At 43.1% G+C, this 60,453-nt stretch overlaps 3 protein-coding genes and 1 long non-coding RNA gene across 5 annotated transcripts; all 4 read left to right on the forward strand.

Annotated features, from left to right (window-relative positions):
- Positions 1-264: 264 nt before the first annotated feature.
- On the forward strand, positions 265-10,735 carry LOC110511639. The gene is made up of 19 exons (XM_036975548.1): positions 265-429; positions 526-584; positions 661-741; positions 841-965; positions 2,211-2,369; positions 2,512-2,611; positions 2,804-3,024; positions 3,656-3,812; positions 4,004-4,227; positions 4,524-4,644; positions 4,945-5,141; positions 5,241-5,355; positions 5,568-5,737; positions 5,816-5,913; positions 6,066-6,196; positions 6,486-6,675; positions 10,219-10,360; positions 10,446-10,542; positions 10,616-10,735. The coding sequence occupies exons 1-19, from the start codon at positions 407-409 to the stop codon at positions 10,687-10,689; spliced, it is 2,484 nt and encodes an 827-aa protein (XP_036831443.1). The 5' UTR covers positions 265-406; the 3' UTR covers positions 10,690-10,735.
- Positions 10,736-15,162: 4,427 nt separating this feature from the next.
- LOC110522015 lies at positions 15,163-17,947 on the forward strand. Its single transcript, XM_036975546.1, has 9 exons — positions 15,163-15,327; positions 15,424-15,482; positions 15,557-15,637; positions 15,731-15,855; positions 16,447-16,590; positions 16,890-16,988; positions 17,101-17,262; positions 17,405-17,504; positions 17,697-17,947. The coding sequence occupies exons 1-9, from the start codon at positions 15,305-15,307 to the stop codon at positions 17,930-17,932; spliced, it is 1,029 nt and encodes a 342-aa protein (XP_036831441.1). The 5' UTR covers positions 15,163-15,304; the 3' UTR covers positions 17,933-17,947.
- Positions 17,948-20,557: 2,610 nt separating this feature from the next.
- Positions 20,558-21,088, forward strand: LOC118964429. The gene is made up of 3 exons (XR_005051458.1): positions 20,558-20,717; positions 20,803-20,899; positions 20,969-21,088. It is a non-coding gene; the product is annotated as an uncharacterized LOC118964429 (long non-coding RNA).
- A 16,733-nt stretch (positions 21,089-37,821) lies between these two features.
- On the forward strand, positions 37,822-50,038 carry LOC110522007. Of its 2 annotated transcripts, none has more exons than XM_036975544.1 (21): positions 37,822-37,937; positions 38,021-38,097; positions 42,040-42,135; positions 42,211-42,335; positions 42,555-42,698; positions 42,847-42,933; positions 43,016-43,177; positions 43,298-43,394; positions 43,617-43,834; positions 43,997-44,153; positions 44,402-44,610; positions 45,498-45,615; positions 45,750-45,952; positions 46,265-46,379; positions 46,540-46,709; positions 46,914-47,011; positions 47,088-47,218; positions 47,694-47,883; positions 49,445-49,583; positions 49,688-49,805; positions 49,885-50,038. In XM_036975544.1, exons 1-21 carry the CDS (start codon positions 37,915-37,917, stop codon positions 49,962-49,964), a joined length of 2,757 nt encoding a protein of 918 aa, XP_036831439.1. In that variant the 5' UTR covers positions 37,822-37,914; the 3' UTR covers positions 49,965-50,038. The 2 variants fall into 2 exon arrangements, with proteins under 2 accessions (XP_036831439.1, XP_036831440.1); XM_036975545.1 differs by having other exon boundaries at positions 49,710-49,805.
- The last annotated feature ends 10,415 nt before the right edge of the window (positions 50,039-60,453 follow it).

Here is a 60,453-nt window from a genome sequence, read left to right on the forward strand (position 1 = left end):
GTTGAGTAATTATGCTTTTCAACTGTGAAAGGCTGTTGTGCTGCTAATGAGGGAGTTATATTAACCTGAGCAGAGGTGCACCGGTCCATTGCCCCAGACATGAATGGATAAAAGCAGTGAGGGAGGAGCACCCTTCTAAAATTGAACAGTAGCCTTACATTTAGATTTTTGTCCTAACACTACACAGCTGATTCAGATTAACAAAGCTGATTGATTATTTGAATCAGCTTTGTAGGGCTAGGGGAATAAAAAGAAAATGTGCAGCCCTTTGGGGTTCAGGTGACTGAGTGTGGGAAGCCTTTGTCAGAGGGTAAAAGTTGCATACCCCTGGGCTGTAGGCTGCACACCTTGGGTCAAATATTAGGTTCTGTAGCTGTGCATTTTATCGAAACAATTCTGTTCTACAATGGTTCTTTTCCTTAGCTCAGGGTAAGTAGTAGCAGGCCTAGAACAGTCTTATGCGACGCAAACATTTGAGTTGTGTTCTTCTTAATCAATCATAATATTTTGTCAAATCCCTTACAGGTTGTTTTGCCTATTGATGGCAGCTGTGGGCATACAAGCACAACAGACACCTTCTATAAGTATGCATTTTGCACCCTGCAAATTCAAGCACTAAGCGTTTGACAATATATTTTTAACTAACCTTTCCCATTCCAGATGACCTCCATGCTGAATGCCTTGGTAACGTTATTCGTTTGAGTGTCGCTCCTCTTTTTGAAGAGGTTGCTACTGTCTTCAGTGAGTTTGCCTCTTATGATTCTCTTTCTCTCCTTTCATAATTCATGGCTTGATATTGCTCGTCAACTATTGTGTTCACACCATCTCCATCCCTTCCAGATGACACACACATCATAAACCTGACGCCTGGCCTTGCTACTCAGTGTGGATTCAGCTTTAAATTTGACCCCATGGGGAATGCCATGTTTTTTGCTTCTCTTCAAAACTGCTTTTCCCAAAACATGGTAACCCTAAGAACAGTAGTGTTTGCTTGAACTTCAAATGGACAGTTTGCCTTTCAGTGTCACTGCATTTGCAACCCATAATGTAGCAACGTCATTTTATTTAGCCTTTGACCTGGAGTCATGCTGAGACCAGGCTCTTTTACAGAGGAGCCCTGTATACACAAAGATACAAGTCAATATTTGCATCACTAGATGGAAAAATGAAATCATTGAAAACCAACACATTCTTCAGTAAAAAGGTCCTCAATAAGCCCGAGTTGCCGTAGAGGTGGTAATTCATACAATTTTAGAGCATGGAGGTTATTAGAAGTACGGTGCCAGAAACATTGAAGCAGTTTTACTGAACTCTGTGGCCACCCCTGGGTCTGGTGTATCTTACCTCTAAGTTAACGATGACGGAAGGTACAGCAGAAGTTTATGGAGGGCTTTCAGAGGGCCAGCCAACTTTCTGTAGTGTGGCTTCAATACAGTGGCAGCTGCATTCATATAGCCAATTTTGCCACAGTCTATAACTTGCATGAATGTCACCTGAATTATTAATTTTTTTGTTATATAATGAAAGGCTTTTTTTCCCTTCCCCCTTCATTTTAGGATGATAAGATGTTCAGCTTGGTCATGCAGTTCAGGCTGCCAGGAAACCACATGACCGAAGACCCTGTGTATAGAGTGGGCAAAACCTGTAGCTACACCCCCTGGACCTCCCGAGAGATTCTGTGCGACCGCAACTACATGGAGGCAAGTGAGCAGAGCATGCCCTAATGGACATGTTTACAGTCGCGCTTGTCATACTGCCTGTATAAATGATCTGTCTAGAGCTACAACTGTCCAGTGTTTCATTTCTTCTGCGACACAACGTAGAGGTCTTGACTCTCTCTCTCAATTCCACTCGCCTCTTCAAAATGCACATAGGATAACTTTAGAGGTGAGGAATCTTGGCCTATTCTCAATGCATTTAAGGAGGCGAGTGGACAGATTGATTTCCTATTGTCTGGGAGGGAGAAAATGCATAGGGAATAATGGCTTTTCTTCTCTAGGTGTCTGTCAGAAGGACTCTTCCAGACATCCAAACCGTCCCCGAACAGCCCACTGGGGGCCCGAAAGCAAGGAGCGCCAACTTCCGGAGAGGAGCTGAGGTAGCCATATTTCAGTTTCTGTAATTTCACTACAACATGACAGGATGGCGCTAAACAAAATGTGCGTTTGTTGACAATTTTGTTTAATTCATGTTTCCATTTCCTGAGACAGGCTGCTTCAGGATACAAAATGACAGCAGTCGTCTTTAGTCCTAGCAAGAAGGTCATGAATGTGGATGAGGTCCAAAGAAAGGGCTATGCGATAGCCAACACTCCCACACGGCTGGTGTTAAGAAGCCCCCATAATGCAGAGGAAACATACCTCCAGAATGTAAGCTGACTTCCTCCATGAACTGGGTCATGTTCAGTAGAGCAAACATTTGGAAAGCGTGGCCCTACCTGAACTCTGCAACATATTGTTAATACGGTTTGCCCTACTGAACACGGCCCTGGTGTGGTTGCCCCCTGAACAGGTAGCTGGGGTTCCGATGCGGGTGCTCTCAACCTCAACCTTCTTTGAGCAGAAGTGGCTGGTTACTCGAGTAGATGCCACGGCTGTTTGTCCAACACCAGGTTGAGTGTGAAATCATTTAAGATCCTTTAAACCCAGTTCTTAATTGGCTCCAGACAAGACTTTCATTTGTGTTATGTAGTGTTCAGTTGGGAAAATGTTTTGGGGTGAACTGTTTCCAAATAATGGCACATTTGTTTTCAGTTGCAAAATGTTCTGTTATGATGTGCACTTGGCTTCTTGTGTCACTGCAGAGGCAGTGGTCTTTACTCCAGAAGTGATCACCTGGTACATGCCCAAGCACATAGACCCACTTTTCTCCTCTGATGCCTTCACTATGTTGGAGGTGTACATGGGAATTGACGCTAAGAGGCTGGACACTGAGGAAATGGCTGCCAGAAACTACTCGGTTTTAGTCACGGAGGCTCATATTATTGTTGAAATTCCGGTGGGGGCTGTTGGCGGCTATTTCAAGGTCAGCATTGGATGAGTAAAATGTTCCTGTTTAATTTCTAAATCTTATTTGTAGAGCCTTCAGTGCTTTGCAGTAACCCTTTGCCATCTCTCATGGGTAAACTCCTAGAACCGTTTTGTGTAAAATGTTTCTTATTGAGCAATTGTCTGCTTAATCAGGCTAATATACAATGGATTGCAAATTGTGTGAATGCTGCATAAAATGACACTTAAACATACTCTACCGCTTGTCTTTGCAGTTTGTCCTTTAGCCGCTTGACATTTGAGACCAAATATCCACACTAAAGTATTGTTTGCCGGACTTTTTAGGGAGCCGGTAGCTTTGCCACTGTCAACTGAATGCAAGCAACACTCGGCTGCTGTTTACATATTGTGCAAGTGTTTACTTTGCGTGTCAGTTGCTTTGAAAATGCACACCGCCGGAAATGCAAGTTGACAAGCGTATACCTACCAGCTCTCTAAAGTCTGGTAAACAATACTTTCCTTTGGATATTTTGTCTTAAATTACGAGCGGCTAAAAGACAAGCGCTAGAATGATTGTATTTAACTTTCTGGCTTATAAGGAACATTGACCTGTTTTTGCACTCCAATTGTGTATTACAGCCTGACTGCATCACTCGTCTCCCTTACAGAGCCATATTCAGGATGACCAGTACTTTGTCACTTACACCATTGAGCCCATGCTTGAGTTGCTGTGGATCGAGGAGGTCGCACACGAGGACACCAGCTACAAAGTCCTCTTCCCTATCACAACACCTCCGATGGCCAGGCCTCCACAAGTTCGCAACTGTGAGTCTGGTTTAGTTAAACAGTGCCTATGGTAATTTGGGATGCCTGGGTTGTTCATTAGGCACGACGAAACAGAAGAAAATGTACTGAAACGGGGAGGCAATACCCGGACTTATCCAATAACAAATGTCCATTTTCAACTTCCATTGTACCGCATTTCAAAATGTTTTCCTTTGTTTGCCAATGAACAGACACGCCCTTAGACACAGTTCCTGAGCAGGCAGTGTTTGTGCTTGAGTTGGGGACCTTCAACCTTGATGTGGAGCTGCTGAACATCACCTTTCCCACCATGGTGCTAACTGTTGCAGAGTGCAACGCCAGAGGCTTCAATGTTCAGGAGCAGAGATCCCCGGACAACACCTTGAAGACCTTCAGGATGGAGGTGCCCTTCTCAGACCCGGTGGTCGTCAAGGAGGTGTGTTTCTGTTAAATGCAAAGCCACACGCAGTGATTTGTACATGCCCTAATAAGTGGGCCACCAACAAAATAGAAATAATGGCACAAATGTACTTTGTATCCCTCATTTACTCAAGTGTTTCCATTATTTTGGCAGTTGCCAATAGTGCTTGATTTAGAGGAATGAGGGCAACATTACTTTAAGTATATAGTTTGTTTTAATAGTCCCCATATGTACTTGTCACTTGATGTTGAGTAAGGTTCTGTTAGCATTATTGTTGTATCAATTGACCAATGCTTTTAACTTCACTACAGAGAAGGGCGGAACAAGGTGTCACAACCTTCACTCTTCAGCTGATCTACGGCCTGGTCGTCTTTCCAGAGTACGCTCCTTTCTCTCACTCTGCCGTTGTGGACGCTGTACTGCTGGACATTGGTATGTCTCTGGACTACGCCAAACTACTGTTGAATGGTTTCCTCTCGTTAATGATTGCCCTGAAAGGAAATTGTCAGTGGAAGCCCAACTAGCCATACTGTAGGTTTTTCCTATGCGGTCTCTCTACAAAGAAAATGTTAAGCTTTAGAGTATTTGGACCCCGTTGTCCTGTTCCTGATTTGCCAGGATCGTGTTTATTCAGGCCCACCGTCGCAAAACAAGGGCTTCTTCTTGGACAAGTTCAAGTAGTACCTTCCTGTTTTTTGTGCTTAATGAACACAACCCTGTTTGTCCTTGTAGTGCCACCCTCAGTCACTGGCAACTGTGATCAGGAGAACTTCCACATCACTGTGGACTACAGGAACCAAGATCCCTTTTTCGTGGTCTTGGTTGGCAAGCGGCTGCTTAACCATGAGCTTGCTCAACAGTATTTAACAGAGGGCGACGCAGACTTCACCATCACGTTGCCCTTCTCTTCGCCGGACGCAGTGTTTGAGGTACGACGCTCTCCCAAAACATGTTAACCTAAATTGCTGCAGCTACCCTGTATACTTGCGTACGATATTGGACTAATGAACTCTCCCATTGGTTCCCAGTCGGTTCACTCGTCCTCTGTCAGGAGCAGACTGGATGTGGCTCTGTTGAATCCTTACAACAACATGACCATCAAATACTTTTCCCTGGCTTGCAGCTTCCTCAAAACGCTGACTGGTTGGTTCTCAAACAATTGCTTCCGATAAATAGTCGTTTGACATGGTTACCAAACCTGGGTTCCTTGCAAATACTGTGAGTCTAATAGTAGTGCCACAGATGGGCATGGTTTGCACTTTTGGTGCTATTCCATTGGTTCAAGCTCAATTAAGTGTCACAAATACAGAACCCAGGTCTGATGGCTACCTGTCTTTTGCTCCCCCACCTCCAAGAGTGTTTCTCTAACGGAACGATGACTGCGCTGGCGGTGAAGGTGGAGTCTGCTCCCGGTCTGAACCCCGGTCAGCTGACCCTGAGCGACCCCGCCTGTGGTCCCACCTACAGCGACGATCGCTTCGCCTACTTCCACTTCACTGTGAACTCCTGTGGCACCACCAGGAAGGTAAAATGACGATTACCCTGAGGTGATACGGACTGTTTGCTTCTGCAGGCTGTAATAAGCAATTCCCCTCTACTACAGTTTATCAACAATGTCATGCTGTATGAGAACGAAATCTCCTTGCCAGATGAACTTGAGGTGAAGTTGAATGCCACGGTGTCTTCAGAGGAGGAATATCAGTAAGTGTATTACGCATCCCAATTGTGGATTTTATTGTTTTTTTTTTTTTTTCCTTCGCCAATTGCTCAATGCTTTGTATACAGGGAAAATGTGCCTCTACTACCAGTGTGTCCACTCCACTGCTTGAAGTTGCCTACATCCCTCTTTTTAGGTTAAAGGTTTCCTGCTACTACGTGGCCAACACCACTCGCACATTGGCCTTCCTGACCAGGCCGCGTGACCACGAGCCTTTTGTCGAGACTGGGACGGGTCGACTAATGGTCAGAATGAGACTCGCTCAGGGTAAGCGTGCACAAATTCAGAATTTCAACTTGACCCCTAGCCTCTAAAAGAATCTTGGAAGGTCTCCTTTTAAAAAACGCTTCCCAAAAAATGTAAGCCTTGCGTTCTGAGATCTACAGGTGTGGCTATGGAGTAACGGTGAGGAGCTGATTTGGGGTGGTAGTGTTGGCTATAAATGACTTGTGTTCATCGGGGCACAACAGGATATGATAAACGAGCGTTTCTTAATGGACAAGTTCAGATGGTGCCCACTGAACACGATCCCGGGTTGTCTTGTTCTGTGTTCCAGACGCCTCGTATAACACGTTCCACCAGGAGGAGGACTATCCAGTGGTGAGGTACCTGAGACAGCCTCTGCACTTTGAGGTGGAGCTGACCACGTCCTCTGACCCCAAGGTAGCGCTGGTGCTTGACCACTGCTGGGCCACCCTCAACGAGGACCGCGACTCCCGACCCCGGTGGAATCTCATCATTAATGGGTAACATGTTGTTTTTGGGCCTAAACAAGTGTTATTCCACAGGTGTGGTTCCTGAGTAATTAGCAACCTATCATGCTTGGCAGGCCATTTACTTTGGCTACCGTGGCTATGCCCCCACCCATAGGTCCTGAGTGGTCACAATGCTTAAAAAGCCGTGTGCGGTCTGTCACCAGATCGCCACCCAATTCTGGTGCGTACGATCACATTTTTGTGGTCCCTGCAGCGTACCAACGGAACGCATGCTGCAACAAACGACTCTAAACCGCGTTGTCTGAAAAGCATCTAAACAATGTTTTGTACTGATGAGAAATAAAGGTCTTCACAACTTTATTCCACCTTAAATGTTAACGTTATCATCTAGTCTAAATAACAGGTTGACTTGTTTTTCAATGTGATGCGGTACAAGGGAACCATGTAAATCTAGTTTAGAAAATATGGCATGCCGTTCACTGCGCCCGTTGCCTGAGATCTTAACTTAGTTTGGCCACTTCAGCATGTGACAAATCTTTGTACTTGTTACGGCGTACACATGACAAGTAGTTTACAGTTAACCAATCAAAAAGCCAATTGTCACCTCCCCAAATACAACCGTAGCTCGAAAGCTACACAGAGTTGCAAGATATAACCCCCCCCCCCCTAAAAAATGGCTTGAGCTAAGGTATTGTGGAGAGGATGATGCAGGAAATATTACTAAGATGGGGGATTTATCAACAGTTTTTTAAGCTAAATACCCCTGGAAAGGGGGGTCTGATCTGGCAACCCTGAGGTACCATAGTTTACACTCTGATGCCGTGTTCAAATCAACTAACGACTTCAGTGCATTCAAGACAATGGGGGTACTCCAGTTGAGATCACCATAAGTCAGTCGAGTCTGACAGACGCTTACGTGATAACCGACTGCATTGTATGGCGCTAGCATTAGCTCATATGCAGTACCACCTTCAAAAGTGTTTTACACATGTGTCATTACAATCTAGGCAAGAATCAGAAAGCATGAATAGAAAGTACATAATACTTACGGTACGCTACAGTAGAAACGACAACACGTTACGCAGAAAATAAGGCACTTTGAAAGGAATGCACGCATGTCCACAGTTATTTGTAAGGAAGGCAATAAATGTGCAAGGCCTGTATACCTGATCTGGGGAAGTGCTTGGAGTTTCTTTTGAAGGAAAGTTTGTCCGGCTCATTAAATTCTCAAATAGAAATGGTCTGCAACAGTGAAATGGGCTACTTTTGTGAAAATGAGAAGTTGAAACGGCCTATAGAAAATTAGCAGGTAGTGTGCCTTGGTTTGAGGTCAGCGCGGGTTAACTGTGCACATTTTGGAGCAGGGAGTGCATTGTGACGTCACGCGCATAAAATCAACTCCCACTGCTGGGGCGACTGTTGAAGATATTTGGAACTCGCGTGTGAAAAGGTTGTTGGCGTTACCTACACCTTTTTACTCAATGTTATCCTTTTGGTTTGCTACAGTTCAGTGTTCAGCCGAACTGATGGTCAGTCGAATGGAAGTCAAGAGCGGCTGGCAAGCTTAGCTTGCCTTTCCGATTGGTTTCATACAACTGCTCTTAACACTGACTGAATACTTGTTGGTTTTGGGTTGAATTCAGGCACAAGTGACCTCTTGTGTTAAACAGTTATTGCACTAAACATAAAGGATGGTTCACACGCCTGTGCAGCATGGATGTTTGAAACGGAATAGGATCAGTTGACAGGACGCCGCTTTCAATGGAATTTCCTGTCCTAGAGGAATGCGCTAATTGGGAGTTGCTAAACATGAACAAATACCACGGTCAAGTGTAGCAGCTTGCTAGCTAATGTTCATATTTAAAAAAATGTTACTACATTTTTGATTTGGGTGAGCACTTTGCCACAGATGGACACCGCTGGCCTAATTTTTATCTCAAGAATTTAGATTGGGTAACTATTGAAAGATGACTTATTTTTCCTACATTGTAATGGACTTATGATTATGCATGCTGCAAATGACACTTTATTTTGCGGGTGCCTTTTCAGTATCTGGAGACATGTTACACCAAGCAGTGTAGTGAAGCAACTTTATTGGTCAAAACCATTCATTTGGGGGATCGGGTTTGCAAAATGCTATCAAACCACGCAATTTTACCTTTTTAATGAAGTGGTCACAAAAACCTAAATTTGGCCATGTGGACACGGGAGTAACTTTGCAGCTGTTTATTAAATCAGAAATGTCACAGCAGTTTAACAAAACAGGCTGAATGTTTTGTGTATCATAGGAGAAGACACCACATTCACATGGCTGTGCACGAAATGGGCAGTTCAGATTTGTCGCTGCAACTATATCGTTGTGCAAAATCCTGACCATCCTGATTTCACAAATCCCTTTTTGCTAATATCTGGCAGTTAAACAGTAAATGATTAACCTCCCAAAGATGCACATTTAAAAAGTAGGCCTAAACTGTCAATGCGTAGGTTACTTTGTATAGTAGAGCTGCGCCCTTCACAGAAGTCCTCCACGTGTGAATCCGATGCCATGGGTGTAGAATTTATTGTGACCAATTTTTCCGACAGCGGAAGAATTGCTCTGGCGCATTGCATGAAATTCTTAATTAAAATGAAGTGCTTATTTTTGCTTTGTTGATGATGATGATGATGATGATACCGACTGTCTATTCGGCAACTTTGGTTAAACTACGGTCAGTTGATCAATATTCAGGTAGTCTGAGCATTCTGGATCATTTAGAATTTTAAGAACCATTTTAGAGGGACATCTCATGTCAATGTAATTGAATATACATGTTTGACATCCGTCATTTAACAAGCCATTGCAGTAGACCAAAAGTAATATTGTTGACACTTTTTTTTCTTCAAATAGGCAGCCCAATTTCTGTTCTTTAAAATGTACTAAATCAGATTCATCCAGGTCTGATGGGCCAAAAGATCAGAAATTAAAACCAACAAACCACTGTCGTGACGTGGCCTTGAATTATCTGAGGACTGTTTAATTGTTAGCTGACTCTAAATGAATCATGTTAGGATTTGGGGTGCCGAGGAAGCGGTTTTAAAGAGTTACCGTCTCCTGACTTAAACTCTAGACGGTAGAAATCTATTACATTGATAAAGTCAACTTATTAACCATGACATCGTATCCTCCTTGCAGCTGCAAAAACCCCAGCCTTATGATTCACTATGCACATTTTCTAGGGGAGTTTCTCTAACACGTTCAAAAGTGAATACTGAAACAATATTTCTATCACAGAGATTAGCTATAGAAAATGAATGTCATATTGGTTTTTACTAGAAAGGTGCTCACTCTACAGGTAGGAAGTCTCTAGCCTTTACATTGTATATGAAATATGTTTTTTAAAGATATGGCGATTTTTGGTGGGAAAAGCCTGTTAACAAAGACATTCCTTTAGTTCATACTGGAGGGGGAGAAAGAACCCACTTCTGCTGTAAATTGATCTGATCCTCACAGGACATTCATGACACCGCTACAAGGCAGTTGGGGTTTGCAGCGTTTTCTTGTCACTAACTTAGTCCCTCTCTCTACACTGGCAGCTGTGAGAACCCCGGTGATCCATACCGTGTGGTCTTCCATCCGGTGGTAGCTGACGCCAGGGTCCACTTCCCCCCTCACGTCAAACGCTTTGAGGTCTATATGTTTTCCTTCGCCGAGGATGCGGGTGAGCCGAGTGGCCAGGTAACAATCTTTATTGGTTAATTTTGTGTGAGTGGCAATCCTCCCTTTTAAAAAAATCTGACACATTCAAATCTTTGATTCCTAGGTCTTTGTCCATTGTGATGTGGTCATCTGTGATGCCAGTAGTCCCTCTGGCGGCCCCTGTAGTGGACAATGTGTGAATCAGGACAACCCGAAAAGAGGTTGGTCTTGTTTTATGCTTTTCAGACCCTGGCAGACCATAACTGAACTAATAGCTTCTCTCTCTCTCAACAGGACAACGACATGTCAAAGACCTCTTTGAGGAGCGTCATTTATATGTTTCTTCTGGATACATTCTTTGGGTGTAATGTCTCTAACATGTCAAATAAAGTGTTCTATATAAAACAATCCTAACCGTTGGACTACCTTAATTGTATCTGATTTGCGTTTAACACCAAGGCGCATGTAGTAGGCTTGTCGTCTGACGTGTATCAATCAACCCTTTTGTAAGCATGGAACTCTGAACCATCCACCGGAGGGAGATAAGTGTTGCACACCAATTTCCCGTCTAGGACAAACAATGGGTGTCAAAACAAAAGCTTTCCAATGTCCAGTAGGATGAACTGACTCAATGTTATAGCAGATGGTGTTTTGCCAAAGTGAGGCCAGCAGGGCTGTGGTTGGCTGCAGTGTTGGTAATGTTCAACTGAAATTACAACTTTCCTTGATACCTCTCACTAGCTTGGTTTCCATCCAAATATGGACATTTCTTCTTTAATGATATGCATGTCAATCGCTCATGGCTCAAATGGGAAGAGCTTGACTTCATCACTACTTGTTTGTAAGACGTGTTGACAAGCTGACTGTACCGAGCTGTCTTTTTTAAACTACTAGCACACAGCTCGGACACCCATGCCTTGCATTCCCCACAAGACATCTCTTCACAATCTCCAAGTCCGAACTACGGAAGGTACAGAGCCATGAATACGTTGCAATCTATTCTGCATCAGGATAAGCTTTAAACACACACCGTAAGGAACAGCGCGGACTGAAGAAACACACTCCTTTAAAAGTTGCGAGCCTGCACCGCGGGATGGCTTCATTGCTCCAGACCACAAGGGGGAGTTTGCGCACTCATTATGCATTTGGGTCCCAAGGCTTTGACCAAAGACGAATTTTGACACGAGCCACCCTTGCCTTGTGGCGCTCAACGAAGATTGCTGACAAAATAGATGGAAGTTGTCTTAACGAGTCAAGCAAATGTACAATTTGAGGAATGCGTTAATGTAGAGACGTTTGTGCGGCTTTTTTTGTCAGTTAAATTACGAAAATGAATTTGTCTTTCAGGGACTCCTGAGAACCAACAAACCAGGCTGTTGTCTTGTGAAACAGTGGATGGAAAGAATCTAGCTGGCTAAAGCATTGACTGCACAATTGTGTAAGCTTGCCTTGCAGCTGAAGTAACATGGCTAGCTATTTACTTAGTGTCGGATTAAAAATAACTGTTCCCTATCTGGGTATGGACCTTAAACGTAAAGTTCTGAAGTAATATTCATACCAATCCATGAACCTCAAGTCTGAATGGCATTAATGAAGCCCAGAGTAGAATACCTTTATTGTGCGACAGATGCAAGACCTATACACACACGTATTTTAGTTATTACCACGCGTGAGATTCCCATATTGTAGCTTGTACATTGAATATATTCACCGATCATGTGCGGTTCAGGTATGACTGACACATTCTTTTTCAGTCATATCAAATGATGCGGTGTCTGCATGTATGTATTACACTACAACAGCGTTTACTGCTCCTGTGATATCAATGATTACACTAACTATACATGATTGATTTAATTCATATATACAGGAAAAAAACCTATGCAGATCTAACTCATCTGAGGACACGAGTGTTTCAACCAGTGGAGAATGTGAAACGCTTTATTGAAAGTGCATTTTAATTGTAAGAGTTCAATCTTGGGCGGGCAGGTGGGTAGAGCGTTGGACTAGTAACCAGAAGGTTGCAAGATCGAATCCCTGAGCAGAAACGGTAAACATCTGTCCTTCTGCCCCTGAACAAGGCAGTTCCTAGGCCGTCATTCTTATCTGACATGCCTAGTTAAAAGGAAGGCAAATCTCTACTTCAATGCACATATGGTGTGCATTAGATGAGGTGGGGGGAGAGAGAGCATATGATTCATGAATGACAGTGCTTCCCTAATATTCTCTCAGTTCATCCCAATTGCGCTGTCGGGACTGGATTCCTCTCACATCAAAACATACATGCAGACAAGAGCATGATTAAACCTTTTTATTCTAACACGGTCAGTCATCTTAAATCAGGAGGTGAAATGCAAAACTGACTTTGGATCATTAACTCTGGGATTTCAATGTAAAGCATCTAATAATACTTCCAGTTGACTCAACCAAGTGACATCATCTCTATGATCAGAACATGCCCTCTGTCAGCCATTTCAGATGCGGGAGGGGTTCAACAAAACAGCTGATATAACCTAGAGGATTTAGGGAGAGAGGGATGGCGGACACCACACACACACAAGTACTTTAAGCTGAAAAACAGACCCGTGAGGACAAACGATAGATAATGCCAATAGGTGTCTGCGTCACATACAGTATCTTCTTTCAAAGTGTACCTGAAACATTTTAAAGAGGGCTGTGTTTCTCACCACTTGGTTATTGCAAGGCTAACCCATGACTTGGCAGCAACAGATAGTCCAGTGGAAATGTTTGTGGTGTAAATCTGAAAATTAGCAGCTGACATCTTAAGGGTTTTTTAATTCATGCAAGCGAGACAGATTCCACGGAGGAAAAAGAACACAGAACAGTTTAATTACCTCTGGTTATGGACACTTTTTGCCAGCAATAAAGCTTCCACGGCCTGGTCCTCACACAGTGAACATCTGGCAATATCTACATTTTCGACCCCCTTGGTCAGCTCGCTCTCTGAATGTGAAGAAAGCAATAACTGAGATATGACCGTTCAATCTAAAGCAGCACGTGCCATTTTTTTAGGATAAGTCAATACAGCCCAGTGCTGCTTACCTGAGATGCCATCTTCGTAGGTGTCCGCTATGACTTCCTTTTGTGTCGGGGGGAAAAAAGTGGCTTTCAGAACAGTTCTTTTTGATTTTGACAAAAAGACAATTGGCCTGTGAAAAACCACACCTTCATACAAACGTGCTACTGTATGCAGAATTCTTGACTCGCAACTGAAGACGCTGCCCTATCCTGCCAGCACGCCCACAAGCGAGCCACTCGGGAGCAGAATGATGACGCGTGGAAGAGGGAAAGGAATGAGAGGGGAACAGCAATTTGTTGCAAGTTGGGCTAATAGCTGAACAATAGACTATTCTTTAGTAAAGGTTGAATAGTCTAATAGCCGAGCTAGTGTGAGGATTTATGTCTATGCTCTATAACCTACTACTATATCACGTAAGATTGAATTGTTTGAACAGCAGTTGTCTGTGTGTGTGTGTCAAGAACTGAGCAACATGCTTAGCATGTTGCAAAACTGTAGATGACAGCCCGGCAGATGCTTTGTCCTTGTGTTTGTCTGTGACAATATTGAGCACATGGTGTTACTTGATGTATCTTACAAAGTTGTGGTTAATCAGGTATAGGGAGGGGTGGTCATCACGAGGTTTAACTGAGATGGAAAAATACGGAACAACACAATAGCAGGAACTGAGCAACTGTTATAACTAGGGGGTGATACCAGAACAGTAAGAATCTATACATCGACGGAGGGAGAACTCCAAGAGGCGGGGACCAGCCTGAGCGCCTGCGATAGGCTGAGCAAGTCTAAACCACGCTCAGCCTCTACTGTGATAGACATAGTTCCAACCCGTCTGTTGGCCTATCACAGTATAAGAACAGCTGTTTACGTACATCCTGACAGTTCCCTGTTCTGCCCTGCGTGGTATTACAGTGAGCCCGTATATACGAAAGTTGCATTTGCCATTTATTGCTTAGCTAATAAAAGTACATAGAGTACAATCAGTGACTCAGTGTTATAACTTGTTCTGATACCAGATTCGAATTGACGCAACCCTAACACTAGGTGTGATCCCCCTCCCCCCTATCACAGACCAGATTTGCCCTAAAGACCAATGCAATGACTGTTTAAATATGTTACCTTACACGTTACGTTGGCTGACAATTTGTTAGCTACGATGTCCTTACGAACCACATAGCATATCATTACACAGCACTATGTACCGGTATGTTAGTAGTTGTACATCAGACTTGCCAGTAGATTAACTATAGACTTGATTATTCTCGTCGTTCTTATTCACCCAAGGCTGAAAAATTCACCCAAGGCTGAAAAACGGCTAAATAAGAACGTTGACTAAGCTGGAACACTAGCGCGAGCCCATAGCAAATGAATGGAATCGAACGTTCGCAGAGATCGTTTTGACTGGAGTGATGCTTAGGATTCCATTAAAAATCTATCCAGTTTTATTTTACCACTACAATCTGCTCGTCGGACGAAACTGGAGGAAATAAACTCGATGGTGTCAACTGTGCTTATGTCTGCGTAATGAAAAATAAAAAGCCTGGCCTAGCGATCGATGACAAATGAAATGGTGCCCGTGTAACAGTTTTACTTCTGTCCCGAACCAGGGACCCGTTGAACACAGACAACAGTTAACCATCGCTCCACAAAAGCCGCGGCCCTTGCAGGGCAGGGCAGCGTTTCCCAAACTTGGTGTACATTTAGGTTTTTGTCCTAACACTACACAGCTGACTCAGATTAACAAAGCTGATTGATTATTTGAATCAGCTTTGTAGGGCTAGGGGAATAAAAAGAAAATGTGCAGCCCTTTGGGGTTCAGGTGACTGAGTGTGGGAAGCCTTTGTCAGAGGGTAAAAGTTGCATACCCCTGGGCTGTAGGCTGCACACCTTGGGTCAAATATTAGGTTCTGTAGCTGTGCATTTTATCGAAACAATTCTGTTCTACAATGGTTCTTTTCCTTAGCTCAGGGTAAGTAGTAGCAGGCCTAGAACAGTCTTATGCGACGCAAACATTTGAGTTGTGTTCTTCTTAATCAATCATAATATTTTGTCAAATCCCTTACAGGTTGTTTTGCCTATTGATGGCAGCTGTGGGCATACAAGCACAACAGACACCTTCTATAAGTATGCATTTTGCACCCTGCAAATTCAAGCACTAAGCGTTTGACAATATTTTTAACTAACCTTTCCCATTCCAGATGACCTCCATGCTGAATGCCTTGGTAACGTTATTCGTTTGAGTGTCGCTCCTCTTTTTGAAGAGGTTGCTACTGTCTTCAGTGAGTTTGCCTCTTATGATTCTCTCCTTTCATAATTCATGGCTTGATATTGCTCGTCAACTATTGTGTTCACACCATCTCCATCCCTTCCAGATGACACACACATCATAAACCTGACGCCTGGCCTTGCTACTCAGTGTGGATTCAGCTTTAAATTTGACCCCATGGGGAATGCCATGTTTTTTGCTTCTCTTCAAAACTGCTTTTCCCAAAACATGGTAACCCTAAGAACAGTAGTGTTTGCTTGAACTTCAAATGGACAGTTTGCCTTTCAGTGTCACTGCATTTGCAACCCATAATGTAGCAACGTCATTTTATTTAGCCTTTGACCTGGAGTCATGCTGAGACCAGGCTCTTTTACAGAGGAGCCCTGTATACACAAAGATACAAGTCAATATTTGCATCACTAGATGGAAAAATGAAATCATTGAAAACCAACACATTCTTCAGTAAAAAGGTCCTCAATAAGCCCGAGTTGCCGTAGAGGTGGTAATTCATACAATTTTAGAGCATGGAGGTTATTAGAAGTACGGTGCCAGAAACATTGAAGCAGTTTTACTGAACTCTGTGGCCACCCCTGGGTCTGGTGTATCTTACCTCTAAGTTAACGATGACGGAAGGTACAGCAGAAGTTTATGGAGGGCTTTCAGAGGGCCAGCCAACTTTCTGTAGTGTGGCTTCAATACAGTGGCAGCTGCATTCATATAGCCAATTTTGCCACAGTCTATAACTTGCATGAATGTCACCTGAATTATTAGTTTTTTTGTTATATAATGAAAGGCTTTTTTTCCCTTCCCCCTTCATTTTAGGATGATAAGATGTTCAGCTTGGTCATGCAGTTCAGGCTGCCAGGAAACCACATGACCGAAGACCCTGTGTATAGAGTGGGCAAAACCTGTAGCTACACCCCCTGGACCTCCCGAGAGATTCTGTGCGACCGCAACTACATGGAGGCAAGTGAGCAGAGCATGCCCTAATGGACATGTTTACAGTCGCGCTTGTCATACTGCCTGTATAAATGATCTGTCTAGAGCTACAACTGTCCAGTGTTTCATTTCTTCTGCGACACAACGTAGAGGTCTTGACTCTCTCTCTCAATTCCACTCGCCTCTTCAAAATGCACATAGGATAACTTTAGAGGTGAGGAATCTTGGCCTATTCTCAATGCATTTAAGGAGGCGAGTGGACAGATTGATTTCCTATTGTCTGGGAGGGAGAAAATGCATAGGGAATAATGGCTTTTCTTCTCTAGGTGTCTGTCAGAAGGACTCTTCCAGACATCCAAACCGTCCCCGAACAGCCCACTGGGGGCCCGAAAGCAAGGAGCGCCAACTTCCGGAGAGGAGCTGAGGTAGCCATATTTCAGTTTCTGTAATTTCACTACAACATGACAGGATGGCGCTAAACAAAATGTGCGTTTGTTGACAATTTTGTTTAATTCATGTTTCCATTTCCTGAGACAGGCTGTTGCTTCAGGATACAAAATGACAGCAGTCGTCTTTAGTCCTAGCAAGAAGGTCATGAATGTGGATGAGGTCCAAAGAAAGGGCTATGCGATAGCCAACACTCCCACACGGCTGGTGTTAAGAAGCCCCCATAATGCAGAGGAAACATACCTCCAGAATGTAAGCTGACTTCCTCCATGAACTGGGTCATGTTCAGTAGAGCAAACATTTGGAAAGCGTGGCCCTACCTGAACTCTGCAACATATTGTTAATACGGTTTGCCCTACTGAACACGGCCCTGGTGTGGTTGCCCCCTGAACAGGTAGCTGGGGTTCCGATGCGGGTGCTCTCAACCTCAACCTTCTTTGAGCAGAAGTGGCTGGTTACTCGAGTAGATGCCACGGCTGTTTGTCCAACACCAGGTTGAGTGTGAAATCATTTAAGATCCTTTAAACCCAGTTCTTAATTGGCTCCAGACAAGACTTTCATTTGTGTTATGTAGTGTTCAGTTGGGAAAATGTTTTGGGGTGAACTGTTTCCAAATAATGGCACATTTGTTTTCAGTTGCAAAATGTTCTGTTATGATGTGCACTTGGCTTCTTGTGTCACTGCAGAGGCAGTGGTCTTTACTCCAGAAGTGATCACCTGGTACATGCCCAAGCACATAGACCCACTTTTCTCCTCTGATGCCTTCACTATGTTGGAGGTGTACATGGGAATTGACGCTAAGAGGCTGGACACTGAGGAAATGGCTGCCAGAAACTACTCGGTTTTAGTCACGGAGGCTCATATTATTGTTGAAATTCCGGTGGGGGCTGTTGGCGGCTATTTCAAGGTCAGCGTTGGATGAGTAAAATGTTCCTGTTTAATTTCTAAATCTTATTTGTAGAGCCTTCAGTGCTTTGCAGTAACCCTTTGCCATCTCTCATGGGTAAACTCCTAGAACCGTTGTGTAAAATGTTTCTTATTGAGCAATTGTCTGCTTAATCAGGCTAATATACAATGGATTGCAAATTGTGTGAATGCTGCATAAAATGACACTTAAACATACTCTACCGCTTGTCTTTGCAGTTTGTCCTTTAGCCGCTTGACATTTGAGACCAAATATCCACACTAAAGTATTGTTTGCCGGACTTTTTAGGGAGCCGGTAGCTTTGCCACTGTCAACTGAATGCAAGCAACACTCGGCTGCTGTTTACATATTGTGCAAGTGTTTACTTTGCGTGTCAGTTGCTTTGAAAATGCACACCGCCGGAAATGCAAGTTGACAAGCGTATACCTACCAGCTCTCTAAAGTCTGGTAAACAATACTTTCCTTTGGATATTTTGTCTTAAATTACGAGCGGCTAAAAGACAAGCGCTAGAATGATTGTATTTAACTTTCTGGCTTATAAGGAACATTGACCTGTTTTTGCACTCCAATTGTGTATTACAGCCTGACTGCATCACTCGTCTCCCTTACAGAGCCAAGAGCGGCTGGCAAGCTTAGCTTGCCTTTCCGATTGGTTTCATACAACTGCTCTTAACACTGACTGAATACTTGTTGGTTTTGGGTTGAATTCAGGCACAAGTGACCTCTTGTGTTGAAAACAGTTATTGCACTAAACATAAAGGATGGTTCACACGCCTGTGCAGCATGGATGTTTGAAACGGAATAGGATCAGTTGACAGGACGCCGCTTTCAATGGAATTTCCTGTCCTAGAGGAATGCGCTAATTGGGAGTTGCTAAACATGAACAAATACCACGGTCAAGTGTAGCAGCTTGCTAGCTAATGTTCATATTTAAAAAAATGTTACTACATTTTTGATTTGGGTGAGCACTTTGCCACAGATGGACACCGCTGGCCTAATTTTTATCTCAAGAATTTAGATTGGGTAACTATTGAAAGATGACTTATTTTTCCTACATTGTAATGGACTTATGATTATGCATGCTGCAAATGACACTTTATTTTGCGGGTGCCTTTTCAGTATCTGGAGACATGTTACACCAAGCAGTGTAGTGAAGCAACTTTATTGGTCAAAACCATTCATTTGGGGGATCGGGTTTGCAAAATGCTATCAAACCACGCAATTTTACCTTTTTAATGAAGTGGTCACAAAAACCTAAATTTGGCCATGTGGACACGGGAGTAACTTTGCAGCTGTTTATTAAATCAGAAATGTCACAGCAGTTTAACAAAACAGGCTGAATGTTTTGTGTATCATAGGAGAAGACACCACATTCACATGGCTGTGCACGAAATGGGCAGTTCAGATTTGTCGCTGCAACTATATCGTTGTGCAAAATCCTGACCATCCTGATTTCACAAATCCCTTTTTGCTAATATCTGGCAGTTAAACAGTAAATGATTAACCTCCCAAAGATGCACATTTAAAAAGTAGGCCTAAACTGTCAATGCGTAGGTTACTTTGTATAGTAGAGCTGCGCCCTTCACAGAAGTCCTCCACGTGTGAATCCGATGCCATGGGTGTAGAATTTATTGTGACCAATTTTTCCGACAGCGGAAGAATTGCTCTGGCGCATTGCATGAAATTCTTAATTAAAATGAAGTGCTTATTTTTGCTTTGTTGATGATGATGATGATGATACCGACTGTCTATTCGGCAACTTTGGTTAAACTACGGTCAGTTGATCAATATTCAGGTAGTCTGAGCATTCTGGATAATTTAGAATTTTAAGAACCATTTTAGAGGGACATCTCATGTCAATGTAATTGAATATACATGTTTGACATCCGTCATTTAACAAGCCATTGCAGTAGACCAAAAGTAATATTGTTGACACTTTTTTTTCTTCAAATAGGCAGCCCAATTTCTGTTCTTTAAAATGTACTAAATCAGATTCATCCAGGTCTGATGGGCCAAAAGATCAGAAATTAAAACCAACAAACCACTGTCGTGACGTGGCCTTGAATTATCTGAGGACTGTTTAATTGTTAGCTGACTCTAAATGAATCATGTTAGGATTTGGGGTGCCGAGGAAGCGGTTTTAAAGAGTTACCGTCTCCTGACTTAAACTCTAGACGGTAGAAATCTATTACATTGATAAAGTCAACTTATTAACCATGACATCGTATCCTCCTTGCAGCTGCAAAAACCCCAGCCTTATGATTCACTATGCACATTTTCTAGGGGAGTTTCTCTAACACGTTCAAAAGTGAATACTGAAACAATATTTCTATCACAGAGATTAGCTATAGAAAATGAATGTCATATTGGTTTTTACTAGAAAGGTGCTCACTCTACAGGTAGGAAGTCTCTAGCCTTTACATTGTATATGAAATATGTTTTTTAAAGATATGGCGATTTTTGGTGGGAAAAGCCTGTTAACAAAGACATTCCTTTAGTTCATACTGGAGGGGGAGAAAGAACCCACTTCTGCTGTAAATTGATCTGATCCTCACAGGACATTCATGACACCGCTACAAGGCAGTTGGGGTTTGCAGCGTTTTCTTGTCACTAACTTAGTCCCTCTCTCTACACTGGCAGCTGTGAGAACCCCGGTGATCCATACCGTGTGGTCTTCCATCCGGTGGTAGCTGACGCCAGGGTCCACTTCCCCCCTCACGTCAAACGCTTTGAGGTCTATATGTTTTCCTTCGCCGAGGATGCGGGTGAGCCGAGTGGCCAGGTAACAATCTTTATTGGTTAATTTTGTGTGAGTGGCAATCCTCCCTTTTAAAAAAATCTGACACATTCAAATCTTTGATTCCTAGGTCTTTGTCCATTGTGATGTGGTCATCTGTGATGCCAGTAGTCCCTCTGGCGGCCCCTGTAGTGGACAATGTGTGAATCAGGACAACCCGAAAAGAGGTTGGTCTTGTTTTATGCTTTTCAGACCCTGGCAGACCATAACTGAACTAATAGCTTCTCTCTCAACAGGACAACGACATGTCAAAGACCTCTTTGAGGAGCGTCATTTATATGTTTCTTCTGGATACATTCTTTGGGTGTAATGTCTCTAACATGTCAAATAAAGTGTTCTATATAAAACAATCCTAACCGTTGGACTACCTTAATTGTATCTGATTTGCGTTTAACACCAAGGCGCATGTAGTAGGCTTGTCGTCTGACGTGTATCAATCAACCCTTTTGTAAGCATGGAACTCTGAACCATCCACCGGAGGGAGATAAGTGTTGCACACCAATTTCCCGTCTAGGACAAACAATGGGTGTCAAAACAAAAGCTTTCCAATGTCCAGTAGGATGAACTGACTCAATGTTATAGCAGATGGTGTTTTGCCAAAGTGAGGCCAGCAGGGCTGTGGTTGGCTGCAGTGTTGGTAATGTTCAACTGAAATTACAACTTTCCTTGATACCTCTCACTAGCTTGGTTTCCATCCAAATATGGACATTTCTTCTTTAATGATATGCATGTCAATCGCTCATGGCTCAAATGGGAAGAGCTTGACTTCATCACTACTTGTTTGTAAGACGTGTTGACAAGCTGACTGTACCGAGCTGTCTTTTTTAAACTACTAGCACACAGCTCGGACACCCATGCCTTGCATTCCCCACAAGACATCTCTTCACAATCTCCAAGTCCGAACTACGGAAGGTACAGAGCCATGAATACGTTGCAATCTATTCTGCATCAGGATAAGCTTTAAACACACACCGTAAGGAACAGCGCGGACTGAAGAAACACACTCCTTTAAAAGTTGCGAGCCTGCACCGCGGGATGGCTTCATTGCTCCAGACCACAAGGGGGAGTTTGCGCACTCATTATGCATTTGGGTCCCAAGGCTTTGACCAAAGACGAATTTTGACACGAGCCACCCTTGCCTTGTGGCGCTCAACGAAGATTGCTGACAAAATAGATGGAAGTTGTCTTAACGAGTCAAGCAAATGTACAATTTGAGGAATGTGTTAATGTAGAGACGTTTGTGCGGCTTTTTTTGTCAGTTAAATTACGAAAATGAATTTGTCTTTCAGGGACTCCTGAGAACCAACAAACCAGGCTGTTGTCTTGTGAAACAGTGGATGGAAAGAATCTAGCTGGCTAAAGCATTGACTGCACAATTGTGTAAGCTTGCCTTGCAGCTGAAGTAACATGGCTAGCTATTTACTTAGTGTCGGATTAAAAATAACTGTTGCCTATCTGGGTATGGACCTTAAACGTAAAGTTCTGAAGTAATATTCATACCAATCCATGAACCTCAAGTCTGAATGGCATTAATGAAGCCCAGAGTAGAATACCTTTATTGTGCGACGGATGCAAGACCTATACACACACGTATTTTAGTTATTACCACGCGTGAGATTCCCATATTGTAGCTTGTACATTGAATATATTCACCGATCATGTGCGGTTCAGGTATGACTGACACATTCTTTTTCAGTCATATCAAATGATGCGGTGTCTGCATGTATGTATTACACTACAACAGCGTTTACTGCTCCTGTGATATCAATGATTACACTAACTATACATGATTGATTTAATTCATATATACAGGAAAAAAACCTATGCAGATCTAACTCATCTGAGGACACGAGTGTTTCAACCAGTGGAGAATGTGAAACGCTTTATTGAAAGTGCATTTTAATTGTAAGAGTTCAATCTTGGGCGGGCAGGTGGGTAGAGCGTTGGACTAGTAACCAGAAGGTTGCAAGATCGAATCCCTGAGCAGAAACGGTAAACATCTGTCCTTCTGCCCCTGAACAAGGCAGTTCCTAGGCCGTCATTCTTATCTGACATGCCTAGTTAAAAGGAAGGCAAATCTCTACTTCAATGCACATATGGTGTGCATTAGATGAGGTGGGGGGAGAGAGAGCATATGATTCATGAATGACAGTGCTTCCCTAATATTCTCTCAGTTCATCCCAATTGCGCTGTCGGGACTGGATTCCTCTCACATCAAAACATACATGCAGACAAGAGCATGATTAAACCTTTTTATTCTAACACGGTCAGTCATCTTAAATCAGGAGGTGAAATGCAAAACTGACTTTGGATCATTAACTCTGGGATTTCAATGTAAAGCATCTAATAATACTTCCAGTTGACTCAACCAAGTGACATCATCTCTATGATCAGAACATGCCCTCTGTCAGCCATTTCAGATGCGGGAGGGGTTCAACAAAACAGCTGATATAACCTAGAGGATTTAGGGAGAGAGGGATGGCGGACACCACACACACACAAGTACTTTAAGCTGAAAAACAGACCCGTGAGGACAAACGATAGATAATGCCAATAGGTGTCTGCGTCACATACAGTATCTTCTTTCAAAGTGTACCTGAAACATTTTAAAGAGGGCTGTGTTTCTCACCACTTGGTTATTGCAAGGCTAACCCATGACTTGGCAGCAACAGATAGTCCAGTGGAAATGTTTGTGGTGTAAATCTGAAAATTAGCAGCTGACATCTTAAGGGTTTTTTAATTCATGCAAGCGAGACAGATTCCACGGAGGAAAAAGAACACAGAACAGTTTAATTACCTCTGGTTATGGACACTTTTTGCCAGCAATAAAGCTTCCACGGCCTGGTCCTCACACAGTGAACATCTGGCAATATCTACATTTTCGACCCCCTTGGTCAGCTCGCTCTCTGAATGTGAAGAAAGCAATAACTGAGATATGACCGTTCAATCTAAAGCAGCACGTGCCATTTTTTTAGGATAAGTCAATACAGCCCAGTGCTGCTTACCTGAGGTGCCATCTTCGTAGGTGTCCGCTATGACTTCCTTTTGTGTCGGGGGAAAAAAGTGGCTTTCAGAACAGTTCTTTTTGATTTTGACAAAAAGACAATTGGCCTGTGAAAAACCACACCTTCATACAAACGTGCTACTGTATGCAGAATTCTTGACTCGCAACTGAAGACGCTGCCCTATCCTGCCAGCACGCCCACAAGCGAGCCACTCGGGAGCAGAATGATGACGCGTGGAAGAGGTAAAGGAATGAGAGGGGAACAGCAATTTGCTGCAAGTTGGGCTAATAGCTGAACAATAGACTATTCAACCTACACTAAAGAATAGTCTGATAGCCGAGCTAGATGTGAACCCCCCCCCCCCCCCATCAGAGACCGGATTTGCTCTAACGACCAATGTAATGACTGTTGAAAGAAGTTACCTTACACGTTATGTTGGCTGACAATTTGTTAGCTACGCTGTCCTTATGAATCACATAGCATATCATTACACAGCTAGATGTACCGGTATGTTAGTAGTTGTACATCAAACTTGCCAGTAGATTAGCTATAGACCTGATTATTCTCATCATTCTTAGTTTAGCTACATGGTATAGTCATTGTGCTTTCGTAAATTCGTTCTGGCTAGCTACAGGCTGGAAAATAGGAGTCAGAATTCACCCAAGGCTGAAAAATGGCTTAATAAAAAGTAATGAAAAAGTACATGGAAAAATAACTTTTTCTGGCCTAGCGATCGATGATAAACGAGCTCGTTGCCCAGATATACATAATTACAAAGAAGAGATTCTCCAGATTTTTAAATGGTGCCTGTGTAACAGTTTTACTTCCGTCCCGAACCAGGGACCCTCTTTACACATAGACAACAGCCACCTTCGAATCATCATTACCCATCGCTCCACAAAAGCCGTGGCCCTAGCAGAGCAAGGGGAACAACTACTTCAAAGTCTCCTGTAGAGCTCAATTTTTATGGAATTGTGAACGACGCAGACTCGGTCTCAACCCTTAGGTCTTTATTGAACACTCTTCTCATCAGTAGGTCCTATGATTGATTGTAGTCTGGCCCAGGAGTGTGAAGGTGAACGGAACGGCACTGCCTCTAACCCTATTACAGGCGCTTAGTCACTGGCTTACTGGTGCTCTTCCATGCCATCCCTGGAAGTGGTGCGTCACTTGAGTGGGTTGAGTCACTGACGTGAACTTCCTGTCTGGGTTGGCACCCCCCCTTGGGTTGTGCAGTGGCGGAGATCCTTGTGGGCTATACTCGGCCTTATCTCAGGATGGTAAGTTTTTGGTTGAAGATATCCCTCTAGTGGTGTGGGGGTTTGTCGTGGCGGAATCAGAATTTTTTTAGGTAAATAACATGTTTTATTATTATTATTATTGCATGCTTATGTGAGATATGTCATTAGAATCTCTATTTTTGGATAATACTGTTGGCCGTTTGCAGTTATCTGTTCTCTGTCAGGGTTCAGTTACTTGCGCCGCAGAGAGGGGAAAGGTCAAGCTTGTCTTCATATGTAAACATATCTTTTAAACCATTTTAAGGGATGATTTAGGGGGAACCAATTATCTCTTGGCTCCACAATGTCTGTGTGCCAGTCTCTGTGATCTTGTCCAGGAGGGGTGTATTTGATATATGCCTGTTGATGAGGTTTTATTGTATGGTCCTGAGAGCGAGATAAGAACATAGTTTAGGAGACAAAGCTGAACGATAATTTATAGCCAATGCTGTCTGGCTATGTGTGTCTTTGCTATAAAGGATCTCAGTTGCAATGTGTAAGGACTCTCAGAGAATTCATTTATAGACACTGAATTGATCTGAGAGTCACAGGGTTGTGATGGAGCTCATATAATTAAAGATGGTGGACTTTATGATAACTCTGACTTGTGTGTGGTTTGCTCTCATGATTTGGTAAATACAGGAAATTTCCACTACAGGTTGTGCTTTGGCAAAGTGGATGGGGTTATATCCTGCCTGTTTGGCCCTGTCCGGTGGTATTGTGGTGTCTTCCGACCCTTCCTGTCTCAGCCTCCAGTATTTATGCTGCAATATTTTGTGTCGGGGGCTAGGGTCAGTCTGTTAACCTCTCTGGGATCGTTCGGGACGCTTGAGTCCCACCTCGCCAACAGCCAGTGAAATTGCAGGGTGCCATATTCAAAACCACATGAAATCTCATGATTAAAATTCCTCAACCATGCAAGTATTTTACACCATTTTAAAGATACACTTCTCGTTATCAGTGTCCGATTTCAAAAAGGCTTTTCGGCAAAAGCAGAATAGGCCATTATGTTAAGTCAGCAACTAGTCACAGAAAGCATTCAGCCATTTTCCAACCAAAGAGAGGTGTCACAAAAGGCAGAAATATAGATAAAATTAATCACTAACCGTTGACGATCTTCATCAGATGACACTCCCAGGACTCAATATTACACAATACATGTATGTTTTGTTTGATCAAGTTCATATTGATATCCAAAAACCTCAGTATACGTTGGCGCCATGTTCAGAAATGCCTCCAAAACATCCAGAGAAAATGCAGAGAGCCACATCAAATAACAGAAATACTCATCATAAACTTTGATGAAAGATACAGGTTTTACAAATACAGTGCCTTGCGAAAGTATTCGGCACCCTTGAACTTTGCGACCTTTTGCCACATTTCAGGCTTCAAACATAAAGATATAAAACTGTATTTTTTTGTGAAGAATCAACAACAAGTGGGACACAATCATGAAGTGGAACGACATTTATTGGATATTTCAAACTTTTTTAACAAATCAAAAACTGAAAAATTGGGCGTGCAAAATTATTCAGCCCCTTTACTTTCAGTGCAGCAAACTCTCTCCAGAAGTTCAGTGAGGATCTCTGAATGATCCAATGTTCACCTAAATGACTAATGATGATAAATACAATACACCTGTGTGTAATCAAGTCTCCGTATAAATGCACCTGCACTGTGATAGTCTCAGAGGTCCGTTAAAAGCGCATAGAGCATCATGAAGAACAAGGAACACACCAGGCAAGTCCGAGATACTGTTGTGAAGAAGTTTAAAGCCGGATATGGATACAAAAAGATTTCCCAAGCTTTAAACATCCCAAGGAGCACTGTGCAAGCGATAATATTGAAATGGAAGGAGTATCAGACCACTGCAAATCTACCAAGACCTGGCCGTCCCTCTAAACTTTCAGCTCATACAAGGAGAAGACTGATCAGAGATGCAGCCAAGAGGCCCATGATCACTCTGGATGAACTGCAGAGATCTACAGCTGAGGTGGGAGACTCTGTCCATAGACAACAATCAGTCGTATACTGCACAAATCTGGCCTTTATGGAAGAGTGGCAAGAAGAAAGCCATTTCTTAAAGATATCCATAAAAAGTGTTGTTTAAAGTTTGCCACAAGCCACCTGGGAGACACACCAAACATGTGGAAGAAGGTGCTCTGGTCAGATGAAACCAAAATTGAACTTTTTGGCAACAATGCAAAACGTTATGTTTGGCGTAAAAGCAACACAGCTGAACACACCATCCCCACTGTCAAACATGGTGGTGGCAGCATCATGGTTTGGGCCTGCTTTTCTTCAGCAGGGACAGGGAAGATGGTTCAAATTGATGGGAAGATGGATGAAGCCAAATACAGGACCATTCTGGAAGAAAACCTGATGGAGTCTGCAAAAGACCTGAGACTGGGATGGAGATTTGTCTTCCAACAAGACAATGATCCAAAACATAAAGCAAAATCTACAATGGAATGGTTCAAAAATAAACATATCCAGGTGTTAGAATGGCCAAGTCAAAGTCCAGACCTGAATCCAATCTAGAATCTGTGGAAATAACTGAAAACTGCTGTTCACAAATGCTCTCCATCCAACCTCACTGAGCTCGAGCTGTTTTGCAAGGAGGAATGGGAAAAAATGTCAGTCTCTCGATGTGCAAAACTGATAGAGACATACCCCAAGCGACTTACAGCTGTAATCGCAGCAAAAGGTGGCGCTACAAAGTATTAACTTAAGGGGGCTGAATAATTTTGCACGCCCAATTTTTCAGTTTTTGATTTGTTAAAAAAGTTTGAAAATATCAAATAAATGTCGTTCCAATTCATGATTGTGTCCCACTTGTTGTTGATTCTTCACAAAAAAATACAGTTTTATATCTTTATGTTTGAAGCCTGAAATGTGGCAAAAGGTCGCAAAATTCAAGGGGGCCGAATACTTTAAGGCACTGTAATTAAAGATGAACTTGTTCTTAATGCATCCGCTGTGTCAGATTTCAAAAAAGCTTCACGGCAAAAGCACAATATTCAATCATCTGAGAACAGCGTTCAGCCACAAAAGCAAGCCATACAGTTACCCGCCAAGTTGTGGAGTCAAAAAAAGTCATAAATAGCATTATAAATCTTCACTTACCTTTGATCTTCGTCGGAATGCACTCCCAGGACTCCCACTTCCACAAGAAATGTTTGTTTTGTTTGATTACATCCATATTTATGTCCAAATACCTCTTTCGCAAGGCACCTGTTTTGTTTGCGCATTTAGTTCACTATTCCAAAGACACAATACGTGAGCGCAAAATCCAGACAAAGTCAGAGTTCTATTACAGTTTGTAGAAACATGTCAAACGATGTTTACAATAAATCCTTAGTTTTTTTAATAATACAGCTTCAATAACATTCCAACCGGACAATAGCGTATTCATTACAGAGGAAAAAGAAGGCACGGCGCGCCCGCGTGACCGCGAAGTAAAAAACTGATTGGCCACAGCCTGGTCCACTTGTTGAAACAGCTCTTATTCGACCCTCTTCCACAATAGAAGCCTCAAACAACTTTATAAAGACTGTTGACATCTACTGGAAGCCTTGGGAAGTGCAATCTGGCACCATAGACACAGCATATTGAATAGGCAATCACTTACATGAAACTACAAACCTTTTCGCCTACCAAATGAGTTCTGTTATACTCACAGACATCATTCAAACAGTTTTAGAAACTTCAGAGTGTTTTCTATCCAATACTACTAATAATATGCATATATTTGCATATGGGACAGAGTAGCAGGCAGTTTACTCTGGGCACCTTATTCATCCAAGCGACTCAATACTTCCCCCCTGTCACCAAGAAGTTAAATCTGGGGTATTTCTCCTGTGTTATCCGGTGTCCTGTGTGGAGTATGCTCTCTCTCTCCTCTCTTTCTCTCTTTCTTTCTCTCTCTCTGAGAACCTGAGCCCTAGGACCATGCCTCAGGACTACCTGGCCTGATGACTCCTTGCTGTCCCCAGCCCACCTGGCCGTACTACTGCTCCAGTTTCAACTGTTCTGCGTGCGGCTATGGAATCCTGACCTGTTCACCGGAAGTGCTATCTGTCCCAGACCTGCTGTTTTCAACTCTCTAGAGACAGCAGGTGCGGTAGAGATACTCTGAATGATCGGCTATGAAAAGCCAACTGACATTTACTCCTGAGGTGCTGACGTGTTGCACCCTCGACAACCACTGTGATTATTATTATTTGACCCTGCTGGTCATCTATGAACATTTGAACATCTTGGCCATGTTCTGTTATAATCTCCACCCCTCATAGCCTGGTTTCTTCCTAGGTTCTGGCATTTCCAGTGAGTTTTTCCTAGCCACCGTGCTTCTGCACCTGCATTGCTTGCTGTTTGGGGTTTCAGGCTGGGTTTCTGTACAGAACTTTGTGACATCAGCTGATGTAAGAATGGCTTAATAAATACATTTTGATTGATTGGTCTCAGAGCGAGTGACGTTACCGATTGAAACGCTATCAGCGCGCACCCCGCTAACTAGCTAGCCATTTCACACCGGTTACACCCATCTATTCACATTGCGAGATATTTGGAGAAATAGACAGACATGCCTATATTTTCCCCCATAGGAAACAATGGGAAGGCCACCGAGTTCCAGTGTTATTTTTGTTGTTTACATTTGTTGTTTACATTTTAACTATAAAACAATGTGAGGTGTCACTGCCAACAAAGCAGGCATTGAGACGTTGAACAATAAACTGGGACTAGAACGTTCGGAAGGCGAGTTGGTGCTCAATAGAACTGATAGGAGCTGGCATGGTGAAAAATGCACTAAAATAAGGTCTGTTTTCTTTTGCGATTACTTCAAACCGACGGCAAGCAGCTGGGAAATATGGCCAAATTATGAAACTGAGCTCCGGGGCGGATGCAATGAACTAGTTTTTATCAGAAAAGAACATTGTTAAAAATGTCATGTGTCCAGCCTTCCATCTATACGGATTTCAAAGCACTCTCGTCTGAGTGTACCAGTGCTCAGAATAATTACTTTACCAGCGCTCAACACCCGTTGAATATGGCCGGTGTCAGTAAACGTCGGGGGGAAAAAATCGTTCCAGAAAGCACTTTTTTGAGGGGGTGATAAGTTTTTGAATTTTTTTTTCAGTTTTTTCAAAACGTTTACTTTTGGATGTTGACTTGTGTTACATTTGCAATATGAAAAATCACGGTGGAGCGCACTCGCCATCTGTTGGATTTTTAAAGTGCAATCAACTTTGAATGAAACAACGCCGAAATGAGTGGTATTGGACACCGTGTTCAATACCACCAGTCAATTTCTGACTGGTTTGTCCAGTGCCAATGACTTCCCATTCATTTTTGTACGTTTCAAGGGGGTGTTCCCTTACAGTTGCCTGGGGCAGCTCTAGTTCTTCAGTGAGGACATTCTTCTGCCAATGTTTGTCTATTTGTTATTTTTAACTAGGCAAGTCAGTTAAGAACAAATTCTTATTTACTAACCACTGCCTTCTAACTGTGCTAATTTGAGAGGTTTGATGGGGTTATAGAAATGAACTATTAGAATGTTACCTCTATTCCTACATATTTCTATCACCACATTCTATCACCACACGGGGGGCTAGGGTCAGTCTGTTATATCTGGAGTATTTTTCCTGTCTTATCCGGTGTCCTGTGTGAATTGAAGTATGCTCTCTCAAATTCTCTCTCTCTTTTATCTCTCTTTTGGTCTTTCTTTCTCTCTCTCTGGGGACCTGAGCCCTAGGACCACGCCTCAGGACAACCTGGCCTGATGACTCCTTGCTGTCCGCAGTCCACCTGGTCGTGCTGCTGCTCTAGTTTCTTTTTTAATTCTTTTTTTTCAATTTTCACCTAAAATGACATACCCAAATCTAACTGTCTGAAGCTCAGGACCTTGAAGAAAGGATATACATTTTCTTGACACCATTTGAAAGAAAACACTTGGAAGTTTATGGAAATGAGAAATGAATAAAGGAGAATAGGGTAACATCTTTGAAATGCAAGAGAAAGGCCATAATGTATTTATACAGCCCAGGCGCCATTTAGATTTTGGTCACTAGATGGCAGCTGTGCACGTGCAAAGTTTTAGACCGATCCAATGGACCATTGCATACAGTGCCTTGCGAAAGTATTCGGCCCCCTTGAACTTTGCGACCTTTTGCCACATTTCAGGCTTCAAACATAAAGATATAAAACTGTATTTTTTTGTGAAGAATCAACAACAAGTGGGACACAATCATGAAGTGGAACGACATTTATTGGATATTTCAAACTTTTTTAACAAATCAAAAACTGAAAAATTGGGCGTGCAAAATTATTCAGCCCCCTTAAGTTAATACTTTGTAGCGCCACCTTTTGCTGCGGGGTATGTCTCTATCAGTTTTGCACATCGAGAGACTCGAGCTCAGTGAGGTTGGATGGAGAGCATTTGTCAACAGCAGTTTTCAGTTCTTTCCACAGATTCTCGATTGGATTTAGGTCTGGACTTTGACTTGGCCATTCTAACACCTGGATATGTTTATTTTTGAACCATTCCATTGTAGATTTTGCTTTATGTTTTGGATAATTGTCTTGTTGGAAGACAAATCTCCATCCCAGTCTCAGGTCTTTTGCAGACTCCATCAGGTTTTCTTCCAGAATGGTCCTGTATTTGGCTCCATCCATCTTCCCATCAATTTTAACCATCTTCCCTGTCCCTATTGAAGAAAAGCAGGCCCAAACCATGATGCTGCCACCACCATGTTTGACAGTGGGGATGGTGTGTTCAGCTGTTTTGCTTTTACGCCAAACATAACGTTTTGCATTGTTGCCAAAAAGTTCAATTTTGGTTTCATCTGACCAGAGCACCTTCTTCCACATGTTTGGTGTGTCTCCCAGGTGGCTTGTGGCAAACTTTAAACGACACTTTTTATGGATATCTTTAAGAAATGGCTTTCTTCTTGCCACTCTTCCATAAAGGCCAGATTTGTGCAATATACGACGGATTGTTGTCCTATGGACAGAGTCTCCCACCTCAGCTGTAGATCTCTGCAGTTCATCCAGAGTGATCATGGGCCTCTTGGCTGCATCTCTGATCAGTCTTCTCCTTGTATGAGCTGAAAGTTTAGAGGGAAGGCCAGGTCATGGTAGATTTGCAGTGGTCTGATACTCCTTCCATTTCAATATTATCGCTTGCACAGTGCTCCTTGGGATGTTTAAAGCTTGGGAAATCTTTTTGTATCCAAATCCGGCTTTAAACTTCTTCACAACAGTATCTCGGACTTGCCTGGTGTGTTCCTTGTTCTTCATGATGCTCTCTGCGCTTTTAACGGACCTCTGAGACTATCACAGTACAGGTGCATTTATACGGAGACTTGATTACACACAGGTGTATTGTATTTATCATCATTAGTCATTTAGGTCAACTTTCGATCATTCGATCGATCCTCACTGAACTTCTGGAGAGAGTTTGCTGCACTGAAAGTAAAGGGGCAGAATAATTTTGCACGCCCAGTTTTTTCAGTTTTTGATTTGTTAAAAAAGTTTGAAATATCCAATAAATGTCGTTCCACTTCATGATTGTGTCCCACTTGTTGTTGATTCTTCACAAAAAAATACAGTTTTATATCTTTATGTTTGAAGCCTGAAATGTGGCAAAAGGTGGCAAAGTTCAAGGGGGCCGAATACTTTCGCATGGCACTGTATATGTTCAAAATGTTGTATCAAGACTGTCCAAATGTGCCTAATTGGTTTATTAATACATTTTCTAGTTCATAATTGTGCACTCTCCTCAAACAATAGCATGAGTAATATCTACCGTAAATTGGACCGTGCAGTTACATTAAGTTTTCTGCCCATATCAGATATGTCTATATCCTGGGAAATGTTCATGTTACTTCCAACCCCATGTTAATCGTGTTTTATTTTTTGTTCATTTATAAGTAATTTCCAAGTCTATATAATGTTCAAAAGGGGGGACCAATGGGTTCTGACTTCTAAACTTGAACATATGAAATATCCTTACTCATGTCACTGAGGGAGAGAGGGGAACGTAGAATGTTTACAATCTGTCAGAATATGTTATTGTTAGACATCAGGGATCCTACTGGAAGGAGAAGGGCCACAGTCTGGTAAAAGACAACAGGACAGCCGTGAGTTGGGGAGGAGTGAGGAATTTGGGCCGAGTTCAGGTCAGAGGAAGTGAGAAAGAACAGATATCACTAAAGTTCTGTCAGGCAACAGTGTACTGGCTGTTCAGATGTGTAAGGAGGATACTCAGCTTTCGGAGAAAGGGTTAAATACCAGTACTTGTGTGATTCCAGCACCTTACCTTGGCCTCCACCCCACACTTGCCATATTCATGTGGTCCCCCACACCTCGCACAACGTCTCTGCCCCTTACAGACGCTAGTTGCATGTCCCATGTGCTGACTTAAAGCACCAAAGCGGCGCTGGCACAAACTCTCTAACATAAAAGCTGATGAATCCTAGATGTACTCGTTTCGGAAGATTCCCTTCAAACTCTAACAGCAGTGTAGTACTCTCTACTCCACCCTCACTTTTCTTACATTCGCCTCACCTCAACCACTTTCCCCCCGGTCCCCTCCTTCTTAAAAACGTACAGGATCGGTGTCCCCCCACGGGACTGTTAAGCTGATGTAGGCTAATGTGGTTAACCTTTTTGGGATAGGTGGCAGCATTTTCACTTTTAGATGAATAGCGTGCCCAGAGTGAACTGCCTCCTACTCTGTCCCAGATGCTAATATATGCATTATTATTAGTATTGGATAGGAAACACTCTGAAGTTTCTAAAACTGTTTGAATGATGTCTGTGAGTATAACAGAACTCATATGGCAGGCGAAAACCTGAGAAAAATCCAACCACGAAGTGGGACATCTGAGGTTTGTAGTTTTCAAAGCTTGCCCTACCGAATACACATTGAGATGTGGATGAGGTTGCACTTCCTAGGGCTTCCACTAGATGTCAACCGTCTTTAGAAACTGCTTTGAGGATTCTACTATAAAAGAGGGGCTCATGAGACCTCTTTGAGTCAGTGGTCTGGCAGAGAGCCCCCCGACAGAGTTACCTCTCGTTCCAATGCTTTTCTGAAGACAAAGGAATTCTCCGGTTGAAACATTATTGATGTTTTATGTTAAAAACATCCTAAAGATTGATTCCATACATCGTTTGACATGTTTCTAATGGACTGTAACGGAACTTTGAGTTTTTGTCTGGACAAAATGCTCGCGCCTCATGAAGATGGATTACTGGGCTGAACACACTAACAACAAGTGGCTATTTGGACATAAATGGTGGAACTTTATGGAACAAATCAGTAATTTGTCGAACTGGGATTCCTTGGAGTGCCTTCTGATGAAGAGCATCAAAGGTAAGTGAATATATATGGTATTGTTTCTAACTTTGTTGATTCCAAAATGGCGGATATTCCTCTGGCTGTTTTGGGCTCTGAGCGCCGTTCTCAGATTATGCTTTTCCGTAAAGTTTTTTTGAAATCTGACACAGCGGTTGCATTAAGTAGAAGTCTATATTTAATTCTATGAATAACACCTGTATCTTTTATCAATGTTTATTATGAATATTTCTGCAAAATCACCGGATGTTTTGGAATCAAAACATTACTGCACGTAAGGCGCCAATGTAAACTGAGATGTTTGGATATTAATATGCACATTATCGAACAAAACATACATGTATTGTGTAACATGATGTCCAATGAGTGTCATCTGATGAAGATCATCAAAGGTTAGTGATTCATTTTATCTATATTTCTGATTTTTGTGACTCCTATCTTTGTCTGGAAAAATGGCTGTGTTTTTGTGACTTGGCTCTGACCTAACATAATCTTATGTTGTGCTTTAGCTGTAAAGCATTTTTAAATTGGACACGATGGATAGATTAACTTCTTAAGGAATAGGGGGCAGCATTTTCACTTTTGGATAAATAGCATGCCCAATTTCAACTTCCTGCTACTCATGCCAGGAATATAAGATATGCATATTATTAGTAGATTTGGATAGAAAACACTCTGAAGCTTCTAAAACTGTTTGAATCACGTCTGTGAGTGTAACAGAACTTATGTAGCAGGCAAAACCCCGAGGACTAATCGTTCAGATTTTTTATTTTTTTGGTCTCTGTCTGTGCACTGAGCTCTCATTGGGAAATGATATTTCTTAGGAACCTGTTTTCAGTTCCTACCGCTTCCACTGGATGTCACCAGTCTTTGGAATTTGGTTGAGGTTATTCAGTTGTGCAATGAACAAGTAGGCCATCTAGGGACTGCGTAACACTGTTGAGAGTGCTCAAGACGTGAAAAGTAGTATGGTTTGTTGTCTTCCTGTATAGAACACAGATAGACCCGTCTACAATTTGATCGATTATTAACGTTTAAAAATACCTAAAGTTGTATTACAAAAGTAGTTTGAAATATTTATGCAAAGTTTATCGGCAACCGTTGAAATATTTTGTAGTGACGTTGCGTTTTTTGGAAGCTGTTTTTTTCTGGATCAAACGCATCAAATAAATGGACATTTGGATATACAGTGGGGCAAAAAAGTATTTAGTCAGCCACCAATTGTGCAAGTTCTCCCACTTAAAAAGATGAGAGAGGCCTGTAATTTTCATCATAGGAACACTTCAACTATGACAGACAAAATGAGAAATAAAAAATCCAGAAAATCACATTGTAGGATTTTTAATTAATTTAGTTGCAAATTATGGTGGAAAATAAGTACTTGGTCACCTACAAACAAGCAAGATTTCTGGCTCTCACAGACCTGTAACGTTTTCTTTAAGAGGCTCCTCTGTCCTCCACTCATTACCTGTATTAATGGGACCTGTTTGAACTTGTTATCAGTATAAAAGACACCTGACCACAACCTCAAACAGTCACACTCCAAACTCCACTATGGCCAAGACCAAAGAGCTGTCAAAGGACACCAGAAAGAAAATTGTAGACCTGCACCAGGCTGGGAAGACTGAATCTGCAATAGGTAGGCAGCTTGGTTTGAAGAAATCAACTGTGGGAGCAATTATTAGGAAATGGAAGACATACAAGACCACTGATAATCTCCCTCGATCTGGGGCTCCACGCAAGATCTCACCCCGTGGGGTCAAAATGATTACAAGAACGGAGAGCAAAAATCCCAGAACCACATGGGGGGACCTAGTGAATGACCTGCAGAGAGCTGGGACCAAAGTAACAAAGCCTACCATCAGTAACACACTACGTCGCCAGGGACTCAAATCCTGCAGTGCCAGACGTGTCCCCCTGCTTAAAACCTCTACGGGATAGGTGTCCCTAAACCGGGACGGTTATTGCTAACGTGCACTAACGTGACTCGAATGATGTTGTATACAACAGCCAACATTTCGGGACATAGACATGTCTATTATTAGCAGAAAGCTTAAATGATTGTTAATCTAATTGCAGTGTCCAATTAACAGTAGCTATTACAGTGACAAAATACCATGCTATTGTTTGAGGAGAGTGCACAACAACAAAACACTTTTATAACAGCAACTGGTTTGATACATTCATCTCTGAAGGTAAATAATGTACTTACATTCAGTAATCTTGCTCTGAGTTGTCATACTGAGGGTCCCAGAGATAAAATGTAGCATAGTTGTGTTTGATAAAATACATTTTTATATTCAATTGTAGGAACTGGGGTCTACAGTTTGACCCCACTGCTGTCTCTGGCTCTACACCCACCCCGCCCGGCCATCTAGATGTGTGAAAGTTAGAGTATTAAGCTAATGATCCATCATGTATGACATTCATGGGAGTGTGTAAACTAAAAAATGTTATGACCATAGCATTTTTCTATGTTCTCTATAGTTAGATGTATCAACTGACCAATTTGAAAAGTCCTGGCAGACTTGATACGACATATTGTGCAGTAATGTAATTCTTCACTGGATCAGTCTGAAACTGATGGCCAAAATTGAAATAAATTACAACTGGACTACTATCTGAAAGTGTGGCCTTTCTCTTGCATTTGGAACAAAAAAAATCTGATTATTTTTTTTGGGGGGGAATGCATGTTTTTGTGTTTGTATTATCTTTTACCAGATCTAATGTGTTATTCTCCTACATTAATTTCACATTTACACAAACTACAAAGTGTTTCCTTTCAAATGGTATCAAGAAAATACATATAGTTGCTTCAGGCCCTGAGCTACAGGCAGTTAGATATGCGTATGTCATTTTAGGAGAAAATTGAAAAAAAAGGGTCCGATCCTTAATAACAGACTCAAACACAATCACGCAATAGGCTAAATACAGTTCGCTTCACAGCTTACCACCGGGAAAGACGACGTATTGTAGCAGCAAAATATGATGTGTTGCGGTGGTGCTTCTGGAGAATAGACAGACAGAATAGATAGGTAGGGAGCAGTGGAGGCTGGTGGGAGGAGCTATAGGAGGACGGGCTCATTGGAATGAATGGAATGGAATTAATGGAACGGAGTCAAACGTGGTTTCCATATGTTTGATGTGTTTGATACAGTTGAATGTGACATAAATTAGAATAATAAAAGGAATAATAAAAAAAAGCTAGATGGAATTAAAAACGTACATTTGCAGAAATATAAAGGGAAGGCTCTCAAACACATTTACTCTACATGACAGAGAAGCATGTCAGTTCTATGTAACACATTTCTTTCTGACCGTTCTGCCCTCTGATTACAGCTAACATGCTGTGAATGTGGGCTGTTAATTGCTAATGACTGTCACTTGCTGCCAGTGTGATTGGCTACCAGATAAAACACCTGGGGAGGGCCACATGCGACATCAATTACTGTGTTCCAGTGGTATAGTTTACAGCTGGGCTGTGCTTGGTTGTTTAACAGTGTTGGGCCACTTACAGGCCAAAGCTCCCTTTTTGCATGATGCATGTTTTTGAATGTTTGTAAGTCTTCTGAGCTTTTCTTATGCAGTGTACTTGTTACATCTGGAAATGTTAATGAGTTATATATTTTTGTATTATCTTAGTGTGACATGGATTTTGCTAGCTGTTGCAGTCGCTGGTCTGTTCCAGAGTCCTAGTTCCAAGCCCAGTTCACATCCAGGTTAGTGCTACCTAATTTATTTTTATTTAACCAGGTAGGCCAGTTGAGGATAAGTTCTCATTTAGAACTGCGACAAAAACAACAGTTGTACATAAATGTACAGTCAATAACACAATAGAAAAATATGTGTATATTTATTTTGCAAATGTAGGGAGGTAGGCAATAAATCGGCCATAGAGGTGAAGTAATTACAATTTAGCATGAATAACACTGGCATGATAGATGTGCAAGTAGAGATACTGGGGTGCAAGAGGGTAAGTAATGAGGGTGAGGTAGTTGGGTGTGCTGTTTACAGATTGGCTGTGTACATTGATTGGTAAGCTGCTCTGACAACTGATACTTAAAGTTGGAGGGAGCTGTAAGACTCCAGCTTCAGAGATTTTTACGATTTGTTCCAGTCAAGGATTGGAAGGATAGTCAGCCAACAAGAGCGTACAGGTTGCAGTGGTGGGTAGTGTGTATGGGGCTTTTGTGACAAAACCGGTGGCACTGTGATAGACTGCATCCAATTTGCTGAGTAGTGTTGGAGGCTATTTTGTAAATGATGTCGCTGAAGTCAAGGACTGGAAGGATATTCAGTTTTATGAGGGTATGTTTGGTGGCATGAGTGAAGGAGGCATTGTTGTGAAATAGGAATCTGATTCTAGATTTTAACTTTGGATTGGAGTTGCTTAATGTGAGTCTGGAAGGAGAGTAGTCTAACCTGACACCTAGGTAGTTGTCCACATATTCTAGGTCAGAACTGTCCAGAGTAGTGATGCTATTCGGGCGGGAAGGTGCGAGCAGAAATCTGAGCATGCAATTAGTTTTACTCTCATTTTAAAAGCAGTTGGATGCCACGGAAGGAGTGTTGTATGGCGTTGAAGCTCGTTTGGAGGTTTGTTAGCACAGTGTCCAAAGAAGGGCCAGAAGTATACAGAATGGTGTCATCGGCGTAGAGGTGGATTAGAGAATCACCAGCAGCAAGGGCGATATCATTGCTATATACAGAAAAAAAGAGTTGTCCTGAACTGAACCCTGTGAAACCCCCAGAGACTGCCAGAGGTCCGGACAACAGGCCCTCAGATTTGACACTTAACTCTATCTGAGAAGTAGTTGGTGAGGCAGTCATTTGAGAGCTATTGAGTCTGCCAATAAGAATGCGGTGATTGACAGAGTCGAAATTCTTGGCCAGGTTGATGAATACGGCCGCACAGTATTGTCTTTATTTGATGGCGGTTATGATATCGTTTAGGACCTTGAGCATGGCTGAGGTGCACCCATGACCAGCTTGGAAACCAGTTTGCATAGTGAAGGGACTGTGGGATTTGAAATTGTTGGTGATCTGTTTGTTAACTTGGCTTTTGATTTTGATTTTTTTTTTGAAAGGCAGGACCGGATAGATATAGGTCTATAACAGTTTTGGTCGAGTGTCTCCACCTTTTAAGAGGGGGATGACCGCGGCAGCGTTCCAAACTTTGGGGATCTCATACGATACCAAGGAGGTTGAATAGGGGCTGCAAAAATGTTGGCAGATAATTTGAGGTCCATATTGTTTTGCCCAGCTGATTTGCAGCTCTTTCATAATTTTGGGTGAAGGAGAAATGGGTGGGGGTTTGGGCAGGGTGCTGAGGTGTTGGCCGGGGTAGGGGTTGCCAGGTGGAAAGAATGGCCAGCTGTAGAAAAATGCATATTGAAATTATCAATAATCGTAGCTTTATCAGTGGTGAGTGTTTCCTATCCTCAGTGCAGTGGGCAGCTGGGAGGAGGTGCTCTTATTCTCCATTGACCTTAGTGTCCCAGATCTTTTTGGAGATAGTGCTACAAGGAGCACATTTTTGTTTGAAAACGCTAGCCTTAGCGTTTCTAACCGACTGAGTATATTGGTTCCTGACTTCCCTGAAAAGTTGCATATCGTGGGGGCTATGCGACGCTAGACCCCCCCCCCCCCCAGTTAAGTCTGGGGTGAACTAAGGGTTATATCGGGTCTTAGTTCTATATATTTTTAGAATGGGGCATGCTTATTTAAGATGGTGAGGAAAGCACTTTTGAAGAGCGCCCAGGCATCCTCCACTGACGGGATGAGGTCAATATCCTTCCAGGATACCTGGGCCAGGTCAATTAGAAAGGCCTGCTCGCTGAAGTGTTTTAGGGAGTGTTTGACAGTGAGGGGTTTTTGTTTGACTGTGGACCCACTACGGGCAATGAGGCAGTGATCACTGAGATCCTGGTTGAAGACAGCAGAGGTGTATTTAGAGGGCAAGTTGGTAAGGATTATATCTGAGTGTTCCCGTGTTCACGGGTTTGGGTTTGTACTTGGTAGGTTCATTGATCATTTGTGAGATTGAGGGCATCTAGCTTAGATTGTAGGATGGCTGGGATGTTAAGCATGTCCCAGCTAAGGTCACCTAACCGTACAAACTCTGAAGATAGATGGGGTGTCCAGGGACCAGCTTCGGGCTGAAGGGGGTCTAACAAGCAGTGAGAAACTTGTTTCTGGAAAGGTGTTTTTTTAAGTAGAAGCTTGACTTATTTGGGCACAGACCTGGATAGCCTGCATAGTTCTGTCATGCTAGCTCTGTAGTAGATTGCAACTCTGCTCCCTTTGGCAGTTCTATCTTGTCGGAAATGCTATAGTTAGGGATGGTCATTGGTGGCCTTCCTAAGCCAGGATTCAGAAACGGCTAGGACATACGGGTTGGCGGAGTGTGCTAAAGCAGTGAATAAATCAACTTGAGGCTTCTAAAGTTAACATGCATGAAACAATGCTTTTACGGTTACAGAAGTCAACCAATGAGAGCGCCTGGGGAATGGGAGTGATGCTGGGAGCTGCAGGGCCTTCTTGGTTAACCTCTACATCACCGGAGGAGTAGGATAAAATGATGGCTGAAGGCCAAAATAACTGGTCGTCTAGTGCTTTCGGAACAGAGTAAAAGGAGCAGATTTCTAGGTGTGGTAGAATAGATTCAAGGCATAATGTACCGACAAGGGTGTGGTAGGATGCGAGTATAGTGGAGGTAAGCCTAGTCATTGAGTGACGATGAGAGGTTTTGTCTCTAGATGCTCCTTTTAAGCCAGGTGAGGTCACTGCATGTGTGGGGGGTGGAACAAAAGGGCTAGCTAAGGCATATTGAGCAGGGCTGGAGGCTCTCCAGTGAAGTAAGACTAACCAAAACAGCAGTAGACAAGCCATCTTGAAAATAGGGAGAGGTATGTGTAGCCGAGTGATCGTAGGGTCCAGTGAGTAACTAGGTGACCTGGAGGCATGGCAATTTCAGACAGCTAGCAGATGGGCCTCGGATGTCGCAACGGGAGAGTCTGAAGTAACCCCCTCGGCCGGTTACATCGGCAGACCAGTCGTGATGGATTGGCGGCGTTCCGTGTCGGCAGCAAATGGTCCAAGTCAATTGGCAAAATTTATTGAACCCCAGGAATTGTCTGGATCTCTTCGGCTAGCCGGGATATTCGATAGCTCGAGGCTAAGTGTCGCTTGCTTCAGGACAGACGTTAGCCAGGAGTAGCCACTCGGATAGCAGCTAGCTAGCTGTGATGATCCAGAGTAAAAGTTCAGCTTGCAGTAGGAATCCGTAGATGTAGTAGAGAAAAAGCAGTCTGATATGCTCTGGTTTGATATTGAGTGATGTCTGAGTCAATGGTGATGACCGCTAGCAGTGGCTGACTACTAGCCGTTAGCTGGCTAGCTTCTGAACGGGGTTCCATTTCTCAAGTATAAAAAAAATATTAGATCCATACCACATTGGGTGAGATGGGTTGCAGGAGAGCATGTTCAGTCTGTAGATTGAGATTCAAAATATATGCGAAGAAAAAATGAGACATGGGACAAGACAGAACATATCTGACTGCTACCCCAAAAGATCTAAGTTGTATAATTTTTGCCTGTACTGCATCTGTACCTACTTAACACTGATCAATATGACTTACTGGCACCTTCTCTCCAAACAGATGGCGGTTTGAGGTCTGAGTGCCTTTGGAATATCATGAGGCTAACATTGGACGAAGCTCTGGCTGTGGGGAGCCAGCTAGAAATTGCTGCCATCAGTGAGTAGATTCTCCATGTTTATGTGAACGTTACACTCAAATCTGCTCTGCTCTTATCCACCACTGTGCTTTCAGATGGCACTGACATTATACCGTTGTCGCCCACCTTGGCTGCCCAGTGTGGATACAGCATGGACTCTGACCCTTGGGGGAATACAAAAGTCTTTGTGTCCTTGTTGGGCTGTTATGTTGACAACCAGGTAAATCTTAAAGGGACATTGAAGTTCACAAATGACAACTTGAGGGGGTTTCTTGATCTGGTGTCTGTTTTAACTCCTTGAATCACTAATGCGTATTCATTTAGGAAAAATGTCAAAAGCTCTTGCAGCACTACCAGCGTTCTAGGTATTCAACCCCTGTTTCAGCCAGTTATGTTTAGTGCGTAATGAACTTGACCCAGTACTAAATTTGTTCCATAGGCGGATGAGACATTTAACCTTGGCCTGCGATTCCAAATGTATGGCGATGGCCTGTCAAAGAAGGTCCAGCGTGACGTGACCGAGACATGCAGCTACTCCCGCTGGGCGTCCCGGGAAATTCTCTGTGACAGGAACTACATGGAGGTGAGGCAATCCTGATCATCCCTAGATTTTCAGGTGGCCATATCAATACATGGCTTTACAGTACATTTGGATCCTGGGGGGTGCTGGCAGGCAATGGTTGGGTTTAGAATTTACTGAGCACGCTTTGAAGACTTGCTCTGTCCCTCAGGTGTCAACCCTCATGGTCACTCCAGAAGTCCCAGTCACCATGGATGGCCAGAAAGTTCAAGAGACCTGGCAGGATGCCATCCCCGACGTATGTCTCATGAATAGGTTTAGTTTTTATACAGCTGGCAAGAATGACTTGTCTGAACTGAGTTGCTATTTTCCCTTGACAGGCCGTTGCGCCAAACAGCATCTGGAAGATGACATTTCACACCCCTGACTCGAAGGTCATGGTGCTGAAGGATGCTCACCGAGCTGGTTACGGTGCAATGACTACCCCAACAAGACTGGTGTTGCGAAGCCCCTACAACATGCCGGAGACCTACGCTGAAGAAGTGAGCCTCTGCCCAAGCATCTTCTGCATCCTGGTGTATCACTTCCCTGTTAGCATGGCAGACATTTATTGGCTAGAATATGCCTGTCATGTAGGAGGATAATTTTCCTTCTCTCCCCAGGTGGCAGGAGTTCCCATGGAGGTCTTCAGTGTGTCCACTTACTACAAGCAGGTTCGCAGGCTGGCCATCATAGTTGCAGCTGCTGCCTGTCCTACAGGTATGTGTATATGCTGTTTAAATGGGACTCTCACTATGTTTTCATTCCTGCTTGGAGTACTGCTGTAGCATAGGGGTTTTGTCCCAGCTTCATGTATCACACCTGACTAAACTGATTGGTGAACTCCCTGGATTGGCAGGTTCGCCACTGAGCTGGGGCAACTTAGCATTGAGGATCACTAATCGATGTGCCTATGGAACTGCTCATTTTCTTCCTCTGCAGGTGGCTTGGTCTTCACTGATGAGGTGATCACCTGGTACGTGCCTCGCCGCATCCCCCCGCTGATCTCTAGCGCCTTCAAGATCCTGGAGACTCACATGGGCATCGATGGCCAGAGGTTGGACAAAACCATGATGGCCATCAGACGCTACAAGCTGTCAATCACAGAGTCTCATGTTGTCATTGAGCTTCCTGTGGGGTCACCTGATGGCTACTACAAGGTCTGACATGACTTACATTTTCATTACGGCACAACTAATAATTTGCAATGGTTAATTAGCATTTTGGACTAGTCCCTTTTCATCTGTTTGGTGCCCACTGAACACAACCCTCTTAAGATTACATTATTTACCTGATTTGTAATTACCTCATTCTGAGTGCAGAGTCACGCCCCAGATTATTCATACCACATAACCTACACTGTTGAACCCATGCTTGAGTTGCTGTGGAGGGCAGAAGACACACAGGCTGACACGCGATATAAAGTCCTCTTTCCCATCACTACCCCTCTGATGCCCAGACCTCCACATGTTACTGAAAGTAAGTCTGCTTCACTTGTAGTAAAGGCAGGCTGTATAGTGCTAAACTGTTTCCCAATGTCTAGTCTAAACAGGTGCTGGCCCAAGTAGGAAGTCATAGCTTGCTGGTCCCTAATACAAAAATGACACTGATGTAGAATATGGCATGTTGGCTCTAATTCTATTACTCTCTGCAATGTTTTGTGCATTAACACACCCCATTAAACTTAGCTGTTTAACCCATGTTGGCCTCTACCCGTTGTCTTCTAGACAGAGTTCCTGAGCAGAAGGTGTTCAACGTCCTCTTAGGGACCTTCCTCCATGATGTGTCGCTGCTGAACATTACTTTCACTACTGGGGTGCTGACTGTCACGGAGTGCAATGCCAGAGGCTTTGACTTTCAGGAGCACCGCTTCGCCAACAGCTCAAAGACCTTCTCGCTACAAGTGCCCTTCTCGGATGAAGTTGTCCTGAAACATGTAAGTCCCTTTGGTCAAATCGATTGTAGAATGTTGTAAATATATTTATGCCAGTATAAGTCTCGTAAAGTAACATTTTGGGATTTTCAGTTTAGAGTACTTGAAAAGATAAAAATCCAATTTTATTTGTCACATACACATGGTTAGCAGATGTTAATGCGAGTGTAGCAAAATGCTTGTGCTTCTAGTTCTGACAATGCAGTAATAACCAACGAGTAATCTAGCTAACAATTCCAAAACGACTACCTTATACACACAAGTGTAAAGGGATAAAGAATATGTACATAAAGATATATGAATGAGTGATGGTACAGAGCAGCATAGGCAAGATGCAGTAGATGCTATCGAGTACAGTATATACATATGAGATGAGTATGTAAACAAAGTGGCTAGTGATGCATGTATCACATAAAGATGCAGTAGTAGATATAGAGTACAGTATATACATATACATGAGAGAAATAATGTATGTAAACATTATATTAAGTAGCATTGTTTAAAGTGGCTAGTGATATATTTTACATCAATTCCCATTATTAAAGTGGCTGGAGTTGAGTCAGTGTGTTGGCAGCAGCCACTCAATGTTAGTGGTGGCTGTTTAACAGTCTGATGGCCTTGAGATAGAAGCTGTTTTTCAGTCTCTCGGTCCCAGCTTTGATGCACCTGTACTGACCTCGCCTTCTGGATGATAGCGGGGTGAACAGGCAGTGGCTCGGGTGGTTGTTGTCCTTGATGATCTTTATGGCTTTCCTGTGACATCGGGTGGTGTAGGTGTCCTGGAGGGCAGGTAGTTTGCCCCCGGTGATGCGTTGTGCAGACCTGACATGCAGAACACTACCAACATGTAATGCTGTTCTTTTTTTCTTTTTTTCTTCCACAATCTGCAGAACCCTAATCCCTTGACAACTGTCTACTTCCTCCCTCTGGTCTTCGGTCTGCTCATCCTGCCTGAACAAATCCCATTCCCCCACCCTGCAGAGCTGGAGGCCTCCCTGGAAGATGTTGGTAAGGCCACTTGGGTTAAATCTCCTCTAGCTCCCTTCAGTAGAATGACTCAAGGATGTTGGGCATCATATTACATGCACCCAGCCAGGTGCTTCAGATCATGACAGAACTGAATTTAAGCTTTACCCCTTTAGTTCTTCCCACGACCACTGGATTCTGTGACCAGGACAATTTCTACATTTCTGTCAAATATGGGAGCCAAGGGGATAACTTCCAGATCATGATGCTTCATGCTGGTTCATGGAGGGAGCTAGACACTGAGCTGTATAGTCTCACTGACAACAACACTCACGTCAGTATCGTAGTGCCGTACACCGCTCCTGATACAGTTTTTGAGGTATGAGGTGTCTGCTCATGTTTACTTGTAGCTCTAATACCACTACACTACCCTTGCAAGCCAAACTTGTGTAACAATGGTGACGCATGTGGATCAGCTAACTTTTTATTGCACTACCTAACAAGCCAGGGGTTGTCAGACTTTTGTCCCCGTTTCCGGATTTGTACATTTCCACGTTGTCTTAATGTAACATGTTTTGAAGTTTAGCTTACTTGGTGCCAATTAGCAGTGACTGTTCCTGACCATCAGTTTAATCTTGTCCAGCTGCTAAATCGTACTTGCCTACCTCTGAATGATTTTTTTTATTTTAAGGCGGTGCAGTCTGACTCTATCAGAGCCAGAGTAGACTTGTTGCTCTTGGAGACCCCTAACATGTGGCAACTCAACGACCTCTCGCTTGCCTGCAACTTCCCCTTGACCATGACTGGTTTGTTTTCAATTTTAAGTCAAATGCTTTATACTTGACTAAGACTATTGGAAAGCTTAAGAGCTGATTTTTAAATAATACAAGAACAGCATGTTGACTTGAGTAAGGGTGCACTACCTTTTCTACACTTGCTTTGTTGAACACTTTGCTTTTATTTCAGAGTGCTACCCCAATGGCACAGTGACTGCACTGGCAGTGAAGGTGGAATCTGTTCGCAACCTAAACCCCAAATACCTGACCTTGAGTGACCAGTCATGTAAACCGGTCTTCAGCAATGACCGCTTTGCTTTCTTCTCCTTCAACCTCAACTCCTGTGGCACCACCAGAACAGTGAGACTGTTTCTGGGCCCATAGTTGTAAAGTGTCTCAGATTAGGAGTGCTGAGCTGTGACCCAGTTTCTAATTGCAGGGGGTATTTGCACCTATGTTAGCACTCCTGCGCTGACACAGGCCCAGTTGTCTAGACTTTACCTTTCTGTACTGTACATGTACTGATAAGTTTGCAGCTCTAATAGGCCTCCCCTCTCTTTGTAGTTCTTCGACAATGTCATGGTGTACGAGAATGAAATCGCCATGCACCACAGCATGGGCAAACATCAAAGTAGGAAAGGTCTAATCAATCCAGACTATCGGTAAGAATGTGCCACTATGTTGTGACCACCCCTCAGTCATATGCATATCCCTCACTGGTTTGACTGATTCTTTCAGGCACACAGTCTCCTGCTACTACCTGGTCAACGACACTGAGACCATGGCATTCCGTACTAGGCCAAGGAACAGCGACCCCAAGGCTGATCCTGGAGTGGGACAACTAGTGGTCCAAATGAGACTAGCCCAGGGTAAAACTAGACTAGTTTGGGTGCAACCCTGTCCCAATATGGGTGTTCTATTCACTGAATGTTGAGGTTACATTTTTACCTTAAACCTCAACTTAAGTAGGCTCAATTTTTCCAACCATAGATGTCTTAACAAATCTTATGGCTGTGGGGGTAGAAGCTGTTAAGTTTCCCCATTCCCTGAAAGTGATGTTAATGAATTATCAAAAATATTTTTACATCTAATCACATGGCTACCCTGACTTTTTGCACCCCCCACACTTTAATAACTCTACCTACTTGTACATATTACATCGACTAACCGGTGCCCCTGTACATTGACTCTGTACCGGTTTATAGCCTAGCTGCTATTTTACTGCTTTTCTTTAATTATTTGGTACTTTTATTTATTTTGTAGTTATTTTTAAAACTGCATTTTAAGTATTTGCAAGGTCTACACCTCTTGGCTCATGTGATATTTCTATTTATCTGTTTTCAGAGGTGTCTTATGACATATTCTACCAAACCGAGGACTACCCAGTGGTGAAGTACTTGCAACAGCCTCTGTATTTTGAAGTGGAGCTGATGCGGTCTACTGACCCTCGGATTGCACTGGTCTTGGAGAACTGCTGGGCAACTCTACATGAGGACAGGACCACTCTACCTAGCTGGGACCTCATTGTGGACCGGTAGCTAGCATGACTTTTGATATACAAACTGAGACTTGTCTTGGGCAGGATAACCAAGTGACATGACTAGGGTTGCAGTTACTAGGATTTAAACATTAAGGGTCTACTTGTCTTAATTTCTTGTTGCCAGCAGTTTGCTTGTCTGCACACTGGGCAAAAAAAGTTAACGTCCCATTTTCAGGACCCTGTCTTTCAAAGAATTTGTAAAAATCCAAATAACTTCACAGATCATCATTGCAAAGGGTTTAAACACTTTCCCCTGCTTGTTCATTGAACCCTAAACAATTAGTGAACATGCACCAGTGGAAGGGTTAAGACGCTTACAAATGTTAGACAATTAAGGTGACCATTATGAAAATGTTGGCCACTAGAGGCCTTTCTACTGACTCTGGAAAAACACCAAGAAAGATTCCCAGGGTCCCTGCTCATCTGCGTGAACGTGCCTTAGGCGTGCTGCAAGGAGGCATGAGGACTGCAAACATGGCCAGGGCAATAAATTGCGACATCCGTACTGTGAGATGCCTAAGACGGCGCTACAGGACAGACAGCTGAACGTCCTCACAGTGGCAGACCATGTGTAACACCTGCACAGGATTTGTACATCCGACCATCACACCTGCGGGACAGGATGGCAACCACTGCCCGAGTTACACCAAGAAAGCACAATCCCTCCATCAGTGTTCGCAGGAGGCTGAGAGAGGCTGGACTGAGGGCTTGTACGTCTGTAAGGCAGGTCCTCACCAGACATCACCGGCAACAACGTCGCCTATAGGTGCAAACCCACCATCGCTGGATAAGAGGTCTGGCAAAGGGTGCTCTTCACTGCCGAGTTGCGGTTTTGTCTCACCAGGGGTGATGGTCAGATTTGCGTTTGTCACCGGAATGAGCATTACACTGAGGACTGTACTCTGGAGCGGGATAGATTTGACGGTGGAGGGTCCGTCATGGTCTGGGGCGGTGTGTCACAGCATCATCAGACTGAGCTTGTGAGATTGCCTACAATGACGTCAACGCTGTGTATTACAGGGAAGACATCCTCCTCCCTCATGTGGTACCCTGACATGACCATGCCATACTGCTCGTTCTGTGTGTGATTTCCTGCAAGACAGGAATGTCAGTTCTGCCATTGCCAGCAATGAGGATGGATCCCATTGAGAACGTCTGGGACCTGTTGGCTCGGCTTTAAGGACACGCTACTCCATTTCTGTTAATCGCATGTCTGGAACTTGTTCAGTTTGTCTCGGTTGTTGAATCTTATGTTCATACAAATATTTACATGTTAATTTTGCTGAAAATAAATGCAGTTGACAGTGAGGACATTTCTTTTGTTTTATATGAACCTGACAACTCACCCTGAATTCTTGCTGCTATATCAATCTCCATTCATTGTGGGGGATGGCCTATGGCAGGAGTGATGTGGATGGGTAGCCAGGCTAAAAATGATTAGAACCCAGGTTCAGTCACTACACACCAAACAGGGAGAGACTACTTGAACTTAACCAAGAAATTGGTGTTCTGTTGCCTAACATTTAAAGCAAATGTATTCTCTTTCTGCCCTCAGTTGTGAGAATCTTGATGACCGCTACATAGTCTTCTATCCAGTTGTTGCAGACGCCAGGGTTCATATACCCGCTCACGTCAAACGCTTCTCAGTCAAGATGTTCACCTTCACCACGGATGAGACAGTCCTGAAAGAACAAGTAATTTAGACCAGTTGCTCTGAAGGGCCTACGTTCTTTGTGACGCTAGCTTGAGTCATAAAAAAAATATATATATATATATAAACGCTGACTCCTCTCCATAGATCTTTGTTCATTGTGATGCAGACCTCTGCGACACCACCAAACCTGATGGCATCTGCTCTGGCCAGTGTGCAAGCCCCCTTAGGAACGCAAAGCCTCTCAAACCAACGGGCTCAAGAGGTATGTTCATAAGTTTTCCCCCCCACATTAGTATGAACTTCGTCCTGTCCTCCTGACCCTTTGTATGATCTTGTTCTAGGTCGCAGAGCTGCAGACATCAGCCAGCATCGGATCTCATCTGGACCTATTATTCTGTCTGACTCATCCAACTTTGTTTAGAAAATAAGTGTTCCATTTATTTGTTTATGCTTCATTGTACAATTTTAAATAAATTCCGATTGGTTTAGTCAGCACCTTCAGAACTCATTTCTTTCAAACTCTAACGTGGTGCTGAATAATGAGCTAGCTAGTCCAGGGATGACTTGACAAATGGTGTGCCCCCTCAACAGAAGTTGTTGGAACACTGACACTTGGTCATGGCAGTGAAGCTATTTTTCAATAAAGTAATACAATTGTATTAACATTTTAACATTGGTTCAACCCTTTCCAACATTTCAGGACCAGTGCTAACACTGACACAATACCTAAATATTCTAATAACTAAGACTTGACAGTCTTGGTGACCCAGGTACAGGCCTTCTCCCATGCACTGTAAGGCTTTGTCTCAGTGGTGCACAACAGTATTCCCACTGGAAGTAGGAGGGTTGCCCCTTTCACATTGCCAATGCATCCTGTGACAAACTAACCAGGGGAATGAAGTGTGTACATTTCCCATTGGCTTCTGACATTATGCCAAATATTTGACAACTTTCTCTTGCAATGTAAATCCCTTGCTACTTAAATTTCCAGGTGTTTTTAAAGGGGCACTGCACCTGTTGACTTTGCTTTTTTGGGGGGGGGGGGGCTTGCTCCTGCAGAATTGCTGGCAGAAGCCAAATCTGAGTTGGCTTGGCAAGTACACACCAGTCAAACCTTGCCTACAGCTGCTTCCTCCTACTCAAACCTGCAGGTTGAGTTCAGTTACTACAGCTGTATGAGATTCCGGCGGAAGCTTTGACTAGGTCAGTAGCGTAATGTAAATGCAGTTGCTGAATTTTAAACCCTTTTACCTACCTCTGGACCAGGTCTCTTAGAGAAAAAAAGGTGACAGCAGGTTGGAACAATGAGAAAAATCACAACTTTGAATTGGATGGGAAAGCATCCAACAAGTGCTCAGCATATGTGGAATCTCCTTCAAGACTGTTGGAAAAGCATTTCAGGTGAAGCTGGATGACTGGCAACGCTGTCAAGGCAAAGGGTGGCTACTTTGAAGAATCTCAAATATAAAATATATTTTGATTTGTTTACTTGGTTACTACATGATTCCACGTTATTTCACAGTTTCATATTTTCTACAATGTAGAAAATAGTCAAAGAAACCCTTGAATGAGTAGGTGTGTCATGTTTTGACTGGTACTGTATATATTTTTTTTGATAACGAGAAAAGGAAAAACTTCTAAATTATAAAGATGTTCCTAATTTAACACATGGTGTGTGTATAGTGGAGTTTCACAATGGGAGCCAAAAATAAATTCAGAGTATAATTCACTAACAAAAATGTACATCCCTCATCTGCACAAAATTGAAAGCTCTCTCACAACCCCTGCTTACAGACACATTGGTTCTGGGATATGCAACCATTTCCTTACATAACGCCACACTCTCCCAAACACCAAAAACACACGCCACACCTATCACAATATATCCACACATACCCACATACTGTGTCTACTGTAATTTTATTTCCATGTTGAATTCGTACTTTTGTGTTCCAATTAGTTATATTTGAAGATCGCTTTTCTATTTTATTTTTTTGTATTATTGCAATCCCTACCATGGCAAGTAATTTTGTGTTCCATTCTATCCAAGATGGCTTAGCAGTCAGACGTCTTTGTCCTGTCGTGTCCCTTGTATATATTGTTTTACATATTTTTCGTCGCATACCCTTTAAAATATTTTGCTAAACCTCAACATCTAAATACTCTCCTGCAACCCGCCTCACCCAATGTGGCGTGGATCTTTTTTCCCTAAAGTATTTATATTTACTTCGGATCCGGAATCCCTCAACTGAAGCTAGCCAGCTAACTACCAGTCAGCAAACCATTGCCAGCGGTCATCAGCTAACCTTCAGCTCGGAAAGCTCTCGTCAGGTCGAACAACGTGACTCTAACCAGAGCATAACGGACCTGTTATTTTTATCCCCGGATTCCTACCGCAAACTGAACATTTTCATCTGGATCTTCACAACTAGCTAACCGTAATCAAGGATGACTACTCCTGACTAGCATTTCCATCCCAGAGCAAGCACCAATTAGCTTGAAGCTAGCCCGGCCAGGGCTCCTGTGCTACAATATCCGGACCCCTTCTACAGCCGGTACGGGGCATGGAACCCCGCAGATCCACTACGACCGGAATACCGACATAATCTGCCCGAGGACTCCAACAGGCCCCTCAGGCGCGACGCCCGCTGAAGGCCCATTATGCTAACCAGCTAGGCCTGCTAGCTACCTAGAGCTACCTGGAACCCTACTAATTCCACGACTGGTCTATCGATGTCACCGCTCGAAGAGGCAAAAACAGACTTACCCCCATCGCGACGTCCCCCAAAGGCTAACTATCTAGCCCCTGCTATCTGCTTGCTTGCTAAGCCGGTCTGCTAACTGCTAGCTTGCCGGGCCCGGTCTGCTAACTGATAGCTTGCCTGCCCGGTCTGCTAACTGCTAGCCCTTGCTAACTGCTTGCTTGCTAACCCGGTCTGCTAACTGCTAGCCCCTGCTAACTGCTTGCTAACCCGGCCTGCTAACTGCTAGCTTACCTGCCCGGGCTGTAACTGCTAGCCCATGCTAACTGCTTTTCTTGCTAACCCGGCCTGCTAACTGCTAGCTTGTTTAGCCCCGGCCTACTAACTGTTAGCTTGTTAGCCTGCTAACTGTCTGAATCGCCGTGTCCCCAGCCAGCCCAACCACTCACTGGACCCATATGTTCACTTGGCTACGCATGCCTCTCTCTAATATCAATATGCCTTGTCCATTACTGTCCTGGTTAGTGATTACTGTCTTATTTCACTGTAGAGCCTCTAGCCCAGCTCAATATGCCTTAACCAACCATGTTGTTCCAAGTCTCTCAAGTCCCAAGTCTCTCACTGTTGCCGCTTGCAATAGACCTCCCTCTGCCCCCAGCTGTGCCCTCGATACCATATGTGAATTGATTGCCCCCCATCTATCTTCTGAGCTCGTGCTACTAGGTGACCTAAACTGGGACATGCTTAACCTTTTGCGTGTAGGGGGCAGTATTTTAGTTTTTGTCAAAAAAAATGTATCCATTTGAAACGGCCTATTTCTCAGCCCCAGAAACTAGAATATGCATATAATTGTCAGATTAAGATAGAAAACACTCACTGTTATACACACAGCCAGTGAAATTGCAGGGTGCCAAATTCAAAACAACAGAAATCCCATAATTAAAATTCCTCAAACAAACAAGTATTATCCACCATTTTAAAGATAAACTACATGTAAATCCAACCACAGTGTCCGATTTCAAAAAGGCTTTACTGCGAAAGCACACCATGCGATTATGTTAGTTCAGCACCTAGTCACAGAAAACCATACAGCCATTTTCCAACCAAGGACAGTGCTCACAAGTCAGAAATTGCGATGAAATGAATCACTAACCTTTGATTATCGTCATCAGGTGGCACTCATAGGACTTCATGTTACACAATACATGTATGTTTTGTTTGATAAAGTTCATATTTATATCCAAAAATCTCAGTTTACATTGGCGCTTTATGTTTAGAAATGCATTGTCTCAAACAAACATCCGGTGAAAGTGCAAAGAGCCACACCAAATTACAGAAATACTCATAAACACTGATAAATGATAAAAGTGTTTAACATGCGAATAAAGATAAACTTCTGCTTAATGCAACCGCTGTGTCAGATTTCAAAAAATCTTTACGGCGAAATCACACTTTGCGATTATGTTAGTCCACAGAAACCCATACAGCCATTTTCCAAGGAGAGTGTCACAAAAGTCAGAAATAGCATTAAAATTAATCACTTACCTTGGATGATCTTCATCTGGTAGCACTCCCAGTTCTCCATGTAAGACAATAAATGTTTGTTTTGTTCGATAATGTCCCTCTTTATGACCAAAAACTATATTTTTGTTTGTGCGTTTTGTCCAGTAATCCTAATGCTTAAGTCCAGACGAAAAGTTTTTAAAAAGTACAATTAAAGTTAGTAGAAACATGCCAAACAATGTTCAAAATCCATCCTCCGGTTGTTTTTGTCATAAATAATCAATAATATTTCAACCGGACAAAAGCTTTGTCAATAGGAAAGCAGAAACAAGAAAGGTGCGTTCCCGATCAAATCGAATCAAATCAAATCTAATTTTATTTGTCACATACACATGGTTAGCAGATGTTAATGCGAGTGTAGCAAAATGCTTGTGCTTCTAGTTCTGACAATGCAGTAATAACCAACGAGTAATCTAGCTAACAATTCCAAAACGACTACCTTATACACACAAGTGTAAAGGGATAAAGAATATGTACATAAAGATATATGAATGAGTGATGGTACAGAGCAGCATAGGCGAGATGCAGTAGATGGTATCGAGTACAGTATATACATATGAGATAAGTATGTAAACAAAGTGGCTAGTGATGCATGTATCACATAAAGATGCAGTAGATGATATAGAGTACAGTATATACATATACATGAGAGAAATAATGTATGTAAACATATTAAGTAGCATTGTTTAAAGTGGCTAGTGATATATTTTACATCAATTCCCATTATTAAAGTGGCTGGAGTTGAGTCAGTGTGTTGGCAGCAGCCACTTAATGTTAGTGGTGGCTGTTTAACAGTCTGATGGCCTTGAGATAGAATCTGCTTTTCAGTCTCTCGGTCCCAGCTTTGATGCACCTGTACTGACCTCGCCTTCTGGACGATAGCGGGGTGAACAGGCAGTGGCTCGGGTGGTTGATGTCCTTGATGATCTTTATGGCCTTCATGTAACATCGGGTGGTGTAGGTGTCCTGGAGGGCAGGTAGTTTGCCCCCGGTGATGTGTTGTGCAGACCTCACTACCCTCTGGAGAGCCTTACGGTTGTGGGCGGAGCAGTTGCCGTACCAGGCGGTGATACAGCCCGCCAGGATGCTCTCGATTGTGCATCTATAGAAGTTTGTGAGTGCTTTTGGTGACAAACCGAATTTCTTCAGCCTCCTGAGGTTGAAGAGGCGCTGCTGCGCCTTCTTCACGATGCTGTCTGTGTGAGTGGACCAATTCAGTTTGTCTGTGATGTGTATGCCGAGGAACTTGCTACCCTCTCCACTACTGTTCCATCGATGTGGATAGGGGGGTGTTCCCTCTGCTGTTTCCTGAAGTCCACAATCATCTCCTTAGTTTTGTTGACGTTGAGTGTGGGGTTATTTTCCTGACACCACACTCCGAGGGCCCTCACCTCCTCCCTGTAGGCCGTCTCGTCGTTGTTGGTAATCAAGCCTAACACTGTTGTGTCGTCCGCAAACTTGATGATTGAGTTGGAGGCGTGCGTGGCCACGCAGTCGTGGGTGAACAGGGAGTACAGGAGAGGGCTCAGAACGCACCCTTGTGGGGCCCCAGTGTTGAGGATCAGCGGGGTGGAGATGTTGTTGCCTACCCTCACCACCTGGGGGCGGCCCGTCAGGAAGTCCAGTACCCAGTTGCACAGGGCGGGGTCTAGACCCAGGGTCTGACGAGCTTGGAGGGCACTATGGTGTTAAATGCTGAGCTGTAGTCGATGAACATCATTCTCACATAGGTATTCCTCTTGTCCAGATGGGTTAGGGCAGTGTGCAGTGTGGTTGAGATTGCATCGTCTGTGGACCTACTTGGGCGGTAAGCAAATTGGAGTGGGTCTAGGGTGTCGGGTAGGGTGGAGGTGAAATGTTTAGCTCTGTTACCTTAGCTTTCTTGGGAACAGGAAAAATGGTGGCCCTCTTGAAGCATGTGGGAACAGCAGACTGGTATAGGGATTGATTGAATATGTCCTTAAACACACCGGCCAGCTGGTCTGCGCATGCTCTGAGGGCGCGGCTGGGGATGCCGTCTGGGCCTGCAGCCTTGCGAGGGTTAACACGTTTAAATGTCTTACTCACCTCGGCTGCAGTGAAGGAGAGTCCGCATGTTTTCGTTGCAGGCCGTGTCAGTGGCACTGTATTGTCCTCAAAGCGGGCAAAAAAGTTTTTTAGTCTGCCTGGGAGCAGGACATCCTGGTCCGTGACTGGGCTGGATTTCTTCTTGTAGTCCGTGATTGACTGTAGACCCTGCCACATGCCTCTTGTGTCTGAGCCGTTGAATTGAGATTCTACTTTGTCTCTATACTGACGCTTAGCTTGTTTGATAGCCTTGCGGAGGGAATAGCTGCACTGTTTGTATTCGGTCATCTTACCAGTCATCTAGCCCTGATTAAAAGCAGTGGTTCGCGCTTTCAGTTTCACGTGAATGCTGCCATCAATCCACGGTTTCTGGTTAGGGAATGTTTTAATCGTTGCTATGGGAACGACATCTTCAACGCACGTTCTAATGAACTCGCACACCGAATCAGCGTATTCGTCAATATTGTTATCTGACAATACGACAAGACAATATATATTGTTATCTGCAATACGAAACATGTCCCAGTCCACGTGATGGAAGCAGTCTTGGAGTGTGGAGTCAGCTTGGTCGGACCAGCATTGGACAGACCTCAGCGTGGGAGCCTCTTGTTTTAGTTTCTGTCTGTAGGCAGGGATCAACAAAATGGAGTCGTGGTCAGCTTTTCCGAAAGGAGGGCGGAGCAGGGCCTTATATGCGTCGCGGAAGTTAGAGTAACAATGATCCAAGGTTTTTCCACCCCTGGTTGCGCAATCGATATGCTGATAAAATGTAGGGAGTCTTGTTTTCAGATTAGCCTTGTTAAAATCCCCAGCAACAATGAATGCAGCCTCCGGATAAATGGATTCCAGTTTGCAAAGAGTCAAATAAAGTTCGTTCAGAGCCATCGATGTGTCTGCTTGGGGGGGGATATATACGGCTGTGATTATAATCGAAGAGAATTCTCTTGGTAGATAATGCGGTCTACATTTGATTGTGAGGAATTCTAAATCAGGTGAACAGAAGGATTTGAGTTCCTGTTTGTTTCTTTCATCACACCATGTCTCGTTAGCCATAAGGCATACGCCCCTGCCCCTCTTCTTACCAGAAAGATGTTTGTTTCTGTCGGCGCGATGCGTGGGGAAACCCGCTGGCTGCACCGCCCCCGATAGCGTCTCTCCAGTGAGCCATGTTTCCGTGAAGCAAAGAACGTTACAGTCTCTGATGTCCCTCTGGAATGCTACCCTTGCTCGGATTTCATCAACCTTGTTGTCAAGAGACTGGACATTGGCGAGAAGGATGCTAGGGAGTGGTGCACGATGTGCCCGTCTCCGGAGTATGACCAGAAGACCGCCTCGTTTCCTTCTTTTTCGGAGCCGTTTTTTTGTGTCGCTGCATGGGATCCATTCCGTTGTCCTGGGTGAAAGGCAGAACACAGGATCCGCGTCGCGAAAAACATATTCTTGGTCGTACTGATGGTGAGTTGACGCTGATCTTATATTCAGTAGTTCTTCTCAACTGTATGTAATGAAACCTAAGATGACCTGGGGTACTAATGTAAGAAATAACAATAACAATAATAATTTTGCACGCCCAATTTTTCAGTTTTTGATTTGTTAAAAAAGTTTGAAATATCCAATAAATGTCGTTCCACTTCATGATTGTGTCCCACTTGTTGTTGATTCTTCACAAAAAAATACAGTTTTATATCTTTATGTTTGAAGCCTGAAATGTGGCAAAAGGTCGCAAAGTTCAAGGGGGCCGAATACTTTCGCAAGGCACTGTAATGGTCATATTGGTCATGACTCCCGAGTGGCGCACAATGTGATTGCCTTGCTCTGCTCCAGCTTTATCCACTGAGATAGCGGTAGGTGCACAAGTTTCAAGGCAGGAGTCATGGGAAGGGCCACAGAGCAGCGCACAGAAGACAGACCTTGCCCATGGGGAAAGGAGAAAAAGGAAGGGGGGGTGGACTCAAGTATTCATGACATTAACCTGAAGAAGGCACAGTGATGCCCAAATGTTGGTAAATACCTAATAAATTACTGGGATTTGTGTGGAGAGTGCGATTCTTTGTTTTGATAGAAAACAGGTTTTGACAAGTGTACTGTAGTACTGTAGCAGGTGTAGCCCTATAGTAGTAGCAGGACAATAGACTCTTATGCAGATGTTTATTTCAAGTACATTTTAGATGCACTTCCACTATTGTTCCTACTCGATCACGTGTAATGTGCTTCGTGACTTCCAAATATGTTCTCTTTGTCATGCCCTGATCTGTTTCACCGGTTCTTGTGATTGTCTCCACCCCCTCCAGGTGTCGCTTATTTTCCCCAGTGTATTTATCCCTGTTTCTTGTCTCTCTGTGCCAGTTTGTCAAGTCAACCTGTGTGTTTTTCCCGTACTCCTTTTGTTATTCTCTTTTTGATAGTCCTCCCGGTTTTGACCCCTGCCTGACTCTGGACTACTTTCCCGCCTGCCTGATCATGCTGCCTGCCCTGACCTTGATTCTGCCTGCCCTTTAGTACCTTTTGAACTCTGAACTGGTTTTGACCTTTTTTCTGTCCATCACCATTCTCTTGCCTTACCTTATTGGATTAATAAAAATTGAAAGACTCCAACCATCTGCCTCCTGTGTCTGCATCTGGATCTCGCCTTGTTGTACTTTCCCATATGATGCCTTGTGACCCCGCTCTACCAAATATACTAGTGTGGTGATGTCTGGCATATGAGTTTGTCTTTTTATGCCAATAACAAATTCACATACTGTATCAACACAGAACCCACAAATTTGAACACTTTAGCGATTGTTTAAATGCGGCGTGATACAAAGTTGGACTATTTGTAAACAGTATTCGTGCTCTCGCCCATATATACTGCCAATTTTAATATGTTACCTAATATCCAGTTTTTTATTTATTAATAAATGTTACCTAATATCCAGTTCATTATTTTTTATTTTTTATTATTTATTATCCAACCCCAAAATCGGCTTCCGATTCTTCCCGTTACCCCACTAAACATACTACTTTTCTTACTTAATTTTAGCCAATTTCGAGCTCTATTGCCTCTACACTGACTTTTCCAATGACCAACGGCCCCACACACTATGCTTCGGTATTTTTCCACTACCCCCGCAATATACATTTTGAAACCTGCCATCAAAAAATACGTACACATTTTATCAATATACTCACATACCCAAGCTGTGATCGAATACCCATACTAATATATTTTGTACTACATACTGAATGAGTATATACACTTCATACTGTTAGTTAATTTTAGTATACTGTAAAACACACCATGACATTTCAGTTTGAGCTTCACATGTTTACAGGAAGTTGATGTTGTTGCTTTGCAGCCTCTTGCTAGCTTGTAAGCATAATAAATGACTAGTTTAGACATTTTACGACTTTGGGTGTTTCGCAGTTAAGCACCCAAGCTAACTAGCTAAAGTTGGCTAGATTGCTAGTTACTTCCAGACACAAATAAGAGAACACCTGACCACTTTCCTCACCCTAGCAGAGTTGGTAAGGCTCTTTTCTTATTATCCAAAGTGTTTGGTGACTAACTGTGCTGCTTGCAACAATGTAATTATGTTATTTTTCCCAGACATTTACTGAGACTGGCCATATTCAACGAGTTTTGAGCATTCGTAAATTCATCAGTTATTCTGTGCTCTGGTACATTGACGAGAGTGCTCATTGATGAAGAGGCAAACCATCGGCTCCTCACGGCGGTTTAAAAAAATATCTTTAAATACTGTCCAAGGGTGTCAACTGTCTTGGGTTGTTTTCGGTGGAGGTCTGGTTTTCCAACCTGCCCTAGCTGCCCTCTGTTTGGTAGGTTTGTTTTGACATGCTCTGGCGAAATGTCCCTTCTTTCCGCAGTTGTAAAAAGCAAAGTCTTACCCTTAGAGTAAAAAATAAGATCACCTCAAGATAAAAACGTAATATTCAATATTGTTAAGTTAGACTTACTGAAGCCTTACTTGACATACAGATTAGATCCATGAGAGAAAATCTGGTACTTACAGGTATCCAAGAGAAAGAAGAAGTTACTAAATGTGTAGTTAGGGAGTTCCTCCTTACAGTGTTTCAGATCCCACTCGAAGCTGTCCAAAATCCAACTGGAACATGTACACCGTTTCGGACAAAGAGGGCAGAGGTATCGTTACCAAATGTGCTTTCTTTAAAGATAAAATAATGGTTAAAATCGTGGGTAAAAGACTTGCTGGCACAAAAATAGGCATGAACGATCAATTCCCGAAGGAAATTGCAGAACGGCGTAAAGTTCTGTATCCAGTCTTAGATTGAAAGGAAAATAGATTGAAAGGGAAACGCATAGCTTTCATAGTCGATAAACTGTATATTGATAACCAAATGTTCAGAGACACAGACTACTCTAAAGATTACAAATAATTATGAATGTATTTATTTCTTTTTATTTCACCTTTATTTAACCAGGTAGGCTAGTTGAGAACAAGTTCTCATTTGCAACTGCGACCTGGCCAAGATAAAGCATAGCAATTCGACATATACAACAACACAGAGTTACACATGGAATAAACAAAACATACAGTCAATAATACAGTAGAACAA

The sequence above is a fragment of the Oncorhynchus mykiss genome, chromosome 4 (genome assembly GCF_013265735.2).
Source record: "Oncorhynchus mykiss isolate Arlee chromosome 4, USDA_OmykA_1.1, whole genome shotgun sequence".
NCBI classification, from domain to species: domain Eukaryota; kingdom Metazoa; phylum Chordata; class Actinopteri; order Salmoniformes; family Salmonidae; genus Oncorhynchus; species Oncorhynchus mykiss.

Excerpts from the sequence above, each read along its gene's own strand:
- LOC110522015 (XM_036975546.1), top strand. The coding sequence starts at position 15,305 with ATGGTTCTTTTCCTTAGCTCAGG. Across the intron at positions 15,638-15,730 it reads AGAGGTTGCTACTGTCTTCA|ATGACACACACATCATAAAC; the intron begins GTGAGTTTGCCT and ends CATCCCTTCCAG. Across the intron at positions 16,989-17,100 it reads ACTTCCGGAGAGGAGCTGAG|GCTGTTGCTTCAGGATACAA; the intron begins GTAGCCATATTT and ends TTCCTGAGACAG.
- LOC110511639 (XM_036975548.1), top strand. The coding sequence starts at position 407 with ATGGTTCTTTTCCTTAGCTCAGG. Across the intron at positions 2,612-2,803 it reads GGCTGTTTGTCCAACACCAG|AGGCAGTGGTCTTTACTCCA; the intron begins GTTGAGTGTGAA and ends GTGTCACTGCAG. Across the intron at positions 6,197-6,485 it reads CAGAATGAGACTCGCTCAGG|ACGCCTCGTATAACACGTTC; the intron begins GTAAGCGTGCAC and ends TCTGTGTTCCAG.
- LOC110522007 (XM_036975544.1), top strand. The coding sequence starts at position 37,915 with ATGATGCATGTTTTTGAATGTTT. Across the intron at positions 43,835-43,996 it reads CACCTGATGGCTACTACAAG|AGTCACGCCCCAGATTATTC; the intron begins GTCTGACATGAC and ends TTCTGAGTGCAG. Across the intron at positions 46,380-46,539 it reads CTTCCCCTTGACCATGACTG|AGTGCTACCCCAATGGCACA; the intron begins GTTTGTTTTCAA and ends CTTTTATTTCAG.